At 42.3% G+C, this 60,948-nt stretch overlaps 3 protein-coding genes across 5 annotated transcripts; all 3 read left to right on the forward strand.

Moving 5' to 3' along the window:
- The first annotated feature begins 16,118 nt into the window (after nt 1–16,118).
- Nucleotides 16,119–35,026, forward strand: bicra (BRD4 interacting chromatin remodeling complex associated protein). Of its 2 annotated transcripts, XM_080844275.1 has the most exons (15): nt 16,131–16,175; nt 17,999–18,044; nt 18,219–18,264; nt 18,819–18,884; nt 19,138–21,087; nt 22,244–22,432; nt 23,833–24,504; nt 24,592–24,826; nt 27,175–27,263; nt 27,380–27,508; nt 29,984–30,036; nt 30,180–30,328; nt 30,414–30,508; nt 30,629–30,731; nt 31,937–35,026. In XM_080844275.1, exons 2-15 carry the CDS (start codon nt 18,004–18,006, stop codon nt 33,727–33,729), a joined length of 5,610 nt encoding a protein of 1,869 aa, XP_080700401.1. In that variant the 5' UTR covers nt 16,131–16,175; nt 17,999–18,003; the 3' UTR covers nt 33,730–35,026. The 2 variants fall into 2 exon arrangements, with proteins under 2 accessions (XP_080700402.1, XP_080700401.1); XM_080844276.1 differs by lacking the exon at nt 18,819–18,884 and having other exon boundaries at nt 16,119–16,175.
- A 772-nt stretch (nt 35,027–35,798) lies between these two features.
- Nucleotides 35,799–42,990, forward strand: ehd2b (EH-domain containing 2b). Of its 2 annotated transcripts, none has more exons than XM_080844721.1 (7): nt 35,799–35,976; nt 37,312–37,770; nt 37,881–38,057; nt 39,584–39,699; nt 40,821–41,233; nt 41,365–41,529; nt 41,813–42,990. In XM_080844721.1, the coding sequence occupies exons 2-7, from the start codon at nt 37,553–37,555 to the stop codon at nt 42,365–42,367; spliced, it is 1,644 nt and encodes a 547-aa protein (XP_080700847.1). In that variant the 5' UTR covers nt 35,799–35,976; nt 37,312–37,552; the 3' UTR covers nt 42,368–42,990. The 2 variants fall into 2 exon arrangements, with proteins under 2 accessions (XP_080700847.1, XP_080700848.1); XM_080844722.1 differs by having other exon boundaries at nt 39,584–39,681.
- Nucleotides 42,991–49,533: 6,543 nt separating this feature from the next.
- On the forward strand, nt 49,534–52,993 carry psmd8 (proteasome 26S subunit, non-ATPase 8). The gene is made up of 7 exons (XM_080844222.1): nt 49,534–49,667; nt 50,304–50,376; nt 50,514–50,616; nt 50,777–50,942; nt 51,048–51,148; nt 51,709–51,820; nt 51,946–52,993. Exons 1-7 carry the CDS (start codon nt 49,557–49,559, stop codon nt 52,081–52,083), a joined length of 804 nt encoding a protein of 267 aa, XP_080700348.1. The 5' UTR covers nt 49,534–49,556; the 3' UTR covers nt 52,084–52,993.
- Nucleotides 52,994–60,948: the final 7,955 nt, after the last annotated feature.

Raw genomic sequence — 60,948 nt, forward strand, 5'->3', positions numbered from 1 at the left:
CTTAACCGCTCCTCATCCGCGAGCCGTTGATATACCGGGCCATCTCAACGTTCTATTGCATATTCATAATTTAAAATTTCTAGTCACCAGATCTCCGGAAACTTGCATTCACATGTCCGGAGCCAGAAATCATCAATATTTTCCCGGATTTTTAATTAGTCCGGATATGACCAAATCTACTCCGGAGATGTGCTTTGTCATTGGAAATTTCCTAACACGAGATCTCTGGATTCCAGCCTATTTTGCCCAGTGCTGCGGGGCCCGGGTCGGAAGCGGGGCTGCCCGGTTCACTTGGGCTGGCAGCATTCGGGCTGCTTGGTTCACTTGGGCTGACAGCATTCGGGCTGCTTGGTTCACTTGGGCGGGCAGCATTTGGGCTGTCTGGTTCACTTGGGCTGGCAGCATTCGGGCTGTCGGCCTCCAGACTGTCTGGTTCACTCGGGCTGGCAGCATTCGGGCTCCTGAACTGCGGCATCCGGGTTGCTTGGTTCACTGGGACTGGGGGCATCGAGGGCTATGGCCTCTAGGCTGGGTGCATCTGAATCTGCGGATTCAGGGACGGCAGCAACCATTTTCAGCTGCAGCAGCCATTGTCTGTGAGCAAGGCAGAATCTCTCTCCAGAGCAGAGGCAATGGCGGCCTCGAAGCTGTCCATGGTAGCCCGGTCGTAGACCCATAGCATCACTGCCTGAAAAGCCCTGAGGCTGGAGCACTCAGGGCCTTGCTTCTCCCACATCGCGTTTGCCAATGTCAAGGCCTTGCCTGAGAGCATCTTAACCATGTAGGCAATGCGCGACAGAGGAGAGGGTGATGGGCTGGCGCTGGAACTCTAGGCTAGCCTGGATACCAGCCTGAACTCCGCCCACAAAATTTTTGGTCCGGGAGATTCAGTCTGGAATCGAGTTAGTTGGGAGAGATTTAACGTTTCAAAAAGGTTGAAACGCAATTTAAACCAATCAAATTGTAAGGGCGGGCTTTATACGTTGATGGACAGATATAGATAGAATATACCGGAATATACATCGAACAAAGATGGCGCCGTCTCGGGAGCTTAGTGGGACATATTTTATATGATTTAAGCTATCTACACGACTTTTTTATGTCTACATTGACTCGGTTAGTTGTGTATACGCAAAACGAGTGTTGCCGAGGATTTTAGGTCCTAACTAAAGCACTCTAGACCATTATTGATCGGTTATGCTAACGCGTTGGCCAAAAAAATCGTTGAAACTAATGTTAGCTTCTAGCCTTGAGTGCTAATTAAGTAACGTGAGCAGGCATATCTCAGCAGATATTGACAGCGCATTCATTTTGAAAGAGGAACAGAGAAACGCGATCAAGGCATTTGTCGATTGAAAAGATGTTTTTGCCGTCCTTCCTACGGGAGCAGGTAAAAGTTTAATCTGTCAGATGGTAATACTACGTTGCGCTGATTGGTTCTAGGTATCCAATTCAGCGAAGAGGAATTTTCTTTCCTGGTTCGTTGAAACACGCCCCATAATCACAGCCCAATTGTCCGGTCTCAGACTCATATTCTGACTAGAATTATGAGTATGACATCGTCAGGCTAACTCTAGGCTGCATTTGAGGAGAAACCCTCTGGATCCACCTGGATTGCCATAGTAGCGTGGCGACCACGGGGGCGGTTCCACAGGGGAATGGAGAGCAGGAGGATTGTAGTTGTCGACGGTCCAGCTGTTGTTTGCGACGATCTAGGTCCTCCTGCTTGCGGTCGAGGTCCTTCTGCTGTAACAAGACCTGTTCACGTTGATGCAGCTCTTTCAGCGTCTGCACCAACTTCCCTGTTGGGCACTACCTGTTTGGTCCATGTTGATCGGGTCGTTCTGTCAGGGTTAACTCTGGGATTGAACCCGAGTCGCTGGATTCGTGAACCAGCGATAAGCCCAGTGGGCTAGAGAGAGGACCCAATGGCAGGATGATGTTCTTTGGTTTCTTTTATTTTCAAAAACACAAAAGATACCTCCACAGTGAATATTCCCAAAACACAAAAGATCAGGAAAAAGGGCAAAAGGCCATAAACTTAATAATAACCAAAAGTAGCTCTCAGGCGGACCTTAATAAAAGCGGCTTGAGAACCGCACAAGCAACAAAAGGCTTGAAAACCTGGGCAAGACACCAACCCAAAACTAGCTAGCGCTAGAGGCACTTGGGAGTGCGGGAGAGGGCTGCATGTCTTGAAGCAAATCTTAACACACAGGGGGACAAAGACAATGTAACGACCCGATGAGGGCCAGATAAACTAGCCAGGTATTTATACCCTGGCTAACTGTGGCAATAACAAACAGTTGACTTCCACACAATGGGCAACAGGTGGGGGCACAAATCACAACAACGACACATGAGGACAAGAATACATTAAAGATGTCTTTGGCCACCAGATGCCGCCAATGTGCCAAATCGTGGCAATCGACGGCCGAAGTCCTGACAAGAGCCATCCATGTTGATCATTTAGAAGCGAATATGAGGAAACCAAGGGGGAGACATTGTATTTAAAACACAAACTATTTATTAAAAGACATCAGACATGGCATCATGACACCAGGCATCATGCCGCAGTTCCTCCTCCCTCTCAGCCTCAACCACCATACTGTAAAAATTAAATTTCAGTTCCCCCCCTCTTATGGGGAGGGCAACCTTTTTAGGGCTGGGATGAGGCTACTAAAATAAAGCTTATCCTCATCAGCAGGTGGGGGCTTGAACCTCTCCATCGCCACGAGCATCCGCTCTTCAAATGGATCCACCCTCGCCCTCTTCCTCCCGGGCCTGCCCTGCGGTGTGGATGTGGATGGGGTGGTCACATCATTAGGTGATGGAGTTGGTGGGTTGTAAGGCTGGCTAGCTGGCTGGCTCACTGTGTTGCTGGCTGGCAGAAGTGGGGTCAGAATGGCTGTAACAGGCTGGCAGATCAGCCACCTGTGATGCAGCACGACCCGAGAGGGTCATGTTTCACTAGGTCTCCCTGAACGCCAGGAAACCCATGGTCGACATGAATTTCCAAGTCTTCCCCGCGCTGAACCCTGCACCACTCCAGGAATACCAACAATTTCCGAAACCTTCTTCCATGCATGTTTTTTTGTAATCTCTGTAAACGTACAGAGATGTGTCATATAGCAGACACAGCGATTATTATTTTTTCTTCCATTTTTAAAGCTCCTTAAATGACAGCCAGGTAAAATATGGCGCGAAATGACAATGATTTATAAAGGCAATCTGATTGGAGCGTAAATCGCTCCTCATTTGCATAGGATTCCCAACTTTTATCGGTCGCGTCGCCCAAAACGGTGGTCTACGTCACAATAGATTTAGAGAGTTTGTTTGGTCTTGTCTCGCCTAATGACTGGCACCTATCTTCCTGCCATCACACAATATTTCATTTCTGACGTATACTGTACATCAAGTTTTTTTTGTTGATGGCAATTCAATTTAAGTAAACAGAGTATTTTTACATTCAAAACAAATTACTGGCCAAGCATCATATTCAGATTGTTATGTAAAAAAGTATTAGTAACATTGCATGAATTGACATGAGGTAGATACATGGAACGAGTGATTGATGACAGATGAAGATGAGTCACAGTGAAAGTAACACAAATAGCCTGAGAGGTAGAGGGGACAGAGTATCAATGCATACACACACAGAAACATAGAAAGCTGTTGAAGCATCAACAAACCAACCAACCAACCAACCAACACGCCTGACAGTGGAACCAGTTCCCATGAAAAAAGCCATTGACAAAACCTTCTAGTCGTACTGGTCCGACAAGTTCCAAAGTTCCAGCCACCCTACTGGCTTCCAGCAAACGTCACACCCTTCTAACTAGCTCTAGGGAACACAGTTTTCCTGGCTCAAGTTCAGCACAGGAACACCGTGGAAGCACATGAGCAATTAAACCTCTGGCAAGTCCATCTCTGGTTTGTCAGGTGTTTAGAAAAACAACAGACAGACTGTGTAACGGAGTACAACTTGACTTGCAGTGTCCAAAAGACACCGGCATCAAGCTATCCCATACTTTTGTCTTTGGTCTCCGCTCTTCTTATGTTTACAGTGTCCATTGTCTTCCATTCACTTATTTAACAGTTATTCGCACAACTGTTTTTACTAATTAATGCTCTCACTCCTGTTCACTATTCTTTCACTACAGTGCATACAATTCCCTGTATTGTCATCCGGTGGCCGCTCTGTGTTAGAAGGTGTTAGTTTTTTTACGATCGGATACACACAATTTTGACTGCTGGGTTTTGTTTTTCAATCGGCCTCACACAAGAAGCACAACCACACACCCAATAAGCAAAACACCTCAGATCCATTGCAAAATGAAACACTCTTGTAAAATCTATACACTAAAACAACATATTTTGTTACCAAATGAAACACATACATTGCATATGACTGAATTCAGTTTGTACCACTTACCAGTGTTGGGCAAGTTACTTCAAAACTGGAATGCATTATTTATTACTTGTTACTGTCATTTTAAAGTAATTCGTTACATTACAATATTACTGTTTTTAAAATGTAAGGCATTTCACTACTATTGTATTACTTGTAAGTTACTCGCACCAAAATCACTGGAAGTATGGATTTGGCAATCTTACTGTAATGAAGCTCAAGACGCTCAATTAGTGAATCACACATCCAGTGGAAGGTGATGTGGTATCTGTACTTATGGTAAACAGTACAACATAATAGCCACAGTGATGGCTCATGGCACAATACAAAGAACAATCATCGCAAGAACAGACAAAAGGTCAGAGTCTGGCAAATTGTGATAGAAATACTGTAACTTTAGGCCTATTCATATTAACAATAATTGGACTTTATTGTAATGTCTAAAAATATGACAGGATACAAAATTAGCATTTCTATGCCTTTATTATTTCCAACTTCACAGCATTAAGCATAGTTTATGCGTCATAAAAAATAAAAAATTGTTTGCAACTGGATTAGTGTATGGGCTGTACACCTATGGTGTGGAGGCAGTATAGCACCTGGGCATCCAAGTCCTTTGTGAAGGTTTTTCAGCTTTGAAGTACATGCTGAAAATATAAGAAAATAGCCAGATTTCAAATTCAAGAGTCTAAGATATAAACACTACATATTAGCTAAGGGGCCGTACAATGTACTACAACCCAAATGAAACCAACTATTTTTGTAAGGTATGGCTGTGCTGAACATGAAGATTGAAATATTTGGGTGCATTAGGCAGGCTACCTGCCCCATGAGAACATTTACATTGAAAAATGAATGTGTGTCAAAATATTTTTTTGTATGGGACAGGTAGCACAGGCTAGTGCACCCCAATGTTTCAATGTTCATGTTCAGCACGCCCTTACAAAAATGCTCCGCATTATATTTCAAATTTATAAAACGCATACATTGACGTGGTTCACAATGACGTTATGTATCTGTTCTGATCTAGAACTATGTAGGTTAAACCAGATACATAGAAGGATTCTAGAAAGATAGAAAGATTCTAAGGCTCTGGGCTAAACTAGTGTTTAATGATTTGTAGGTTAAGTGCACTTTAACAGAAAGACGCTTTATCTTACATGTAGGCTACACTGTATGGTAAAAGAGCTAAGTTAGTAACGTTACCTAGTATTTTCAGCTAACAAGCTAGCGGGTTATTCAGTGAAGAGGTGGGCTTTTAGGCGTATTTTTGATATGAATAAAAAAATCCCTGTGTTTAGTTAGATTTGTAGTAGCGGAACTAGAGACATACAGGCGTTTGCTTTGACAATACATTTGTTTGCTTTGATAAGAGTCTTAAGTCAAACGATACAGCCACAGTGGCGGGTGAAGTAACATCACATAGCCTAGCCTAGGAGGGAGAACCTTGGTGCTAAATAAGGCTAACGTTAATTCTCTGAACTTGTCTGATCATGTTGATGGCCACATATTTAATCGTTTGTGATTCATTTTTTAGGCTATATTCTGAGAATAGAAAAGTAAATTTTCATTCATGTCTGTTAGAACCAATGAATGTGTGGCTCCAAACCACATTTAATTTAATTGTGACATGGCTTCAGAAGGAAAGTTACCTTAGCCCAGTAAGAAAAAAACATGTTGACGCAATGGTAGTGTGGGTATCATATGCAAGGATACCATATCTGAACGTTATAGCCTTACCTTGTCAGTCATCATTGGTGGCCACAGGGATCTTGCTGCCAATTTTTCAGAAAGCTGACGATTCCACCGTTGAAAGCGGCATCGATTAGCCTAAAGGAAAAGGAAGTGAAACATTTTGCGCCGACGTTTCACCTCTGCTGATCTCGCGGTGATTTGGGCGAATTTGGATGAATTTCATTCCAGGTTAAAAATGCATTGTAACGCGCGTTACTGACATTTGTACCGAGGTAAATATTACCATTTTTTTTTCTGTAATGCCTTACATTACCGCGTTACCGCAAAAAGCAATGCATTACAGTAATTTGTTACTTTTGTAACGCGTTACTCCCAACACTGCCACTTACACATTGCTGTTATAAACCTAAAACACTTTTAGCAATTCTACTTCTCAGTGATTAGAGTAGTGTAAGTGAAGTACACAGAGAAAGTGAAAATACACTTTCAACAATACAGTAAAAACACTACACAAGACCAATGCTGATGAAAATATTACAGTATGTATGTAATTCTCTCCATATACCCAAATCAGTCAACATGTCAACATGGAGAATCACAACAAAACATGTCCCAGTTTTCATGCTACTTAAGTAGTGTGCATAACACTGTAAGCTCAGCAAAGGTACCAGTACAGGTTACAATTCCATTTACAGTCAAAAAAGATCAGAATTTTTTTTTAAATACAGTACAAATAAAGATGCATTTTATCCTGATGTCTTTTTTTTTAGGATGTCAGTGTTGCCAGTGTTGACTGAGAGACCTGATGGACATTACTGTATTGAAAATGGCATGGTCACCGATAATGTTCGCTTGAATTTCCCTGAGCCTGATAGCATTACGTATTTGCCATAAGCATGTTTATGATCTCTCTATCTTGTTCTTGCGTGAATATGGGCCTGTTCTCCTTTCAAGTTTATTTGATACATTTGGTCTTCTTCTTCTTTGAGCACATTTTCCTCCTGCTTCAGGTTTTCCTCTTCCTCTACTTCCACCTTGACCTCTGCCTCATGGCATGGCCTCTGCCTCTTCCTCCTTCTCCTCCTCTGTGGATTCCCCCTCTCACCCTCACTCTTCTTCTTCTGACTCCTTCCATTTTGGTTGAAGACAGATTACAGTTACTCATCTGCTGCATTTCTATAGTGCTTAAACCTGTTTGTTGTGTCTACAATTAAGCAATCATGTGTTTGGGCACTTGATGGCTGTGTTTATTTGACCGACTCATAGGTGTGGTAATTTGGCAGTCAGTGTTTTGGAACTGCAAGGAAGTGACCTCTTGATATACGTCTGTGTCTAAAGCATAAAAGTGTGTTTAGTGCTTTGCAAATCACTTGTGTGTATGGTTTCGCAAAAAGTGTGATGTTTAAATGTGCTTATAGTTGTGCAAATCTGAGCCGTTGTTTTGCTCCTTGAGTGAAGGTTTTGATAATTGTGTAATACTTTTGATTTTTAGTGTGTATCCGATCGTAAAAAACTGTAACAGGTAGGCTTATACCTTCTGCCTGCCTGCACAGTGAAATTATAATTCAAAGGAATGAACAGACGTTCAGACGTTTGTCTCTTCAGCCATCAGTCTCGTGGCATTGTTTAATAAAGTGCACAACATGCTGCTCTCCTTGAGAGTCAGGTAACAGAGAGAAAGAGGGGGTGAACATCCCCCTTTATCGGTAGAGGTGTCACACGCGACTCCATGCCATATAAGGCACAACAGCGCCTCCTCCTGAACAAATATTATTATATGCATTCATACACTTACCACTCTCAACAGAAGGGGTTAAGGGCTGAATTTGTAAGAAATCGTTGGTGATTGCGTTCACATCAACTCTACAGGCATTCTTTTCTTACGTTGGTCTTCCAAAGTCCGTAAGAAAACATTTCAGAAGACACTTTAGAAAATGGAGAAAACATTTGCCTTAAGAAGGAGAGAAGTAGGTAGTGCTCTGATGATCAGCGATTTTTAAGAGAGATGGCCATCTCTCTTTGATGAAGTGGAGGTATGGTATGACTTCTTGTGTGGTAGATTCAACTGTTAAGTTAATGCTTTGCCAAATGTCTCTCAACAAATGTCTTGTGTGTATGTCAGTGTGCCATATTGTTACAAAACTGTTCCATGATTCAGATAAATGCAGAGTTCAAATGCATTACGACCATGTCTCTACAGTCAAGATTTCTCTTGCAGCTGGACCTGTCTCGCAAATCTGCTGAAAGTATTTGAGAAGAGATCAGGGCAGCAGGAACAGAAGCTGAAAGACATGTCTGCCATGGTGACGGTAAGAATCCTAACTTAACTCTCATCACAACCATCACATTTGTGTCCAAGTTGACATTTTAGTTAAAATGCTGCTGTGTGCTTTGTTTTAATCCTTGAGGATGACATTGATGCCAGACGGGAATGTGTCATCAAAGGACTCTGCATTTACCTCAAGGAGGATCCTGAGGATCTTGTGCAGGAGTACGTGGCAAGTGTATGCGACTAATAAGTGTGGCAGTGCTTCACGGACAAAGCAGATGACTTTGGAGCTATATACATAGAATCAGTAGTAGGCTATAACATTGGTGTAAACTAGAGCAGCACTCCGAGAGTTGTATAATTTCTCTTAAGACATCCCTGTTCTGCTCCGCCTTCAGTGAGGTATAGGCTACTCAATAGAACTTCAGTGTTCCTGTGCAAACATTGGAGAATCTGCCATTATGGAGCTGGATGCAGGTGAACTGTCAAGAAAGGCTCAAAGCTTGAAAACTAAGCTATGCCAGTGAAGAGAGCTCACCCTTCGGTTCCGGTATGAGTGGAGAAGATGGTACATTGTAGACTCTACATTCAAGGAGGGGTGTTGCAGCCTGGTTTTGTTACAACCAGTCAAGTGCTGTAATTACAGTTCCGTACACAATTTGAATTTTACTATTCTTTTGTATATGTGTTTATATATATATATATATATATATATATATATATATATATATATATATATATATATATATATATATATATATACAGTACTGTGCAAAAGTTTTAGGCAGGTGTGAAAAAATGCTGTAAACTAAGAATGCTTTCAAAAATGGAAGTGTTAACAGTTTATTTTCATCAATTCTTCATAAATTAACAAAATGCAGTGAAGGAACAGAAGGAAATTCTAAATTAAATCAATATTTGGTGTGACCACCCTTTGCCTTCAAAATAGCATCAATTCTTCCAGATACACTTGCGCAGTTTTTGAAGGAACACGGCTGGTAAATTGTTCCAAACATCTTAGAGAACTAACCACAGATCTTCTGTGGATGTAGGCTTCCTAAAATTCTTCTGTCTCTTCATGTTAACCCAGACAGACTCGATGATGTAGAGATTAGGGCTCTGTGGGGGTCATACCATCACTTGCAGGACTTTCTGTTCTTCTTTAAGCTGAAGATAGTTGTTAATGACATTGGCTGTATGTTTGGGGTTATGTTCCTGCTGCAGAATACATTTGGTGCCAATCATACGCCTCCCTGATGGTATTGCATGATGGATTAGTATCTGCCTGTATTTCTCAGCATTGAGGACACCATTCATCCTGACCAAATCTCCAACTCCACTTGCAGAAATGCAGCCCCAAACTGGAAAGGAACCTCTACCATGCTTCACTGTTGCCTGCAGACTCTCATTATTGTACCTCTCTCCAGCCTCCAGCGAACAAACTGCCTTCTTCTACAGCCAAATATTTCTAATTTTGACTCATCAGTCCAGAGCACCTTCTGCCATGTTTCTGCACCCTAGTTTCTATGTTTACGTGCTTAGTTCAGTCACTTGGCCTTGTTTCCTTGTCGGGGTAGAGCTTTTTGGCTGCAACTCTTCCATGAAGACCACTTCTGGCCAGACTTCCCCGGACAGTAAATGTCTGTACCTGGGTACCACTGGTTTCTGCCAGTTCTGAGCTGATGCCACTGCTTGAAATCTTCCGATTTCGAAGGTAAATAAGCTTGATGTGTTTTTCATCAGCTGCATTAAGTTTCCTTGGCTGAACACTGCGTCTACGATCCTCAACGTCTTCTTCAAAAGAGCTGGAACTGCACATTTTGAAACCCCTGTCTGCTTTGAAATCTTTGTCTGGGAGAGACCCTGATGATGCAGTATAACTACGTTGTGTCTTGTTGCTGTGCTCAGTCTTACCATGTAAATGGATAAAAAATAAACATTTATTGTTTACATTTTTCAAAGCATTCTTAGTTCATAGCATTTTTTCACACCTGCCTAAAACTTTTGCACAGTACTGTATATATAAATAATAATAATAATAATAATTCATTTTTAAAGCACTTTTCATTCAAAGGAATCTCAGAGTGCCTACATATTAGAAAATAACTATAATAATACAATAAAATTAAAAACAAATTTAAATATTAACATAAGCATAACAGAAAAGATTCAACTCAAGGCCAGAAATGCCTTCCTGAATAAAAAAGTCTTAAGTCCAGCTTTAAAGGAATCCAGCGTCTGCGTTGCCCTTAGGTGGTCAGGGAGGCTGTTCCATAAATGTGGCGCTGCCGAGCAAAAGGCCCGGTCGCCCATGGTGCGACGCTTGGTTTTGGGGACGCGGAGGAGCAAGCTGTTTGAAGACCTGAGGGTGCAGGTGGAGGTTTGGGGAGTAATTAATTCTTGCAGGTAGGGAGGTGCATGTCCATTTATGCATGTATGGGTGATTATAAGGACTTTGTAGTCTATCCGGAAAGAGACAGGGAGCCAGTGTAGTGAGTGTAATATTGGTGTTATGTGCTCATATTTCCGGACCTTCATCAGAATCCTGGCAGCGCTGTTTTGGATGTATTGCAGCTTCTGGATGTTCTTGCCAGTGATCCCATAGAAGAGTGAATTACAATAGTCCAGTCTTGAGGAGATAAAGGCGTGGACAAGCTTTTCTGCATCTGATAGGGTTAAAGTGGGGCGGAGTTTGGAGATGTTTCTTAGATGATAAAAAGAGGTTTTGCACAGGTGTTTTATATGATCATTAAAGTTCAGGTGAGAGTCAAACCTAACTCCGAGATTAGTGCCTGTGGAGGAGAGGGGGATGACCTGGCTGTCGAAGGTGATATGAGTCAAGGAGGATGACTGAACCTGGTGTGGGGTACCAACAAGAAGGGCTTCAGTTTTGCTACTATTAAGCTGGAGAAAGTTGTTGCTCATCCATGCCTTTATCTCCCCAAGACAGGCGTTGAGAGATGACATGGCTGCAGTGGGGCTTGGGGCAGTTTTGATATAAAGCTGTGTGTCATCAGCATAACAATATATACCGTCTATATATAATATATACAGTATATACAGCCGCGGAAAAAATTAAGAGACCACTTCAAAATGATCAGTTTCTCTGGTTTTACTATTTATTGGTATGTGTTAAAGTAAAATGTACATTTTTGTTTTATTCTATAACCTACTGGCAACATTCCTACCAAATTTCAAATAAAAATATTGTCATTTAGATCATTTATTTGCAGAAAAATGACAATTGGTCAAAATAGCAAAAAAGATGCAGTGTCTTCAGATCTCGAATAATGCAAAGAAAACAAGCTCATATTCATTTTTAAACTACACAATACTAATGCTTACACTTAGGAAGAGTTCAGAAATCAATATTTGGTGGAAAAACCTTGATTTAAAATCACAACTTTCATGTGTCTTGGCATGCTCTCCACCAGTCTTTCACATTGCCGTTGGGTGACTTTATGCTACTCCTGGCGCAAGAATTCAAGCAGCTCGGCTTCTTTTCATGGCTTGTGACCATCCATCTTCCTCTTGATCACATTTCAGAGGTTTTTGATGGGATTCAGGTCTCGAAATTGGGCTGGCCATGACAGGGTCCTGATCTGGTGGTACTCCATCCACACCTTTACTGGCCTGGCTGTGTGGCATGGAGCATTGCCCTGCTGGAAAAAACATTTCTCAGAGTTGGGGAACATTGTCAGAGCTAAAGGAAGCAAGTTTTTCTTCCGGGACAACGTTGTACTTTGCCTGGCTGAGGTTTGTAAAAGACCATAAGGATTGAAAAAAGCGGACTGGAGGGTCTTCTAGTTCGTCTTCTCTGATGAGTCCAATTTTCAGCTTTGCCCAACACATGGTCGTCTGATGGTTAGACGGAGACCTGGAGAGGCCTACAAGCCAGAGAGTCTTGCACCTACTGTGAAATCGGACTCATCAGAGAAGACGAACTTAGAAGAACCTCCAGTCCGCTTTTTCAATCCTTATGGTCTTTTACAAACCTCAGCCAGGCAAAGTACAACGTTGTCCCGGAAGAAAAACTTGCTTCCTTTTGCTCTGACAATGTTCCCCAACTCTGAGAAGTGTTTTTTCCAGCAGGGCAATGCTCCATGCCACACAGCCAGGCCAGTAAAGGTGTGGATGGAGTACCACCAGATCAGGACCCTGTCATGGCCAGCCCAATTTCGAGACCTGAATCCCATCAAAAAACCTCTGAAATGTGATCAAGAGGAAGATGGATGGTCACAAGCCATGAAAAGAAGCCGAGCTGCTTGAATTCTTGCGCCAGGAGTAGCATAAAGTCTCCCAACGGCAATGTGAAAGACTGGTGGAGAGCATGCCAAGACACATGAAAGTTGTGATTTTAAATCAAGGTTATTCCACCAAATATTGATTTCTGAACTCTTCCTAAGTGTAAGCATTAGTATTGTGTAGTTTAAAAATGAATATGAGCTTGTTTTCTTTGCATTATTCGAGATCTGAAGACACTGCATCAATTTAGCTATTTTGACCAATTGTCATTTTTCTGCAAATAAATGATCTAAATGACAATATTTTTATTTGAAATTTGGTAGGAATGTTGCCAGTAGGTTATAGAATAAAACTAAAATGTACATTTTACTTTAACACATACCAATAAATAGTAAAACCAGAGAAACTGATAATTTTGAAGTGGTCTCTTAATTTTTTCCGCGGCTGTATAGACGTTAATACATTGTTCCAAACCCTTTAGTTTTAATTGGGTTTCTCTAGATTTTCTTTTCTTCATCAGAAAATGAATTGAGTAGTGCAAATACTCTCCTTCTCTCTCTCTCTCTCTCTCTCTCTCTCTCTCTCTCTCATGTCAATAGGTGTGAACGGGGTCTTTCCAACATCAGCACCTGAACTTATACCAGGTATATTAGTATTATTTATTATGTTTATGTTTTTTTAGTAGTAGTGGAAGTATTGTTATATTCAGTATAATACTATTCTGTCCTTCATTCATAATATTCATTCATTATAATATTCAGCTGTCTGTGATTTGTTTCCTGTCATTGAGTCTTGAGCAGATTGCAGTGGAATGACATCAGTCCCATCTTCCGTCCCAGCCTTTTTATACAGTCATCAATCCATTTCACATTGCTTAACTAGCATATACACATAGTCACAAAAGTGATCATAAAATGAATTCTGAATGTTATGAGGGTGAAAAATTGTTTCACATAAATTGTTTATCACAGTGCACCCAGTGGTCAAATGATGTAACATTTTGCTCCACCTAAGGATGGGATCCTCATACCAAGAGTCATTAAAAAATTGCTGAGATATGATATTTTTGTCGGCATCATAAATTGCAATACAAAGACAATGGAGGGATTTACATATTAATTTCTTTAAATACTTCCTGGGTCATTTTTCATACTAGATAATTATATTTACCTTTACCTGTGTCAGTTGCAGAACCCCCTATGAACAATTTCATGACATTTGGCATGCATCTAGCCTTCTCTAGAATCTATAGAATGTGGTAACAATGCAGTCTGTCAAATTTTGAAAAAAATTTTATCACATGATATTGGCTAGTGAAGCACTGGATTTTGCATAGAACATCATTCAGTAGGTATTGCTACTCCAAGTTGCAGTTAGCTGGGATCATGCGACTTCTAGAGGCCACCCTACCATAAACAATTTGCAAGTGTTTTGAGTGCACCCCACTAGCAAAAAGAGACACAAACCTAATATTCCTTACCTTATCATCCCATGTGTTGCTACAGTCATGCAAAGTTTTATGTCGATTGGTGAAGTCTATTAGTATATGATAACGTTGACCAAAAGTCAGTGGAAAAAAAAGAAAGAAAGAAAAAACTTTGATAAAACCTATATGACCACCCTGAGGAGCAATCCATAATGCTGTGCATGTGCCTGTTAATGTTAATGCTGTATTCGATGTTAGATTTTAGATGTTAGAGTTATATCATGTTCCTTTGTTGTGTAAATGTGGGCTTGAATTTCTGTTAGTGTTTTGAAGTCTGTGTGTAAATGCTCGTGTAGTTTCTGATAGGTGAAAATTCACTCAAGTAAGGACTCTGGAGTTGCATATACGTTGTGTATTAGTGTTCTGTACTTGGTTATGACCACGTATAAGACCCATGGTGTGAATAAAGGGCATTTGCATGAACACAATCAAAAGCAGTGAAATGGAGTCAATGAGATCAATTAAGATTAGCAAAGAAAGTTTTAGATAGCTTGCCGCCAATGGTTTCATAGTCTTTTTCATCAATAATCAGCAAATAGCCGAAGATTTTAGTTCAGTTAAGTTAAGCTACTTAACACCCTACTATAGAAACTCCAAAATGCATCTTTAAACTTACCTACAGGGTACTTTATAGCCTATTGCAAATGCCTATAGGCTATGCTTTTGATAACAAACCACAGGGGTGGTCTGTTTCGACCGTCTTGGTAGGTAGCCAACTGTGGTTTTGCCCAACAGGCCTTCCCCTGAGGAAATTAGTGTGTGAACATTGCATGTAAAAAAAAAAAAAAAAAAAACCTACAACGCCTTTGATGAGAGTGAAAATTGATACGCTATCATGTACACTTCATTATTAAAATCCTAAAAAAAACGAGATACCTAATCCCTGAATAGAGTATGGAAGCCGACCGGAAGTTTGTTGCCTTCAGTGTTTTCATCTGATAAATTAATGGGAATGGACAAATTAATGGATTTTCGCAGAATCTGCAAAAACAAGATGTGAGCAAAACAACGCCAGTAAAAAAAACATCAAACTGTTTGGTGAGATCAAATATGGTTATCAGTCTGTCTTTTGTAACTAACTGCTGTCTTGTCTCCTAAAAATAAAGACAAAGACATGCGTACGCATTGTATTGAAAAGGAACCGAATGAGGGGTCTCTCAAGCATTTATTTAACTACCACGGGCGTTATCTTGTCGATTTTCCAAAACCCCATCAATTCTCTCATAGAGGTTTAATTTCTTAAAGCGGAACTTGCACACATTCTAACGCATTCAAAATGACCACGGTCACTCCCACAGACCCACACGCTCAACCTTGTAGCCTACGCACCTCCGAAACAAAAACTATTGAATGAATTCCAACCAATCACGTAGAATAACAAAATAAACCACGCCCTTTAAAAGATCTGTTAATATTTTAACCAAAGATATAGTAAATACTATTTCTATGTATTACAGCCTAGACCTTTTTCCAATACGGATTCCAACACTAATACACAAGAACAACAGGCGTTTAATGTTATGCCAGCTGCTGCAAGATATCTGCAGCATAAAGCCTGCTCATATGATTGTGGCAAATACGTGTAATATTTCATCATAAACAGACCAGTGTACACGGACCCGAAATGGGGCCGCATATTTTTTGCCTGACACATAATGTCATGGTATCCTGTTTTTATTTGGTAGATAGTCTACATTTATCAACAGATATAAAACACTATTCTCTTTGCTTTGTTGAAAGTGAGTTGTATTCCTCCATCCAAGAAAAAAAAAAGAAAAAACATTATTAGCTACTGTGATTAGCATTATGTCTGAACCTAAAAACCCAAATAGCTCTGAGAGATAAATATAGCAATGTTTACATTACTCAAATATCACGAAGATGTATAGTGTAAACTAACTGATAAAACCTAGAGGGGGGTGAAAAATGATAATGTAACTTGATTATTGAACCGGCGAAAGGCATGGACCTCTGTTTCCTGTTTGAGAGTTCTGTGATCGGGTCCTGAATGGGAGCCCGTGCAGGGCCGTACTGGAGACCCCGCGCTACCTGCACCTCTATCGTCTCGGGTGAGTTTGTTACAATGTAGCATTTTCTCCGTAAATAGAAATAACTACACTTAAGATGCAATGTTTGCATATTGCAAGCTGATTGCAAACCTCAAATCGTTCATGTCCGAAATGCCAACTCAAGCGTGTTTCGGAAGAGGGACAGATTTTAACAGCGAATTCCCAAGCATACCCCCTTGGTCCAAGAGTATTTCCAACATAAACTCATATTTAGCTAGCAAGGATAGACATACGCAATTGCCTTTTGTGCAACACAATGGATAGACCTGACAGTTTTTGCTATATGTTATCGTTGCACGCAAATGATTCTTCAATGCCGTGTCTATAATGTTTTCCTATTTTTAATTTTATACTCAATACGAATAAACCTGTAAACGAAAAATATAGCTAGTCGCTAAGCTATAGCTAGCTGTAGCTGTCCGGATTTGCTGTAAATCGTTTCCAGGTCTCTAAACCTCTATTAGAGAGTTGAAAAATGCATTGTGAATGAAAACGTAAATATTTCACTAACTGCTTTGAAATGGTACTGTTGTCAATCGGCTATTGGGATGCAATTCTTTTACGTTGTGCTGTTTGCTATTAGCAAAGTTGAGCTTCGGCATCGCAGGAGAAAAAGCTCATCTATCCCTGTCTCCATTCATGTGTTGACTGCTCCAGAAATCTGTGTGCGCTCATGTTCAATTGTTTCAATCGTGCCAAATGGGATGTCTCGATTAAATTTAGTTCCGCGGCATCCTGCTGTTTAGTTTTACTATAGTTATTGGCGCCCCCGCCTACTTCATGACCGAAAGGTAGGCTATCAACTCGAAATGATTAGCCTTCCTTATATCATTGATAATTTCTACGAATTACAGAGCTTCGGTACGCTTACGTTAATTCCTATCTAATTTAGGTCTCTGGAACCTCTGGCTTGTACGTACGCTATTGTTTGATTCTTTGGAAATACGATTTGTGTGTGAACCGCGCTTTTCATCGCTGAGAAGGCAGACTAGTCCTCAAGGTTCACAACACAACAATTTTGCCCGCGTCTGCAATAACAAACATTGGGACAATAATCCTAGCCCTGGGAAACTAAAATCACTGTAAGAGATTGGTTCTGTACCATCCAAAGTAAAGCAAATATACAATTGAAGCGAATCAGTGCTGATGGTGATGTTTAAAGCACCAGCCTTATATCTGTTTTTGTATAGTTAAAGTGAAAATTGGCTGTGGATTTAAACGGGCATTGGTCCTGCCACAGGAAGTGTTGCCTGTGTTGTATATGATTTTGTAATTGTCTGTTGGTAAGCACAGGCCTTATTCGGCTGCTCTGTTAATGTTATTGTATAATTCACCCATGTAAGTGACCTTTGCATGAACTCTTCATCAAAGAGAAGTGTAGGCCTACTATGGATATCACTGATTTGTTTTTTTATTTGTCAAGATGTTTTCCTTACACACTTATTTCCTAGTAGCAGGTACAGTCTGCCTGTGTCAGGTTACCTCCTCAAAGCTATTTTGGCTGAACGAAATAAGTAACAGATTGAAGTACTTTTGATTTGTAGTGAAAACTTGCCTTTTACTTACACAAGTTTGATATCCATAGTAATCCATGTCGTGGTTATAGTTTGGCCTACATAGGCTTTGGGAGAAGGTTTTTTTTTTTTTTTTTAGATATATTAGTTATGTAACTCCGAATTTGTTATGCAGTTTTAGTTCACAGGAAAATCATTTGTGTATGTGTGTGAATGTTTATGCCCAAATAACATATGTCTTTAAATATAGCTAGGAAACAATTGCATTTGTTTGTACAGAATCTTTTCCTAACATTTAATCATTTACAGTTGACATGGATGATGAAGACGGCAGGTGCTTGCTAGATGTAATTTGGTGAGTGTGAACATCAACTACATGTTTGAATTTGATTTGCATACATGAACACATCAGCACAGTTAAACTTCTGTTTTTAATGGTTACATCAGAATTGAAGATTGCCCACTTTTATGCTTTACGTTATAAAATTGATGATTTCCCCCCCCCCCCCCCCCCTCCCCTCCTTAACAGTGACCCTGAAGCACTTAATGATTTCCTCCATGGATCAGAATCACTGGTGAGTATTTAAAGGGACTATTGTAAAAAAAAAAAAAGAAAAAAGGAGGGCTGGGGTAAAAGGGGTATTCAAAAGGACTAAGAACTGACAGACATGTCAGGGTGCACATTATAGCATCCTGGAACATCCTGTGGCATAAAAAAAAGTCACATTTGCATCCATACACAACAGGTATTACCACAACAACCTCCCTGCTCCGGCCTCTTGCAATCCTACTTCCCCTCTAGGTGTTTTCAATTTTCCATCTTAATCTTTTTTCTGCTTATGGGTGTTCTTTGACAAATTAGTCCTCCTCTAAATTTCAATCCTTTTAAACTTTCCTCTTTTTAAAATACACAAAATTGACCCACTAACATATTCTAATGCCATCCTTTGATTCTCCCGGTCTTTTCGTTCCCTCTGTAATTGATCCGTGTCCTTGCTTTCCATCCTGATTGGTTGGTGCTTCTCCCTCTTCCCACTTTCTGCTCCTCTGTGTTATAACTTCTCCGGCTCCCGTCCCTCTGTCTCCCTATCTGGTATCTTTATTCTTTCCTGGGTATGTCTGTGTATAGCTGGACACGGACGACCTGTTGGATGGCTCGAGTGACCCGTCCAGCTCGTTCTTCTCCAGCGCTGGGGTGAGTATCACCCCCATCCCCACCCTGCTGTTTCCATCCAATCTATGTGGCATGCTTCTTCCAGACACTTCCTTACCCAAACACCCTCTTCATAGGAACAACTCACTCAAACCCTCATGACACCTGAAGCATTATAACCTTTAATAACCTTTCTTGTCTCTATCCACACTGTTGCCTCTGTTTATTGGTGTTCACTCCTGTCCAACACCTTTGACCAATTCCTGAACTGTCACAAACTATGTGTGTCTTTCAGGACCATGTTTCCGAAGTCCAACCCCCCACTCAGATATCGGCCAGTGAACCGCCCGGGCTCCCTAGAGTCAGCGTGGACCTGGATTTCTTGGAAGATGACATTTTGGGAGGATCCCCCGGAGGGGCTGGCGAGGATGGCGGAAGTAACGGTGTTGGGTCCAATCATGAGCCTTGTGACATCCTTCAGCAGAGTCTTGCCGAAGCCAACATCACTGAGCAGAGCCTTCAGGAAGCAGAGAATGAGCTGGACCTCAGCTCCTTTGGTGTAGGGATTGGAGTGGGAGTTGGTGGGGCAACCCAGATTTTTCCTGGCCCTGCCTCAGGCTCCTCTACCGGACCCACCAATGCCACACCAGACATGCTTGGGTCAGTACTGGCCCACCCAGGTATTCAACTTCAACAACAAGTTATGAATAAGGCAATCAGTGTCCAACCTTTCATGCCACAAATGGGAAATGTGACACTTCAGCCCCTCTCTAGCCTTCAGGCTCTTCCCAATGGGAATCAGTCAAGCCATTTAGGCCTAGGACAGATTCAAGTAGTTGGCCAGCCCACTGTAATGACTATTAATCAGTCTGGACAGCAGATCTTGACTAAAGCCATGGGTGGCTACCAGTTGCATCAGCCTGGACAGGATGGTGTAGCCGCTGGAACCCAAGCTGGCCATGGAAGCTCTGTTTTGAGTTCTGGGGGAGGACTGTTGATTCAAGGGGGCAAGGCCAATATTGGGTCTTCTGCTTTGAATGGGCCAGCTGTAGGTGTGAGTAGTGCAAACACCAACACCAGTAGTAGCACGATGACGGCACAGAGTGGGCTTGTAGGCTTTGGACCCCAGACTTCGGCTCAAACTCAAGGTCAAATCATGCAAAATGTCATCATCCAGAGGACACCAACCCCTATACAGCCCAAACCGACACAAGGAACCATTCAGCCCAAACTGTTCAAACAACAGCACCAACATCCTGTCCCCCACACCTTACAAAATGATGCCAGCAAAGTACAGTCTGTTCCTGTGTCAGCTGCTCAGAATGTGACCTTTTTGACTGGCAAGCCTGGCTCGAATGTGGTCCTGAGCACTCAGGCCACATCACAGGGCGGGCAGTTTCAGCAAGCTCTCTTCAAGCAACAGAACCCCCAAACATCAGGCAAACCCCTTAGTGTCCAACTCCTCAACCAGTCTGGTAGTATTGTCATTCCTTCGCAGGGCCTCCTCCAGGGCCAGAATCACCAGTTTCTCTTGCCTCAGCTGCAAGGGGGACAGATCTTAACCCAACACCCAGGAGGCATCATTACCAGTCAAGGGCCTGGAGGCCTGGGTCAGATTCTGACCAACCAGAACTTCAACCTTAGCCAGGTTTTGGCATCACAGGGTCACCCAGGTGCGCACATCCTGTCTGGTCCCATCCAGTTGCAGTCTGGTCAGATGGGTCATCCAACCCTCTTCCAGATGCCTGTTACACTGGCGCAGACTCAAACCCAAGCACACGCTATCACTGGACATGCCCAGACAGTCATCCATCCCATCCAGAACTCTTTGGCGATGTTGAGCCAAGTGGACGGAGTGAGCCCAACCGTCAGTTTGCAGTCCCATCTACAGCAGCAGGGTAGTGCTGTTGCCAACAGCAACAGTGGTGGAGCTGTTGCAATGGCTCCGTGCCAGCCAGGGGAGAGTGTGACTGTGTTGGGCAGCGCCACAGACCAAGGTACCCACCCTGCACAAGCCCAAGCGCAGCCCTCGATCCTCACCGTGCAGACTGCTTTACCAGTCTCAGCGTCCTGCTCGGTTCCCTCCTCATCTCCGTCCTGTACTGTGGTTACATCTTCAGCACCCATGGCTACTGTTTCACTGACGGCTTCATCGGCACAGCACAGTCCAGGAAAGGTGCTGCTCACACAGCAGGGTTCCAGCATGATCCTCAGCCAGGAGTCTCTCAACATGTTCCTGCAACAGGTCAGTGTGCTTTACTCTCCCTCTTCTCTCTTGGGTTCTGCATCACAAAGCAATAGTCAAGTTCCTTAATGAAAGTTCATCTCTACAAAACCTGACTAAGGCAGTCAAAATGAACCAGTTCCACTAGGGTTTGTTGTGCCACTTGCAGCCAAAAATGACTGAGTTTGCTGCAGTGAATGTCAGTCATTTTGACGTTTATTTGCAATTTCCAGTGGGAAAAGTCCGGCAGTTCAATTGCAATGATTAGGCCTATGGCCAGTCTCACCAGGTCTTATAAGGGTTTGTAGTGGCTGAAGTTCTGTAAAATTGCAGTGATTTTGAGTATTTGTTAAAGCAATCAGAAAAAATGCAAACATTCCATGACTCTTTTTTTCTGAAATATTGTGGTAATAAGATACATTTGTATGTTTGCGGAATCCCATGATCACAAAATCCTGGAGGGACTGATAAACCAGCAACAACTCACTCAGCATATAATTGATCGTGGTGTAATTCATTGTGTGTGTGCGCATTAAAGCATGGTGAAAGTGGCCAGCTGCTAGCTTAAAAAAATTAAATAATATTAATCACAATATATCAGCCAAGGAGTTAAGAAACTATTAAAAGTATTCATAATTTTTTTTCTGAGAAAAGCAGAACCGTCTTTGCTGTCAAAGCTCAGGTGGCTTGCAATTAAACAAACAAACATTAATTCCTCAAGTCAACTTTGGTCATGAATTTCCTCTTAGCCTACATAGCAAATAGACATACAATGTATTATTAATAAATAAAAAACTACTTCTGGCAGCTGTTGGTCTACCACCTGTTTGCAAGCCTTACCCTGTCTGGTTAAAGCAGGTCAGGTGAACCCTTCTAGGTTAAAGGTCAGCTTCTTTTAGGGAAGATGTGCAGGCTAAGCACAGGCCACAACCTATGGTGATGCAGCAACCAGCGATCCACCTTAAAGGACAGAAAACTAATATTTTCGTAAAAACTAAGTTTAAATGTTGTCAGCTAACTAATAAATCCAGTCTCTCATTACAGTGCCGTGGTGTTGGTAATCATGGGATTGGGTTGTGGAGTGAAGATAGGAATATGGAGACCCTGCTTGACCACTTACATATTTTATGCTTCTGAACCTTTCCCTTGCTTGAATTTACAAATGTACTCATGTCAGGACCAACAGCACCAGACAGACAAAGAGCCGCCTCTCCCCTCTGTGGGCGTACCTGCATCTGTTATCGTCAGCGGCAACTTTGCTGGTCTCACTCCCTCGGGCCAAGATGGCCCGTTAGCTGAGCCCCTCCCGGGTCAGAGTCCCGGCCCGTCCCCGGGCCCCACCCACATGGCAGCAGTGGTTTCAAAGGTAGACGAGCCCATGCCCTGTGCTAAGCCCCACCCACTTGCTGCTGCCACTGCTGCCTATTGGATTACTCTCTATAAAATTCTGTCCCCTGCCCACATTTCTTTTCACTGTGCTTCCTTGTCCAGCACTGAACACACCTGTCTAGTATTTTGTCCTTTGCTGCTTCCCTTGCTGCTGTTGCTCTGTGCATTGTCATGTCTGCATTCTGTCTCTTAAGGGATTCACCCAGGTGATCTTTTCTGAGCAGAATACTGAGTCAATTTTAACCCTTACCCGAAAGTGCTTGCTTTTAATTTGTTTACATCCAAATACAAAGATTGGTTTTTGAAGAGGCATGCTTCCTAACAGCATTTTGTCAGTGAGTAATTTGGAGAAATCATAATCATCAGGTGTTCCTTACCTTTCACAGAAAAATCTGACCTTGTCATCTATGCGCTGATTTTAGACTACTAATTCCTCTTCACACTGATCTAAACTAGCTCTACATTCATGTAAATTGGTCATAAGAAACTAAAATATCCACTTATACCTATTGATGTATGTATCCATAAAACAGAAGCAAGAGAATGCAAAATATTTATTGTTGCATCTGCATGTTTTGTTATATGGAGAGCTGTAGATAAAGCAAGCCATGATGGTTAGCTCCTGTATTGAAGACTTATATCATGTTTCTCACTTAATCTTAACTCTGGCTAACACCACTCTGATGCTCTATTGTAAAAATCAAGCAAAGCTCTGCAAGGTGACCTCTTGACCTTAGTGTGGTAGTCACCATTGGAAGTACCTAATCCTAGACATCACTCTCCAGCACAGCCATCACTTCTTCAAAATGCAACCCCCACCACCACCCCACCCGACCCAATACACAGGGAAAATATGTTTGGTGACACACTGGTATCCCTTGCTCCTTTTATGTGCAGACATCCAATAACTATTTCAAGGTAATGCAGGTGTGTCCGCTTAGTGAGATTTGTGTTGCCTTTAAGTTGTCTTTGAGTCCACATAATGTTAAAGTGTACCATGCCGTGATTTATTTCTTTTGAGCTGTGTCGAGAGTAATTTGATCTCTCCAATCTTTATTTGCTCGGACTGCCTTGCTTCTGTTGTTGTTTGGCTTTGTGTTTGAGATAGTGATGTTTGCTCAAGGCATTGAGATGGCCAGCGCTTAGCATGAGTAACCAAAGTATGTAAAGTTATGACACAGAACCAGTTGATTTGAATTGCAGACTTATAGTGTAACTTGAGGATAATTCAATATTTAAAAAAACCTGTTAATATCTGTTTCTGGTCATCTCAATCCAAGTGTCTCTTATGCTACTCGTCTGCTGTTCCCCTGCATTGTTGCCAGTGAAGTGCATGAAAGTTGATAATGACGGCCTCTAAATTCTCCTTGCTTTCAGGTCAACGCAGGACAACAGCAGCCACTGAAGATCCAGACTGCGTCCCCAACCCAGCCAGTACTGGCTACCAGTGCAGTTGCCCCTTCTAGGGCTGATAGCCCCCAACGATCACAGCCCTCTCCCCTCTCCATCAGCCAGCATATCCATTCTCCACTCCCCCAGCAGTCTCAGCCTGCTCCCCAAGTGCAGACACAAACACCCACCCGTTCCTGCACCCCTTCAAATGTACCCCAAATGTTCATTATCCATAATCAGATTGGAGGCTCCCCTCAGCACTCACAGCCCATTCCTCAGATGCTGCATCAGCAGCATCAGCAGCAGCAGCAGCAGCATCAGCAGCACCAGATACAGACACAGATCCAAGTGCCTCTACAGGTACAGACTTCTCGGCCTCCGTCCCAGCCTGCCCCAATCCAGCGAGAGGTTCCGCCGCCTTCTTGTTCCCCCAAGCCCCAACAGGTCCACCCAGCACAGTTCCACTTTGCTCAGCAAGGGGTCACCACCGCTGCTCCTGCTGGGATGGTTAAGCAGGCGCTGCAGATTCCCCAGCTGCTGGGCCTGACGCCTGAACAGCAGCAAAACGTGCAGTTGATTAACTCACAGCTTCAAACGCTCTCATCCATCGCGCAGCCTTCGCCTCAACAGAAGCAGCTTATGGAGAAACTGCAGCAGGTAACACAGTAAACAAGGGGTAAGGGGATTTTGAGGTGGTTGTTGCTCCTTACTCACACATTTGTACTTGTTTTCTTTGGTTCCCAGGTCCAGCAGAGCCTCATCATTCAAGCCAAACAGCAGCAGCAGCAGCAGCAACAACAGCAGCAGCAGCAGCAGCAGCAGGCACAGGCTGCTCAGGCTCCAGTGCCTGGACCGTTCACCAAGCTGCCAGAACCACCGGCCACTCAGGTTGTTACATCGTCTGCCATCGCCTGCCCGCCTGTCACGGTTCCATCCTTGATGCAGCAGAAGTCTGTGCTAGTGAAGTCTTCAGCTACAGGTAATTTCATTCTGTGCTTTATTCAAAAACACATTCTGATGTTTTTCTTTCATTATCAACCTGTTATCATATTTGCCCCTCAGGAGGCTCCAGCGTATAAGCCGTTTAACACAGTCTAAGTCATAGGCAGAGTCTCCCCATGTCTGCGGGAGACAAACCCTTGACTCTGGATGTACCTGGTTTGTGGTTACCAGCTTACGGAAGTAAGCAAGTAGGCCAGACATTAGTTAGCTAGCAACTAGCTATCCAGCTAAAGAATATGGACGGTTACATTTTCTTGAATTGGGTTTAATTGTATTAGAATTCTAGAGTGTATTGCTGTTCTGTCTAGTTAGTTAGCTATCTAGTTAGTGCCAGGTTGCTAACGTTAGGTGGTTGTGCTATGAATTGAAGTTTAAGCTAAAAATACTGTGACTACACATATGTATCATTCATTACTTCAGCAATGTGTCTCAAGCTGCCTTCACTGTCGGGAGTCGCTATGTTGCATCACTCTGTATTTGCATAGAATAGACCTGTATCCTATTTTCGTCTTGCCAAGTTGGCTTTGCAATGGCCACTTGTCTCTTGTCGCTGTAAATCACCAACTCTCAATGAAATTGAATGGCAGGTGGTTCTTTTGTCTCTCCTGGGGGAATAAAACGTTTTTATTCAATGCACATATCTTAAGTCATTTTCAGTCATTAATGGGATGGTGTCTGATTTTTAATAATAGGTTACACAACATGATCTCATAATGAGATATTGAAAAGCTGATGTAACTAACTTAGGTAATGTCAGATTGCACCAACATCTTAAAGCACTGATAAAGTCTTGCTAGCTTGTGAACTTATGTCACCAAGTTTGCTAACATAATAGGTTAGTTTCAATCCAAAGCCTCTCTTGCAATTAGTTATTCATCAAGTATTTTCATTGAATTTCACACCTTCAACAAGGTTATCTTGCAACCTTGACCAGCTATTTAGTTTGCTAAGCAAGCTTGTCAAGTAGGATGATAATGGCTGAAAAGTGTATGTGTTTTATTTTTGAGAGAACCTTGCTAGGAACTGCTGCTCCCCGGCCAAATGGGTGATCACACTGCTTAAATTCAAATTACAAAATAGTGGTGTGATGCTAACTAGCCGGTGTTTGCAAGGAAATGAATTATTTATCTACAGTATGTGAAGCATATATTTCTGGTTTTGGTTCAGATAAAGTAAATGCTTCAGTGGATACTGGCATTCTCTGGAATGAGATTGTGTCACTGGACTGGGAATGTGCCATCTAAAGACATTGTTATATAACTTGTCGACCAGTCGAGTCCACATGTCTGATGTTAGCAATTTTCACACTTTTAGGGTTTGTTCCTTAAAACTCTATGGCAAAAAAATTAAGAATAGCTTTTCGCAGACACTGTTTTCTAGTCATCTGAGGTTAACCTCTGCTATTAGATGCATGACTTGCTTTGTATTCAATCAGGGCAAGGACATACAATGTCAAAAATTCATGTTGAACCCTTTCAAGTGGTTATTTTACTGCCAAGTGCATTATTTTCCAATTTACCAAAAAAAAATATTTTATTCATATAATTGGACGCTTGGGAATGCTAAACCAATGGATTAGAAAATTGCAGTGTTTTGGACTCTGCAGTGACTCCCTCTGCCCTTACTTGCTGGAACGGGAGGGGTGCTATAGGCTAGCTGGGAGATGTCCTTACTTTATTTGGTTAGTGCAAGGATTTCTGGTATTTGTTTGGTTTTGTCCATCAGAGCTAATTTTCTGGTAACTGTTTTTGGGATTCAATCCAGGCCTCATCCTTTTTACATCAAGTGCCTTCACAAAGATGTCTAAGTGATTGTTTAATGTTGACGATTGAGGTTAACATTACTGAGCATTGTTATATGATGCACAAATTAGTGTTTAAGCAACCAAAGTTCTAAGTTAGGTCTGCTATGTTCCTGGTTTTAGTTATCTTTGCGGAAATAAAGGAAAGACTGCATAATACATCTGTTCTTTCTTACATTTTCTGGGGAGAGCTGCAAAACAGATTGTAATTTGTGACCAAGAGCTATAATGTAAGCTGTGTGTGTCCTTTTAATACTTTTTTTCCTAAAGGATGAAAATAGCGTGTCCAAATTCAGAAAACAAATAATAAATATAACCATTGTCAAAAGGCTCACATATATTTGACGGTAATTTAAGTAAAATATGCTTCTGAGGGCAACAGATCTGGCACCCTAATTTGTTGAAATGACATGTAATGATCGTTTTGAATCTACCACATTTATCCCATTCATTGTTCACTGATGTAAAATGGTGTTGTGCAGTTTGATTTGCCCATTCTAACTATGCATTGTTTATTGTTTCAGCCTTGAGTGATGCACAGGTATATTCTGGGGCAGTTGGAGCTGCTGTTAACCAGGCAATCACGTCACAGAGCCTTACCCAACCAGTACAGGTGTGCAAGACCATTATTATAACTTCAGCACAGATTAGTTATGGGCAGTCATAAGCATGATGTGCTCATTAATGTGCACGATTGCTTTAAGTCCTTTGTGTCTTTTGTTTTCTTAGGCTCAGCAGGGAGTCATCAGTGCTATGGGAGGGATTCCTGGGGGGAAAGGAGCACTACAGATTCAGGTGCTTAACCCTGCTCTGTCCCAGATGCCTGTACCCCAACCTGCTGGTCCTGTCCAATCCCAGGTAAAACATGGACATACCAGCACTCCTGCAGCGCTGTCCTCAGATCAGGTCAGGTCAAAGAATCTCAAGCAGCACGCTGTAGCAGGAAAGTGAATAGCAATAGTATTCCAATGATCAATTGTATGTATGTATGTATGTATGTATGTGTGTGTGTGTGTGTGTGTGTGTGTATATATATATATATATATATATATATATATATATATATACAGCCGCGGAAAAAATTAAGAGACCACTTCAAAATTATCAGTTTCTCTGGTTTTACTATTTATTGGTATGTGTTAAAGTAAAATGTACATTTTAGTTTTATTCTATAACCTACTGGCAACATTCCTACCAAATTTCAAATAAAAATATTGTCATTTAGAGCATTTATTTGCAGAAAAATGACAATTGGTCAAAATAGCAAAAATGATGCAGTGTCTTCAGATCTCGAATAATGCAAAGAAAACAAGCTCATATTCATTTTTAAACTACACAATACTAATGCTTACACTTAGGAAGAGTTCAGAAATCAATATTTGGTGGAATAACCTTGATTTAAAATCACAACTTTCATGTGTCTTGGCATGCTCTCTACCAGTCTTTCACATTGCCGTTGGGTGACTTTATGCTACTCCTGGCGCAAGAATTCAAGCAGCTCGGCTTCTTTTCATGGCTTGTGACCATCCATCTTCCTCTTGATCACATTTCAGAGGTTTTTTATGGGATTCAGGTCTCGAAATTGGGCTGGCCATGACAGGGTCCTGATCTGGTGGTACTCCATCCACACCTTTACTGGCCTGGCTGTGTGGCATGGAGCATTGCCCTGCTGGAAAAAACACTTCTCAGAGTTGGGGAACATTGTCAGAGCAAAAGGAAGCAAGTTTTTCTTCCGGGACAACATTGTACTTTGCCTGGCTGAGGTTTGTAAAAGACCATAAGGATTGAAAAAGCGGACTGGAGGTTCTTCTAAGTTCGTCTTCTCTGATGAGTCCGATTTCACAGTAGGTGCAAGACTCTCTGGCTTGTAGGCCTCTCCAGGTCTCCGTCTAACCATCAGACGACCATGTGTTGGGCAAAGCTGAAAATTGGACTCACCAGAGAAGACGAACTAGAAGACCCTCCAGTCCGCTTTTTTCAATCCTTATGGTCTTTTACAAACCTCAGCCAGGCAAAGTACAACGTTGTCCCGGAAGAAAAACTTGCTTCCTTTAGCTCTGACAATGTTCCCCAACTCTGAGAAGTGTTTTTTCCAGCAGGGCAATGCTCCATGCCACACAGCCAGGCCAGTAAAGGTGTGGATGGAGTACCACCAGATCAGGACCCTGTCATGGCCAGCCCAATTTCGAGACCTGAATCCCATAAAAAACCTCTGAAATGTGATCAAGAGGAAGATGGATGGTCACAAGCCATGAAAAGAAGCCGAGCTGCTTGAATTCTTGCGCCAGGAGTAGCATAAAGTCACCCAACGGCAATGTGAAAGACTGGTAGAGAGCATGCCAAGACACATGAAAGTTGTGATTTTAAATCAAGGTTATTCCACCAAATATTGATTTCTGAACTCTTCCTAAGTGTAAGCATTAGTATTGTGTAGTTTAAAAATGAATATGAGCTTGTTTTCTTTGCATTATTCGAGATCTGAAGACACTGCATCATTTTTGCTATTTTGACCAATTGTCATTTTTCTGCAAATAAATGCTCTAAATGACAATATTTTTATTTGAAATTTGGTAGGAATGTTGCCAGTAGGTTATAGAATAAAACTAAAATGTACATTTTACTTTAACACATACCAATAAATAGTAAAACCAGAGAAACTGATAATTTTGAAGTGGTCTCTTAATTTTTTCCGCGGCTGTATATATATATATATATATATACTAATAATCTCAGCAATCGTGTGCATATATACACTTACAATCTCACCAATCTTGTGTATATATATATATATATATATATACTTAAAATCTCACATGTACACCGTGACCAATCGTGTGTGTGTGTGTATATATACACCTATAATCTCACATGTCCCCCATGAAGAAAGTGCAGTTTAATTCACTCTTGAAAGGAACAGATGACTGACAGTTTTTCCTGCACAGGTATTTTTTTGGGGGGGGCATTGTGGTATCCACTTTCATGGGCCTTCCTGTCTGTGAATAGTCTTGCAAGTTGAAACTGTAAACATGTCAGCCAACATCTGACCGGGCACCCTTGTGTTGCCATATGCTATATTGACAGTGGGGTCTCTATGTTAATATTATGCCATTGTATTTGCCTGCTTGCAATCACTATTTAAAAATGATACATTTTCTGTTTTGTGTTATTCAGTATGGTTAAAATGCTGTTCATTTGTACACGTAACAATAGTGTGTTTTAGTTGGTGGTGATGTGGTGCGTTATGATTGGGACAGTAATTCTTTAGATTCAATATGTCCTTATAATGTGGAGTTGGACAACATGTTCTCATAATGTTTTTCTTTACTCTTACAGCAAACGTCAACTCTGAAAATGCCTTTTATCATGGAACCCAGCAAGGAAGCCAGGTACGCACTGATGCAGTTTTGACCGTAGTTGTGGTGTTGAAAGTGAGTTTCTGAGCATGACCTGAAATCACATGGACACGACATGCAGGAGAGTCTGTGGTCCCGCTCTTAATTGTCCGTGTGTCCCACCTGCTCATGTGCAGGATGCTGGAGCAGTTGAGGAAGCAACAGGGGTCAGCCCTGCATCCAGACTACAGCAATCCATTCCGCTCCTTTGAGGACAGCTTGCACAGACTCCTGCCCTATCATCTTTACCAGGGCACAACCTCCTCTCAGCACGACTATCAGAAAGGTACCCCTCTCACCCACCACACATGAATATGTCTCATGTGGGACAATTATGGTCGTCTTACGCTTCACTGTCATTATCTCCCTAGTGGACGGTGAGTTTGAAAGTGTCTCCTGCCAGCTTCTGAAGAGGACGCAGACCATGCTGGATAAATATCGTCACCTGTTGTTTGAGGAATCCAAGGTAGCGGTTTTCATAGAGCCCGGTCTTGTGCCTTTTTTGTGTGTGATCTCCGTCTTCGGGGATGTTATTTGGTTAACTGCTGAATGACTAACAAATGTCGTTTGGTTTTGTCGTGAACAGAGATTGGGTCCCTCTGCAGAGATGGTCATGATTGATCGCATGTTCATTCAGGAGGAGAAGCTGGCTTTGAACCAGGACAGGATATTAGCAAAAGAGAGACCAGGTACGTAGAATTAACATACATTTTTTGGTTTGTGTATTGTGACAAGTGGCCAATTCTTTGTTTTCAGCTAGCCTAATTGTTTATAGATGCATGCTTTACGTATAGATACTGTGTAATAAATAGGGATGTTGAGAATAACTGTTTTGCTGTTAATCTAGGTTATGAATAGCAAATTAATCTACACAATTTTGAAGTCAGTCATTTAAAACCATTAACATTAGTCACTGTGAATATATGCTAATTCCAGTCCTCCATACCTCCGATATGGTCATTTCTCCCCCTTGTAATCACAATGTTACTAGTGGACACTCCGGTGTCGCTAGCGTCCTGCTAAGTGTTTGTACAACTTGAACTGTTGCACGTGTGACTGCTTTGGCTACATAGGGAGGATTGCAGAAGATCATGCGGTGCCTGAATTGTTGAACTAGAAAATAATCCAGATAATTGTGAAACCATGGTTATTTTTTATTTTTTTACTATTAAAAATGCAGTCTGTAATTCAGTTTCGTGAAAGGCTGTGGTTTGTGCTCAACGGCCACCGAATTACTCCCTTCTGTGCTGCTAAACACCGTGTTGATTGGCTGGGATAGGTTATGGCTCGGTCTGAGCCACTGTTGATTGGCTGGGATAGGTTATGGCTCGGTCTGAGCCACGGTCTGAGCCACTGTTTACATTTTTTTTGGAGTGCAGACATTGAACAGACAGGGCAGTTCACAAAAAGTTAGACAAATCTAACTCCTGAAATATAATCTAAACACAGATTTCAAGAAGCACAAGGCCGTTAACATTAGGCTACCACAGTCAGCGAAACTATGTTAACTGTAATTAGCCTAGTAATGTCTGATACAGACAAAATGTTTTATAGGTTACAATAATGTTTTAGAAGCGTGCAATAACTCCCTGAAGCTCCGTGGCTATGTTTTTGAAGCTTGTAGTTCTGCCAGTTAACAGGTGTTTAAAGGATCCATTGCTTAGACTGGCAGGTCATTAGGGTATTGCTTTATGAGCACCAGAAATTAGGCTTCGCTGTGTTTCTGTGTTTGTAGTCTACGATTCCATTTCTTAAAACCCTGATCTAGCTAAGCAATTGTCAGTATCAACCTCTGCATCTTGTGAAAATTGTGTGTTGGACATAAATTGTCCAGTATTCTATTGTCCAGTATTTTAAAGTTATTCCTGTCTTTTCTCTTCGGTCTTCACCACAGAGGAGTATGTGGCCAACTCCTGCTTGATGGACAGTGTCACCGTCAGTGCACAAAGGCCGGTGGCAGTTGAAGCCAGTTCAGTCAGACCAGCCCCACCAGCCGTGCCCCCCATCGTCATCCCCACCCTGACTCCCGTCCCTGCCCCCACTCCAACCCCCAGTCTGTCCTCCGCTCCAGCGCCCCCTTCCATACCCTACCCTCCGACCAAGCTGGTGATAAAGCATGGCGGAGGTGGGGCGTCGGTATCCTGGTCGACCAGCTGTAGTCCCGCTCCTGCCCCGGCGCTTCGGGTGGCCGCGGACTCGTCAGCCCCGCCTTCCTCCTTCAGTCGCACTCCGTCCGCCTCCTCCCGCCCCTCCCACCCCTCCCACGACGACGACGACGCTCTCCCCCAGCGGACTAGCAAACCCCCAATGAAGACCTACGAGGCCCGGCAGCGCATCGGCCTGAAGCTCAAGATCAAGCAGGAAGCCGGCCTGACCAAGGTGGTGCACAACACTGCGCTGGACCCGGTCCACTCGCAGCCTCAGCACCACTCGCAACCGCCCACCCCTGAGATTCAGCCGCAGCCACCGCCACAGCCGCAGCCACGGCCGCCGCCACAGCAGCCGCAGCAGCCGCAGCAGCCCAAAACTCAGGCTGCATTTCCCCCCACAACTACGTCTGTCATCAGGACTCCTGCCCCACCTCCCTCAACCTGCACCTCCTCAGCCTCCTCCAGCAATAGCACAGTCACCACGCATTCAGGCCTCGGCCAGCGTGACGCGCCCCCTTCCTATCCCTGGTCTTCCTCATCTTCCACTTCTGGTTCCAGCACGCAGATGAACGGCACGCTTGAGCACCACGAGGTGTCTGGTGTGAAGTGCAACCCCATATCCACGTCAACTCCCTGTCGGCTACCGCTGCGGAAGACCTACCGCGAAAATGTGAGCCCGCGCATTAGGCCGGGTGTTCCAGGGGGCGGCTGTGAGGTCGTCCCCAATACACAACCGGTCACGCAAAATCCAGCCTTCCCCCTGTCTCCGTCCCCTCCCCCTCCCCCCTCGCAGTTGAGGGCCTCGCCTCAGCCCGAGCGCACAGTGATCGCCAGCGTGAAGCTGGAGCATCAGGGCGGCCGGGCCCAGGAGCGAAGCCGAGGTGAGGCTGGAGGCCAGGGTGTGTCCCAGGCGCTTCGCTCACCCCCGGGCTTGGCTGAGATGGAGGACGTGTTGTACCGCGGCATCAAAAACGCCTACCACCGGCATCACCGGCACCGCCTTCCCGAGCAAGTGGACGGGGAGGAGGAGCAGGTGGGGGCGGAGCGGGACGGCGAGGGGCCCGTTCGGTCCAAACGGTTTGGCGGCAAAAACCGAGAGCGGCCAAGCGGAACGTTTCGAATGGACCAGCACGCGCCCGGCCCTCCCTCCCCCTCTGACAGCTCGTCCTTCACCAGAGACTCTTCACTTCCTGCCAAACGCTGCAAGTCGGACTCCCCAGACATGGACAATGCCAGTTTCTCCAGTGGGAGCCCCCCGCCAGACGACTCTTTGAATGAGCACCTGCAGTGTGCCATAGACAGCATACTCAATCTGCAGCAGGGCCCTGCCGGCCACGCTAGCGGCAGGGGCAGCTCAGGCAGGCCCCCGGGGGCACACTTGCTTCACCACCCGCACCACACCCAACGCACTGTCACCTCGTCCTCTTCGTCGCACAGACCCTCCCCTTCCTCCGCATCCTCGTCCTCCTCTGCGACACAGCAGGTCGGAGGCCGAGGTCAAAACGGAAGCCTGGTGACTCAGACACACAACAGATAACAGCACCCCGCACACCCTACAGGCGGGGTAGACTGAATTATAAAAAAACTGTTTTGATATTTTGATGTTTTTTTAAGTAAGGGAAAAGAAGGGGCAAGCATCAGTTCAGCTGTTTTTGAAAAAAAGTTGAAATGGAAAAAGAATTACACTTTTTAGTGTACAATTGTCCACGTAAGTGTACTTCAGAGAGAGAGTAAGAAGTCCACGCTCAATAATGGAATCAAGAAACTATACCCTTTTTTTATGACGGGTTGCAGTAAGAGGGGCTTTTAGGCCTGTTTGTAAAGCAGCTCCCACCGTTTACAGCACAATTCAGCACAGCGAGTCTCTTCCACAGCAGAATAGTTTTGACAGTATCAGAGGGCTGTACAGATTGACCCTAACCAGTGTGTCCCAGTTTCCAGCCTAATTCTCACCATTGTACTGTGGGTTCATCAGTGTCGTTTAACATAATCACTCTTTATTTTGAATGGATGAATGTAATGTAAATCAATGAATTCTTATTTTTCTGTGTCTACATGGACATGCCATCTCTCTCACTCCCGAGATGAGGTGCTGACGATCACATGAAAGGTTGATGGCCTGGTCCCTTCTCTAGATCATTTAATGAATTTCGCCACTGCTCAGATTTCCATCCTCTTTGGGAATGTTGTGTCGTGTAAGAGCATTTTCAGCTGTGATTAACAGTCAATCTGAATCGAAATCATTATTTGCTCCAAGTTTCAATCAGCTCTAATACTCAATGAGATTTTCACTTGCAACAGTCCACCATTATTTAGTAAATACGCTTTAACTTGAAACCATTCCAAATTCAACCACTCAAAAGTAGACAGTGCTCACAGTGATGAGGGGGTTTGCTCTCATATTTAGTTGCTGAAAAGGGGCGTTAGACTTCTTAATTAAAACATGCATCATGCCACTTCATCCAGGTCAGACGATATGAGTGAGGAACACTGCATTTGTTTCCAAGGAAGAACTTCAATACAAACTGTCTCACTAATTAGTTACTTTTCTAGGGATCTTAAGTTTTTCTGTGAGCACTGAAAAGGCCATTTCCAATAGCCCCGAGGTTACCCTTACAAAGAAATATTTCTGTGTCTGTTTCCAGAAGGTTGACGTTCAAACAGTTTATAGACATGGCAGAAGCAATGACTTGGGAAGAAGAACAATAATAATGTAAAAAAATAAAAATGTAAGAATTTGAAGTATAGTACTACAGATTAATTTTGTATTGTATTTATTGTGTATAATGATGCTTTTTTTTAAGAAAAGGAACTGTACATTTAGTAAAACTGTAAATTAAACCTGGCTTTTATGAAAGATAAACATGCCTTTTTCTTTCTATTCTGGTTATATGGCAAAATGAGTTTGCACACTCTTAAAGGGAGATATGAGCACCTGCAGTGTGCCATGATTCCAAAAATGTTGTGTTTGAGCTCAGCAGCCAATTAAAAACCCCTGCCTTCCATGCTTTTGACGCAAGATGTTGATTGACTGGAATTGTTGATGGATTTTTCCAAGTAGCTAGTGGACCTCAAGAAGCAATTTGCTAACAAAAGGGTTTTTTTTTGGTAAGAAAAATTGTCTATAAATCAGAATGGATCTTTAATATCTCTTTTAGCATCATGCTGTTGTTTTATTAATGTCCAGCAGGAGGAGCCACTTTGTGTTTAATTGGTTGCCTGTAGGAGCACACCGGGGTTGAGACAGGGCTCACTGTTCTTTTGGGAGAAATTTGCATAGTGCATGCTGCTGTTTTTCAGATATATGTTGCTGCATCAATGGAGGGTATTAATCTGGCATCATTTCTACATCATGGCAAAGTACAACATTAATCACAAGAATGATTCCATTTTAATTTCATCTCTTCGTGTGGGATGGCGCAGTCAAGCAAAAATCCTGACCCCACCTTATTTATCCAATGTGCCAACGTCTATCCCCCCTGTCCTGAATTGTATCTAGATGAATCACAGTCTTCACCCTAACACTTTCCAGAACTTGCTCTTCAGGGAACACCTCAAGAGGCGGTTCAGAGGGAGGGAGAGAGAGACGGGGAAGAAACAGTGAGCCAGTCAGGGCAGCTGAGTCCTCTGTGGGAGCGTCTGCACTGTTCCTGTGAGCTCAGAGAGGAGAACTGGCAGCCCCAGATCTCAGCTGAAACCTGTTAAGACTCTGGAGTGCACCCATCCCGTACCCTCACACACTGCTCCATCCAGGCAAACAACAGAGGAGACTCATCCCTGAATGGTAATTTTGCCTAAGTCCTTTCCATCTTTTTTCTGAATTTATTTTCAAGAATCAACAGACAATCATTATTGGATTATTACATTGCATATAAGAGCCTTGTCCAGGTTGTTTCTCAAATAAGGTAGAGCATATAGGTAAGTAAAAATAGTTTTTTTTTTGCGTCTGATAAAACAGATGGCCATTGTACTGCGTGGACTTATTTTTCCCTGGCTGTAATGGAAAGTTTCCATGGAGCTGTTCTGAAAATATCAAACAATTTTGCAGGCTCTCTGCGCATGTTGTAAAATGCCTTAGTCTCATGGTCATGTTAGGTAAGGGAACATTTTAGTATGAAGGTCAGGGGACATTTGGGCCTTTTAATTCCCAAAGCCTTATTGCGAGTTATATATATAGAGAGTAATAGTAGCAAACTTTTCAAATGCGATCCTCAACTCTGCCAATAAGCTCTAAAAGCATGTGCCCTCAATTCAACAGTCTTTTGCAATTTGGGTGACTGAAGCCACAAGGCATTTTCCATCAGCATCGAAGCTCGTGAATCATAGTATGAAAGCAAGGAGCCAGGGGGAGTGCACAGAACAAAAAAGCACAGAAAATCAGTTCGGAGCTTTAATCCAGAACTCCAGCTCTTCTTGGGTGTTACAGCCCTCTGCATGGGCCTTTCATTCTTGCGTTGTGGAGGGTAAGCTCTTCTTAGTTCGGGTGGCTTGGGAATTTTGACAGGTACCTTCTGCTCCCTGTTTATGAAGAGTTTGACTGGTGTTGCGGGTTCCTTCTGTCATGGATTAAAAAAAAAATACTTTTTAGTTTAAATCATCTTTCTTCCTGGTCAGTTTATTAGTTAAATATTTAGTGTATATGGTTTCTTTCTATGGTGTCTTTCTGTGAAGTGTGATGGGTCGTTTTTTCTTGAATTGCATTATGTTACTGTTGGTTTTGATTTCTTAACCTTGCACCCACAAATTGCATATTGTTTATCTCTGTATGAATACGGTTAGTTTATGGCAGAGATCACAAGTACTACACTGTTGCTCTCCACACTCTGTCGTGTTGGCTAATTGAACATTCCTCAGAGAGTAGCCACTGGAAAAGACATCTCACTCTTTTCAACATAAGGAAATGAAGTGTCTGTGTGCGTATGCAGACACTAGCTGGGTGTGTTCTCCAAAATGAACTTTTTCCAGGCATGCACAGACAATGCACTGCACTTTGAGAAGTCTCTCCAGATTGGAGGTTCAAAATAACATTTCAGCAACAGCATTTTGGGTGGATTGTCTTTTCAACTATTAGAGTTTATTCGTCGGTGTTTAATGTATTTTTTATTTCTTTTTTTTTCAGCGACCTTTAAAAATAAATAGGCCGACTCACCACAGAGACTGTAAACACCAGCCTTCCCTGAAGATCTCTATATTTGGAGTTCACTACCCATTGCTAAGCAGGGAACTCGTTTATTATATAAGTGCAGGAAAAAGAAGAGGGCTCTCTTAGGATCACCCAGGAAACAAAACTACAGAGTAGAGTTGCTAAAGAACACACACATACTTTTATTAGAACTTCTTCAAGTCCTGCTTTCATCAAAATGTCTCGTTGGCGTAAGAACGATAAGAAGACACCTGAAGTGATCCGGACTGTGACCGAAGGCCTGAAGTCCCTCTATCGCAAGAAGCTCCTGCCACTGGAGGAGCACTACTGCTTCAACGACTTCCACTCCCCGAGTCTTGAGGATGCAGACTTCGACAATAAGCCAATGGTGCTTGTGGTGGGCCAATACTCTACAGGGAAGACTACTTTTATCAGGTAAAAAAAATAAATCAGGGTTTAAGTTTTGTAAACTTAGGCTTACTCTGTGTGGGTGTGAGTCTTAAAAGTGAGGAGTCAATAACCCTTTCCATATTGACATTACCCAGATACCTGTTGGAGCAGGATTTTCCTGGCAGCCGTGTGGGACCAGAGCCAACAACAGACTCCTTCACAGCCATTATGCACGGAGAGGTGGAGGGGCTCACCCCTGGAAATGCTCTCATTGTGGACCCCAACAAACCCTTCCGCAAACTCAACGCCTTCGGGAATTCCTTCCTGAACAGGTTTGTGTGCAAAGAACACACAGGTTGTACAAGGATACCTATCTGTCTGGTTGAGGGAGAGAAATGAAGGTGGGTTGTAAAAAAAAGTTCTGGATTCTGGACAAAGTTTTTCTCTACCTCCCCCAGTTCAGGCGCGGGGTGTGGAATGGAAGGGGTGAGAAAAAGAGAGAGAAAGAAAGAAAGAAAGAGACAGCGCAACAACTGAAAATGACAGTTTGTCCCCAGTTTGGAATTTCAAGAGTCCATGCCAAATATTTGAGAGGGGTGTACTTTCCTTATTTGTGGAAAAATGGAGAAAAGGAGTGACATTGCGAGACAGGGTGATGAAAGCTTGAATATTTTCATCACAGTGTAGTGCAGTGGTACAATCTGGGAGCTCGATAAGGGAGGCAGGGTAGACAAACCGATGAAGTAAGCAGAGTTAAGGAAAGTCTGAGTAAAACTTTCCCCTTTGACCTGTTAACCCTGCAGACTGCCAGGGCTCAGTGTCTCGTTCCCAGAAATGTCAAGTTGAGCAAGCTATGGAAGGAATGTGCTGTAGCAACGCGTATGATAAAAGATGTTTTCTCACAGAAGCAAAGTCTTCCACTAACTAATAAAACGGCTAAGTTAGGTTGGCGCGACAAAGAAGTGTTTGATACTGTATGTCCTGGTTGACTGAAAATGCCGCCATGTGGTGCTGCAAACATCTTATCTTCCATCAACCCATTGAGCCTGGGAGGCTGTGTTTGTGAACGTGTTTGCCTACCTCTTTTCTTCTGCTTCCTTTGGAAGGGAACCGGAGGGGTTGTGAAACTCATTTAAGGCAGGAAACAGCCTTGTTGTTGTAAGGGCAGATCATTAGAGGGCCATATTGTTTAATTCTGGCACTAGTGGCCATTTTCCTTCAGGAAGTGCTGTGCGGCCTGAGCACTTCCACACAAAGAAACAAGGTGGGAGGGGAACTGTAAGAAGTCTTCCCTGTTAATCACAGTGGAAATGGTGATGGCTGGAAAGTTCTTTTTCCCTGATTTCCTCAACACAATAGCTCTCTTGAATACATATTCCATAGCTCAATCCATGTGCCCAAATATGATTTTTCCATGTAATTACTTTTTGAGTATATTTTCATTTAGACAAGGATGTGTTCATAAAGTCAAATGTTTTAGAAACTGAATGCAAATGAATGCAAATGCAAATGTACTCCCTTACAACATGGGGGACATACTAATACATACTAGGGGACAGTAGTACAGGAGGTAGAGAAGTCGTTAAGTAATCAGAAGGTTGCTAGTTCGATACCCTGTCGATATGTCCCAGAGCAAGACCCTGAACCCCTAATTGTTCCGGATGTGCAGTGTGCTATCAGTGTAAATGTAAAAAAGAATGTATATACATCCTTGTAAGTCGCTTTGGATATAAGCGTCTGCTAAATGTCTAAATGTTAAACTAATAAACACACAGAGCTCAGGAACCCTTAAACCATGACCGTAGTCCCAGCGACATCTGTGCTATTAATAATGTCCTCGTCTGGTTCCTTTTGGCAGGTTCCAGTGTGCCCAGATGCCTAATCAGGTCCTAGAGAGCATCAGCATCATTGACACTCCAGGCATCCTATCTGGGGCTAAGCAGAGAGTGAGCCGAGGTGAGGCCAGTTCAAAAGGTAAGGAGGGGGGAGGAGTAGAGGCACCTCTCCAAGATTAATAGCACCCTCTCCTGTCTCCTCTCACCCTGCTAATCCTTTTTACTCTAACACCATAAGCAAGCAAGCACGTCTACATGTGGAGAAGAGATAGCAGAGGAGCGAGGGGAAACCACCAGATACAAACATAATTTAAAAAATGAAAAAAATCGCTCAAATGCTGAAGCAACAGATTCCTCTCTGCATCTGGTATGGTCTACAAGCTGGAACGGATCTGAGAGTGAGCAACATAAATCTTCTAGAGAACACAACTGCTTTTATCGCCAACAGTCTTGATTCATCCATGTTGCAAAATCCATGCATGAAAAAACCACAATAACATTGGCATGATGCTAACATACCTAAAACATTAACTTGATTTGTAGGGGGGGTGGGGGGTTATTCCACAGTGTTATTTACCTCATACTTTCCTTAAACAACTGTAATCCATCTGGCACATGTTAATGTGGAAAGACCCATGATGGTTTTGAACATAAGAGTGGAAGCAGAAGGGATTTTAAAGAGGACCTATTATGCTATTTTTTCTATGTGTATAATTAAATGTTTGGGGTCTACAATAGATTTATAAGCTTCAATATTTCCAAAAACGCTATGAGAAATATTTTTCTCATACTGTACACGTCTGTTAGAGCCTCTGTGTCTTTGATCTCAGTGTGCTCTGATTGGTTATCTAGGCAGGCAGTAAGGATTGTGCTATGAGCATCATCTTGTAACAAACGAAAAGGGCTAGAATTCCAACCAGGCATTCCAGGCAGATGAGAAAAATGGTTTCTGTGGGAGAGAGTTACTTCCTCTGGTGTGTACTTTGGGCTTTGTAACTTTGCAAACCATTTACATGCACAAAAAGCTATATGACGCACTAAATGAGAGGGGAAGAAACAGAAAAGCATAAAAGTTCCTCTTTAAAACCTGTTTGCAATCACTGAAAAAAGTGAATGACAACATTACAACCATGAGGGGCATAATAATAAAGAAAAGGAAACTTATTACTGATCAATGGCAGGTCAGGGCGTGCCGCATCTTGTATCTTAGTGTTGTTTTCTGGAGCTTGGTCTAAGTTTGCACTTGTCTGTTGTCTGCAGGGTATGACTTCCCAGCTGTGCTGCGCTGGTTTGCCGAACGTGTCGACCGAATTATTTTGCTCTTTGATGCACATAAGTTGGAAATCTCTGACGAGTTTTCAGAGGCGATCGATGCGTTGAAGGGCAACGAGGACAAGCTGCGAGTCGTGCTGAACAAAGCCGACATGGTTGACACTCAGCAGCTGATGCGGGTGTACGGCGCGCTCATGTGGTCTCTGGGGAAGGTGTTTGGCTCTCCCGAGGTGCTACGGGTCTACATAGGATCCTTTTGGTCTGAGCCGCTGATGGTGCCAGATAACCGAAGGCTGTTTGAACTGGAGGAAGAGGACTTGTTCAGTGATATTCAGAACCTTCCGAGGAACGCTGCCTTACGGAAACTTAACGACCTCGTCAAGAGGGCTCGTCTAGTTAGGGTGGGTCCTTCCGTTCTTTCTTCTCTTGTATTGCTGGTCATTTTCTTTGTGACCAGTGACATGGTGAAAATGAATGTTTAACATCTGAGTCAGCTGTGATGGAATTGCTTATTTCCAATCTGTCTCTCCAGGTGCATGCCCACATCATCAGCTATTTGAAGCAGGAGATGCCATCTGTCTTCAGGAAAGATAATAAGAAGAAGAATCTGATCTACCAACTACCAGTCATCTTTTCCAAGATCCAGCTACAGCATCATATCTCTGCTGGGGACTTCCCTGACTGTGCAAAGATGCAGGCATGTCTCTGATTATAATTAAGAATTAGAACTTATACATAACAAACAATTAGAAAAAAGTTTATTGATAATGAATTGATCTGAAAAGATGTCCCTCTCATTTACTATAAAAATCATATCACATTTGAAGAGTTATCTATATGGGTCTTTCAATTTACTTTAGCATTATGAATTGGAAATACAAAGGGATCTGTTTTATTTATATTCAGTACGTAAAATGTCAGAGCCTACTTTGATGACAATGCCTCTTTTTTTCGTTCCACTTTCTGTATTCTGTTGACAGGAAAAACTTATGGTTCATGACTTTACCAAGTTCAAACCTTTGAAACCCAACCTAATGGCTGCACTGGATGAGCTCCTGGCCTCTGACATTGCCAAACTGATGCCCCTGCTTCGCCAGGAAGAGTTGGAGGCAGGGGACCAGCCTGGGGTCCAGGGCGGGGCTTTCATGGGTACCCGTGGTGGGCCTTTCCAAGAGGGCGACCCCTTCAGTCAGATGGAGGTGAATGGAGAGGGCAACGGGGAGGAGGAGGACTGGATCGTGACCAAAGATAAGCCCAAGTATGATGAGATCTTTTACAACTTGGCACCCAATGAGGGTAAGCTCAGTGGCACCAAGGCAAAGGACTGGATGGTGAGCACACGCCTGCCAAACTCCGTGCTGGGTCGCATCTGGAAGCTATCGGATGTGGACCGTGACGGCATGCTGGACGATGAGGAGTTCGCTCTGGCCAGCCACCTGATTGAAGTAAAACTGGACGGACACGGGCTCCCACCTGAGTTGCCAGCCCGCCTGGTGCCACCATCCAAAAGGCGCCAGAAAGGCTCTGATATATAAGCAGTCCACACTGCCCACCACACTTACACTGATTTCTACCAAAGAGCTGTCACCATTGCTGCTATGTTTGTTCGGTCCCGTCAGTCTACACTTGCTTTGTTATTGTTAGTAAATGTCAGCAACTTTACCAAGTCACTGAAGTAAGTGAATTATCACCAATGTAGTGATCTTCTGTATTTTTTTCGGGAGAGGGCTTGGTGCTACCCTCCAACTTGTTTTGTGTTGAATAACATTGATTGAAGGCAAGCCTAAAAACAAAGTGCTTGCTAGTCCTACAAACGTAAATGACAATGAGCCCTCACCTATGTATATAGTTATGAACATAAGTTTTTTTGTGGCAAGCTTTTCTGCTGGGTAACCCTAATTAAAGCTTTTTAGTTCAGCTTTTCCGATTCCCATACCATTTGTGCAAAATGGCACAATGTATGTATTTTTTCTGTTTTCTCTCTGCGATTTTGTAACTATTATTTTTGTACTAAACAGAGCAACTTCTGAGTGAATGTCACATGATATGTTAAACACAACTATGTCACACAAGTAGAAACTATGAAAAAATGAAACAAAAACTTTTGCTACTACTGTATACAGCTTCACCAGCATTTTGTATGTTATCCTTTGTCATTTTATTGCTTCAAATAAAGTGAACCAACTCCATTTTGTTTTAGTCAGTCATTTCTATCAAATCGTTTCCTTTCTGAATTCCATTTCTTGTTTGGATTTGGGGAAGTACATTTACTTACATACATAACTTACATTAAAGACAGCCTTCCTGGCAGTCTATCCTGTAAAATTTGTTTCACCAGTGCAAATTTATAGACTGGCATAACCACAAAGCATACTGAAAGGCTTGTTCTCCTGCTCAAATAGGTCTCACAGTTAGTCTCCCAGTTACAGACCAGATAAACAGTGACTCACAGTCTTCTGTGCCAAAACGTCATACCACCATTTTCCATTTTCTAGTCCGCTCACTCTCTCACTTCTTTAGTCATTTTCCAATCCTCTGACCAAGAACTTCAAGTGATCATTATTAATTTACAATATGTTGTGAACTGTCTTGCAAGCTGTTGTAAGGCTGTACAGGTATGACGCTTTGTTTAAATGTACGCGTGTGTGAGATGGAGTAAAGGGTGAGAGCGGTTCTTAGGAGGAGGTGGGGGGGGGGGATCTCCAAACATATACTCCTCCTTTGGAAAGAAACATGGCAAAAGGCCCATTCTGCTGCACTCTCTGGTTTACAGTGTGACTCACACGCCAAGAATGTGGTGGGCCGGGCCCCAGAGTTATTAATATCTCAATTCAGAAGGTCCGCTAAGTTTCCCTCGACTTAGGCTTAAGCTTTACCCACCGAATCTCCCTGAAAAACTGAAACGTTCCCTATTTGGACTTTTCTCTGAGAACTCAAGTGCCAGCCTCCAAGGTCTATACGTGTGAGTGCCTCTGTGTGTGTTTGTGTGTGTGTGTGTGTGTGTGTGTGTGTGTGTGTGTGTGTGTGTGTGAGTGAGAGAGAGAAAGAGAGAGAAGGAGTGAGAGAGAGAAAGTAAACTTCTGTTGTTTGAAGTAGACTAATAGCAAACAAACCCTCTCTGTGCTTCATAAAGCTATATCACATGATTAAACCAACTTTGTTTCTCAGCATGATTAGAATGCCAGACTCTCATAACACCCTGTAGTCCTTAGGGGGAAGGTCCATGCCCTCTTCCATGAGCCGCTGCCATCGCAACGCAGTTCCCTTTTTTTACTGTTTCTGTTTGGTTTACATGGTAACGGTCATTCCTGTGTCAGGAAACATATACAGTGGAATTACACCGCAAGGCTTGACTCACAGCACAAGAACACCACCCTCTGTGTGGGATATCCTCGCACCAAGTCCATACTTACAGGATTCTCCATGTACGTAACAGTGGCAACATGGGGAATTCCTCACCTCTTGACAGTCCGAAGCACAGCCTGGAAAAACATTCATTCAGAAATGGTTCAAGTGCATCCTCTGGTGGTTGACAGTGAAACAAGTTGTAATGAAGTTTTAAAATGGCTATTAAATGAGAATCATATGGAGCACAGACTTCTCAACTTGTCATGATTTAAGATCTTTTTTATCTTCCTATATTACTTTGCAATAGACTATTATTTTGGAGTCGTGCAATGACTCATTTAGCCTATGGATAATTATGGACTTACTCAAACTGCTAAGTTCAAGCTGCAGCAGCTGATATGGGAGAGGCTCTGCATACAACAACCACTTTGGTCTCATCAGACAACAGACCCTTCTTTGACTTGACCATGGAGACTCCCACATGCTTTTTGGCGAACTGTAGTTGATACTTGATATGAGTTTTGGCTCTCTTCCATAAAGCTTTGTTGGTGAAGAACCCGGGCAACAGTTGTTGTATGCAGAGTTTCTTCAATCTCAGCTGCTGAAGCTTGAAACTCCTTCAGAGTAGTCATAGGTCTTTTGGTGGCCTCTCTTACTAGTCTTCTACTTGCACGGTCACTCAGTTTGTGAGGATGGCCTGATCTAGGCAGATTTACACATGTGCCATAATCCATCCATTTCTTGTTGATGGATTTAACAGAATTCCAGGGGATGTTTAGTGCCTTGGACATTTTTTTTTATCCTTCCCCTGACTTATACTTTTCAACAACCTTTTCTCTGAGTTGCTTGGAGTGATCTTTGGTCTTCATGGTGTTACAATAGCCAGGAATACTGATTACTGAATACTGACCAGTGAATGGACCTCCAGACACAGGTGTCACTATACTAGAAACACTTGATACACATTCACTGCACAGTGATCCCCAATTCACTAATTGTGAGACGTTTAGCACCAATTGGCTGGACCTCTGTTGAATTAGGTCAGTCTATTTAAAGGGGGTGAATACTTATGCAATCACTTATTTTCATAACATATCTTTATTAAATTGACATAACTGTGTAGAAATCTGTTTTCACTTTGACTTTGACTTTTTTGTGTTTTTTTTTTGTCCAAAAAGCCAACTTATATTGACCATGACTGATTTATAAAAGCAATAAAAGGGTAAAACATCCAAGGGGGTGAATACTTATGCAAGGCACTGTATGTGTTACTGATTGGCCTCAGTGCATAGTTCCATTGCCCTGCACTATACTTGCATTTGAGCCGTGACATCATCTGTGATATGTGACTTAACTGTGATATTTCATATATCTGTGAGACTTCCGATTAAATTTGTATCTCTGGCAATAAGCATTTTTGTGTTACTCATGAGCTAACTAGCTAACAGCCAACAGTCTTATTTCACATATCAACAGAACAGTTAGTACTGATGAAAGCTAGCTTGCTAACTGATGTATTTCTGTGATATATTTGGTGACATCATGTTTTTTAGATTTTTGCTTTGTATCATGCCTGGAGCACAGGCACATAGTGCACAGACTGAGTTAATAACCCAAGCCAAGACCAAAACTCGTCTAGAATGTATAAAGACCACATCCAGAGAGGTTTAGGTCCAAGTCCTATCATGTATTTACCACCGGATGTCTTTATACATACTATGTCCCGCGACCAATTGCTGGCTGTGTACAACCCCTGTTGCTTCCTTTCCCCTTCTGCCACACAACCCTCCCCCTTCCCCCCTTCCTATCTCCACCCGGCCGACCTCAAGCAGATGGGTCCCCCCCCTTATGTGCCGTGGTTCTGCTTAAGGTTTCTTCCTTCCTAACAGGGAGTTTTTTCTTGCCCCTGTTGCCATTGTGCATGCACTAAGGGGGTCTAGGCTCTGGGCTCTGTTAAGCGCCTAGAGGTAATTGTATTGTTAGGGCACTATACAAATAACATTGAATTGAATTGAATTGAATTGAAGTCAAGATCAAGTCCAAATGAGAAAGACAGAGTCAAGACCAGGACCAGCAAAACAAATATTATCTTCAAGACCACTTACATGTTTGTAATGTCTGTGTGATGATCATTTCACCCTGGTGCAGTATTACACTGCAGGACCAAATTAAGTCATATTATTTACTTTAGGTATAACCATTTCACTTGATCATACTCAATACTCTCCAAAGACGACAGCATTTAACCCCTACCCCGAGAAGGTTGTTGTACCATATCTGTGATGATCAAAAAGCAGGTACAGTGTAACCACACTGTAGGATCAAATTAGGGCGTACAGTATTTTTCACTATAAGAAGTCTTTTCTCTTAAAAGTCACATAAAGCTTAAGTGCAACCAAGTTTTATAATGACTGTGCTAACCGACATTGGGTCTATGGCCAAAATAAAAATGATGTCAAGTCAAGTCAAGTCTTTTATTGTCAGATGCACAGAACAACAGAGTCGGACTGGGCACTGAAATTCTTAGGACAGGACACTATACCACACTAACATAACATAATAAGACATAACATAACATGTAAGTACTCCACATGATATAACAGAACATAACTTAACAATAAGAATTAAACCTAAGATATACCTATGAAAGACAAATAATAGTAGACTGTTGAAAAAATGCTCCACTTTGGTCTCATCAAACCACAGAACCTTCTTCCACTTGACCATGGAGACTCCCACATGCCTTTTGGCGAACTGTAGTCGATACTTTTTTCAACAGTGGTTCTCTTTCATAAAGCTTTGATTGGTGAAAAACCGGGCAACAGTTGTTGTATGTAGAGTTTCTCCAATCTCAACTGCTGAGGCTTGAAACTCCTTCAGAGTAGTCATAGGTCTATTGGTGGCCTCTCTTACTAGTCTCCTTCTTGCAAGGTCACTCAGTTTGTGAGGACGGCCTGATCTAGGCAGATTTACACATGTGTCATAATCCATCCATTTCTTGATGATCGATTTAACAGAATTCCAGGGGATGTTTAGTGCCATGGACATTTTTTTTTATCCTTCCCCTGACTTATACTTTTCAACAACCGTTTCTCTGAGTTGCTTAGAGTGATCTTTGGTCTTCATGGTGTAACAATAGCCAGGAATACTGATTACTGAATACTGACCAGTGAATGGACCTTCCAGACACAGGTGTCGTTGTACTACAATCACTTGAGACACATTCACTGCACACTGATCTCCATTTCACTAATTGTGAGACTTCTAGCACCAATTGGCTGGACCTCTGTTGAATTAGGTCAGTCTATTTAAAGGGGGTGAATACTTATGCAATCACTTATTTTCATTACATATTTTTATTTAATTTACATAACTGTGTAGAAATCTGTTTTCACTTTGACATTAAAGAGGGCTTTTTTGTGATTTTTTTTCTCCAAAAAGCCAACTTATATTGACCATGACTGATTTATAAAAGCAATAAAAGGGTAAAACATCCAAGGGGGTGAATACTTGTGCAAGGCACTGTAATACACATAATAGCCTGAACTAACCTAGGACCTATACTAACCATGAAACACAGAGACATAGACGCTTCACGTATGTGGGTAGTGCAATTTTGCAAGTGTAGTGCAAACAGTAGTGAAAGTCAGACTGTGCAAAGTAAAGTGGCGAGTGTGAAGTGGCGGGTGTAAAGTGACGAGAGTGCATTATTGTCCATTTAGAAGTCTGATGGCCTTAGTATAGAAACTGTTCTCCAGTCTGCGGGTGCGAGACCGGATACTTCGGTACCGCCTATCAGAATGCAGCAGGGTGAACAGTCCGAAGGATGGGTGATGACAGTTTTTTAGGATCCTGCCAGCTCTTCGGAGGCATCTTGTGTGGTAGATGTCCTGAAGGGATGGGAGTTTCCTACCGATGATGAACTCAGCGGATCTGACCACACCGTGTAGAGCCTTACGGTCCATGGCTGTGCAGCTCCCGAACCACACTGAGATGCTACCAGTCAAGTCCACAATCATCTCCTAAGTTTTACTGATGTTGAGAAAGAGGTTATTTTCCTGACACCATGTTGTTAGGGTGTCAACCTCCTCTCTGTAGGCTGACTCGTCATTGTTAGTGATGAGGCCTACGATGGTGTCATCAGCAAACTTCACGATGAGGTTGGAACTGTGCATTGCCGCACAGTCATGAGTGAACAAGGAGAACAGGAGAGGGCAAAGCACCTGGGGGGTGCCAGTGTTTGTGATCATTGTGGCTGACGTGCGGTCACCGAGTCTCACCACCTGTGGCCTCCCCGTCAGGAAGCTGTAGATCCATTTGCAGAGGGAGATGAGTAGTCCCAGGTCCACAAGCTTAGAGACGAGTCTGGAGGGGATGATGGTGTTGAATGCCGAACTGTAATCAATGAACAGCATCCTCACATATGAGTTCCCCTTTTCCAGGTGGGAGAGGGCGGTGTCCACTGTCAGGGCGATGGCGTCATCTGTAGACCTGTTGGATCGGTATGCAAACTGCATAGGGTCCAGGGTGGGTGGAAGTGAGGAGCAGATGAATGATTTGACCAGCTGCTCGAAGCATTTCATGATGACAGAGGTCAGTGCTATCGGGCGATAGTCATTCATGCTGGTGGCCTTAGTGTTCTTAGGCACAGGGACCATGGTGGTCCTCTTGAATCAGGTGGGAAGTACAGCTATGCCACCTGTTGAGGCCACAGTCAAGAGGCGTGGTTCCAGTTTAACAAGTGTACATCAGGTACACAGAATAAACATGTATAATAAACTATACAATGTGCAGTGTTGCATCAGCAGCCACAAAGGAAAGTCAATTATATAAATGTATGGAATATAATTTCAGGTCCACATATTTTGTGCAAATGATCAGCATCAATGGAGCTATTAAGAGACCAACGGCCAAGACCTGCAGTACCTACGTGAGACGATATTTATATGTGATATAAATGTGATATAAATTAAGAAGTGATACTGATATTAATGCTTTGTGCAGGTAGCACATTTTCATCGGCTCGGTGAGGCGCGCAAACCGGTGACGTCATCGACACGAAATATTGTGGTTCCTTTTCGCCTCGTTGAAAAAAGCTTGGAAGAATTCAAATTTAGGCTGAAAATAAACTATTATCCCCGGAAGATGCACCTCGAAGCCATTCTACTAACTTTTCGATGTGGACCGAGATATCGGCCCATTCATTTCTCGCAGCTTTAAAAAAGCTACCACCAGGGGGCGACTCGTTTAATTTTCCTCCTTCTAAAGCTTGGCCACACAATCCTGAAGTGACGTATAGGAAGTAGGCGTGTCGTGTTGTAGACAGTTTTCTACCGTAATTTGTCCAACCGGTGTCGCGCAATTTGCAGAATCACCATGGCGTCTGTGTTGAAAGAAACTGCAGGGCTTTATGAAACATTAAAAACTGAATGGAATAAGAAAAACCCTAACCTGAATAAGTGTGGTGAAATCCTGACTAAACTTAAGGTAAGAATTGACCTGCTCTTTGTTCTGATGCCACAAAACATTTCCAAATTGAGTTAGTTACGGTCTTTGAATGACATGGCCACTGTCAATGTTGCTAGCCAATGTTAGCAAACATTATCCTAGAACCTGCTAGGCAAGGTAACAAGTAGAGTCACCTCAAGTGAATAATAACAATATGTTTCTCAACTGAAATTACGTTAAGTACGTGTGCTGATTATTATTATGATCATTTGATTGCGAAAGCCGTAAACTGTTAACCATAACATATCGGTGGCTAGGTGGATGCTATCAGCTAGCTAGTTTGCTAACATGATGATAGGCTAACTACATTAGCTACTGTTTCAAAATAGTTTAGCCTCTCCGTCATCTTGACAACAGAGTCGGTGAGAACGACTAGAATGTATTTGTTGTCAGATTTGTGAAGGTATTAAACTATCTATAATACTTTAAACCGTTCCCTAGTTTGTTTACCGAAATAGTTGGACTAGTTTTACGACATCGAATAGTAAATTAGTGGTACATTATACCACTAATTGGAATCCTCCACTACTTAGTTTCTGTTCTCATCAAAGAAATAAGAGTGCCGTCATATCTGCTGCCTCATTCCCTTGTCGACGACTTTTGTATTTTTCGTAGATCTCTCTTTTGGAGTTGAATTTCCTTCCGACCTCAGGGACCAAGCTCACAAAACAACAACTCATTCTTGCGCGTGAGTAGGCGTATTCCAGTGCATTTGCATCTTTATGTGTGAAGTATTACTTTCATCCTGGTTATTATTTGCACCATAATGACACACACAGTGCGTGTACCACATGTGCCTTTAAACAAACTGAATATGTATTGCAGGAGATGTGTTGGAGATTGGAGCTTTGTGGAGTATCCTGAGGAAGGATATTCCCTCGTTTGAACGATACATGGCTCAACTCAAGTGCTATTATTTTGACTACAAGTAATTTCATGTTTTGTTGTACTTGAAACTGTATACTTGTAAGAATCCAATATATTGCAACGAATGTATATATTGTGTTCGTGTCTGTATATTTTTCAGTAATATTGACCTGTACATGTTCTGGTTGAAATTTTTAACTTTTTTTATCTGCTTCTTGTAGGGATGAATTGCCCGAGTCAGCCTACATGCACCAGCTATTGGGTCTGAACTTGCTCTTCCTACTCTCTCAGAATCGTGTGTCTGAGTTTCACACAGAGTTGGAGAGGCTGAGTGCTAGAGACATTCAAAGCAATGTATACATCAGGCATCCTGTTTCTCTTGAGCAGGTGATTTGAAACATTTAATTAGGAAGCTTAGTGTTTTTGTATGTCTGTCCAAACAAGTGAATGAAGAAAGAGGATGTTAACAACTTTTTTTGTTTTCATTTGTAGTACCTGATGGAGGGAAGTTACAATAAGGTCTTTCTTGCAAAAGGAAATATCCCTGCAGAGAGCTATACATTCTTCATTGACATTCTGCTCGACACTATCCGGTAAGATGAGTCGTGTGAAAATGACTTTAAGCCAGTGACTATGGCAGCCATCACACTGAAAGCATTGAAGCAGCTACAGTGAAATGAAATAAATGCACAGTCAACAGCTTTGTTGTTTTTTCGGGCCTGCCGTCGTGTTGATATTCAATTTTTTTGATTGGTCAGAATGCCTGAAATGTTTCTACAGTAACATGAATAAGCATTGCATTTCTACTGAAAGTTGAACCAACTAGCGTAGCTATGTCAGTTATCGGACAGTGTCAAACATCGGCCATTCTGTTGCACAATAATGGATCAACAATCGATATGCTCAGTTAAATAATGGAAAACGCGAATAACACACGCTGTCCAATAATTAACACTGTTACAATACTTGTCATTGCGCTACTCCTAGCTTTCTAGTAGAACATGTAACAGGCCGCTGAACCATACAAGACAACTGGAAGTCTACCGCTTCTGTTTTCTACAACCACTTGTCAGTGTGATTTTGTCCTTATGTCACTGATTTGCGTTTGATGGAAAAGCCTCGGCAACTCACTCCTCTTCTTTGTTCCTGGTAGTGATGAGATAGCTGGCTGCATAGAGAAGGCTTATGAACTCATCCAGTTCAATGAGGCCACAAGAGTACTGTTCTTCTCCTCACCTAAGAAGATGACCGAGTATGCTAAGAAGGTCAGTTACACTAACATACACAATTGTTTTATGTGTGACCTCAAAGGATTAAAACAATCATACTGTACAGATCCCGCCCATCAATTGACCCACTCTTCAACCCTGTCCTTTTCTTTGTCTTACAGAGGGGTTGGACACAGAGTTCTGATGGATACTACTCTTTCAGCTCCCAGCAGCAGAAAACAGAGGAGGTGACAATTCCCTCAGAAGAATTAGCCCAGCAGGTCATTGAGTATGCGCGACAGCTGGAAATGATTGTGTAGTTCGAGATTGCATGCAGACTTTCCCTCATTACGCAAACACAGACCCATACACAAACCTACACATACAAATAGGCATATGTTCAGTCAAACTTGGACATGCCTTTACCCCTTATTGATGAGCAGATGTGGACTCACCAGGCTATATGTATACACACAACTGCAGCTAGATTGTGCTGCAGTACACGGCCTGAATAAAAAGACCAACTTATTAACATACTTTTTTTACACACTTGTGCCTGGCTGAGTGTGTTGTGGTATTACATTTGTTAGGCTGTTTGTTTGTTTATATGCCCATGTACTAGGTCCCAAAGTAAATAATAAAGTTTTAAGAGTCACAGTAGCTCTTGATTTGAGATACTCTTTTGACGGCCAACATTCATACTTTAAACAAACCAGATAACTCTCAATTAAAAGTCTGTGTAGTAGTGTTTGTTTTTCCATACAAATGGCCACTATGGGGTGTAAAATCTGCCATTGTAACGGACAGCAAATCATGGAAAAGCAAACTTGTTTAAGTGGCTCACACCACCTTAAGTTTGTTAAATTGCAGCCACTCTTACCTCATTTGTATTTAAGTGTGGTGATTGACATCTGGAAATGCTTGGCAAAGGACTCTTCATGACTGACTTCATGATTTTCAGGTTCAAACATGGTTAGACACAAAGGGCAACTCATTCTAGTTGTTCCATATTTTGCTCTGGAGTGTTAGAAGAATTACTCCATTCCTTGCCTTGTTTCCTAGCAACTGGCAGAGATTTGCTGTGAAAGTTTGTGTTGTTTTTTTTTTTTGTATAGATAATTTCTTAGACCCTTTCATGGGTTGTACAGCTTTTGATCTGAGAAATGCAAATTATTATTTCTTCAGTGGTCCCAGGTTGTGCCCGTTCATAATAAAACTTTTTCCCCCTGATCTACTGTTCTTATTCAAAATTAAACACATTTTTTACGGGGTCGAGGTTGCATAATTCAGCCAACTGCTCTGCTGATGTTAACTTGAGGCACACAACATTTGGTTTTACAAATGCCATTTTTATTATTGTTTTACTGACGAGAATCTTCCCTATCCAGTCGTACACTCAGCGCAATGGAGGCTGCCAGGGATGCTGTTGTGACCCAAGATGGTTCACATAAGTAGTTCTGACTCACATTCAGCCTACAGATGACAGAGCAATTAAGAGACTCATCACTTGTTACAAACTTGAAATTTCTCATCAAAGCTTATCAGGAAGACTGTAAGAAATTCACTGGTTGGTGGATGGTCAGGTGATATTAATACATTGTAAAGCCTAAACACTGCATAGCACAACAGACTTGTATGTGTAAGTTTTGGTTGTCTTACCATTTCATGACATTTTTGGGCAGCTTGCCATTCTCACGGTGCTGACAGCGCACCTTTTGCACACACGACCGGTCAGTGGTAAAAGGATGCCAACGACCTTCAGACCGTGGGTGAGCCTGTGGAGACGGTGGTGCGGGTATTGGAGCCTGTAGCTTTTCTTCAATTCTTGTATTTTTATCTTTTTTTTCTGTGTTTCTGAATTTGGGAGGCGAGTTTTCTATTTGTTTTGTCTTTGTTTGTACCTGATTAGCTTGAGCTGGTATTTTGGTGTGGATCTGGTGATGTACTTGGGGGGAGATATCGGATGGATTTTGAGCAAGCATCATGGCAGGTGTTCCTTTATCTGTAGCTAGGCCTTGCTCGTCTGATCTGATCTTGCCCATCTGCTCATCTCTGGTATTTAATGTGTCAGCTGTGGGCCCAGAGTGAGGGAAAGACCCTTTGTGTGGTGAGTCTGTAGACACAGAAGATATGCCTGGACTGTGTGTGGTGATCACTGGCTTCTGAGATTCCTTTGAAGTTCCAGTAGAGCTTGGACGTTCACAGTAAATGACCGTCACACCAGGACGATCGAAACATTTTCGCGGAATAGGAGCAGGATCTTCTTTTGGACCTGGTTTGGAGTTGACTTGCAACGGTACCCATTTAAAACTTTCATTCACCACTCCACTCTCCATAATGGATATTTGTTCAGGATCCCTCAGGTTGTTTTGCTTTGGTTTGTCTTTAAATGAAGATAAAACACTTGCAGCATTCCTACAAGCTTTTAGTCGTGACTGGAATATATGGTGTGGTTTTTCTTCTTGGTGAGGTGAAGATGAAACACTTACAGATTTCAAACCAGTTTCTGATTGTGATTCACTTATCACAACTATGGGTTCGTCAGAGTGCACATTGACTGCTTGACAAAGTAGGGTCTTTGGTGTATCCTCTTTCAGATAAGGATTTGTACCTCTTACAGAGGAGCGTCTGTGTGATGATAATGAGGATGGGTTTTGGGTGAAACTGCTCTGTTCTGGTTTAGTATTCTTTGATGGTGCGTTGTCTGTGTACTGAGCTGTCTTTTGTGTTGCACTTGCCAATAGGGTTTCTTTTTCCAATTTGATATGGTTAGAAGAGATGGCAGGTGGTTCATTTTGGTTAAGATTTGTTGTTTGCTCAGTGGCTGCTTTCAAATTGTCCTGTGGTGTAAAGCCCGGGTCTGATGCTTCTCTCAATGGAAGTAGATTGGCAGAGGAATTGTTGGGTGGTTGTTGCTGGACAGTGCTATCCCCATCAGCAGGGCTGGCATCCCTTTGTGTCTGTGTCTGCTTTGCAACAGATTTAGATATCTTCACTTTCTTAATTAATTTTGCCTTAGCTTCACGTCGAGCAGGGTTGACCTTTGGTTGGGACTTTTTGACTGCCTCTGCATAAGAGACTCCATTCAGGGCTCGTCGCACCACCGCCTGCCTTTGAGTGACTGGTGGGTCAGGAAGTAACTTTTGCTTTTCTACATATGCAAGTCTGTAGACAACAAAATGAATAGTTATTGGTCATAACATTCACAAACATTAACCTTACAAAGGCCATTTTGGGTACTGCTGTACACAGGACTAAAGGAAATCTAGGAAAAGGGTAATCTAGCAGTAGTGTGCAGTCCACTAATGATGAAGCACTCACCTTGACATAATTTCTGCATGAGTTTTTTCAGAGATCACAAGTGTTTGCCTCACTGCGTTATTGATTTCATTTTCTATGTTGTGGACAACAATGTTGCTATCGCTGCTCAATGAAGAGGATTTTTCACTTGTTTCAGCTGAAGTGGTTATATGGTCTACAGCTGTTACTTCAGATCTTGAGGGACCTTGTGTTTTTTCTGGGGTGTTTGCAGTAAAAAGGAAAGGTACGGGAACATCAAGGGAGGTGCTGGCTACAGCATCCTTTGTGCCAGGCTCCGGTGTCATTGCAAGTTTAACAGGTGGCGGGGGTTGGGGACAGGCCTCTTTTGGAATTTTGGGTGTTTTTACATGACATGCAAACACATTTGCACAAGGAGGATCTATCAATTTTGTAGGAGTTACTGAAGCGGTGGTCGTAGGGACTGATTTCTGAGCTTCTTTTGGAGGAGTGTTTTCAGGTACTTTTGGGAAGACAAATGAAGAAATGGGAGTTGGCACTGGGCTTTTAACTCGTGGGCGGTCCCAGGAAATATTGTAAGCACTTGGCTCTTTAGGTACCCAGAGGTTTGAGGTAAGAGCTGCTTGAGGTGGAAATGCAGGCACTGCTGGCGTAGTGACAAGGGGTCTTTCCTCAACATGCAGAGGCTCCAATAGTGACTGCTTTCTGCACAATGATGATGTTCCATTGCCAGATGTGAAATCGGGAATGCCCTTGAAAAGATTTGGAGGAACGGGCTTAAAGGGAGATGGTTGAGACATTGTAAGAGCTTTAGTCTTATTTCGAAAGCTACTCCATCTCTCAGTATCTTTCTTCTGTTTTGGCAAACTCTCTTGTTTGGTCTCAGAGTTTCCCTTGCTTTGTTGCTCCTGTTCTGAGTGATTATTTCCCATTTTTGTGGTCTGTATCTGAAAGTGGAAAAAACACTTTCACGTTTTAGGCATCTGAGGACTGCTAAATTATATTTGTAATAATATCTGTACTTTGCTCCAAAACCCTAATTTTCTGTCCTTCCTGTTACACAGCCACACCTAGGCCTTGGCTTTGACTAAGTACTATTGTAGCGGGTACATGCTTTAAAGCAAATGGAGGAATAACATTTAATAATTTATATGTTTCAATATATCCGTATCATGTTTCGTTTCCTATAGCTTAATCAATCAGTCAATATTTTTTTTTTAAATCCTTCTGTGAATTCTTCAATATTTATTTATATTTATAAATGAATGAACTTTAATTTTACTTGTCATTTTTTTTAAAGGAGTTGTTGACTACTACTAGCTGACATCCACAGCACAGCTGGTAGGGGCCTACTGATAAATGCTAGCTAGCTTGCTAACTGGCGTATTCTGGCGATACAGGTGACGTTGTGCTGTAAAAGCTGTAAGGCCTATATTTCTGTACCTGGACTTCATATGAAGAGCCTGGAAGGCTTGTGTGAACAATGTGCAGGCCTATTTATCTTCCTTTCACATGATGTTATAGGCTAGTAGCTACAATAGTTATTGCTACCTTCATAATAATGCTTTAATGATTTGTTATTGAAGGCATTGTGAAATTATATATTGCAGGATTTACTTATGGATTTATTATTACTATGTAGCCTACCAACATCAAACATGTCAAACTATACAGGAGATGAGAAGAGTGCAACCCTTTGCTGACCTTGGATAGCTTAAAGCATGAAGTGGAGGTAAATAATAACAGACCAAGACATCCACAAAAGTCCATGCATAAATTCTTCAATATTGGCATATTTCATCTTCAATATTAAACCTTAAATACATCCATCAATAAATACGTCAAACTATCTTCAAATAAATCCTGCAATATCAATGATACAATAATAAATGTAATGATGTCGAAATTGAAGCAATGTATTCTTACATTTAGCCTTTATAATGCTATTGAAAGATTTAGGCCAATTTAGTTCAGCCCATTGTTTGACATTCATTATTTAATTGTTTACTACTTTCGTTGATTGATTGATGTTGTCTGTTTTAGGCTATTTTATTCAAGCCATGGAATATTTGTAATCAAATTAAACCTAGCCTCTCCTGTCACTAGGCCAAACTCTTCCTAAAACTACAGAAGGCTAAATCGGGGTTGGTGTTGTTTTTTGGCCAATTTAATGGGCCTACGATCAAATGCCAATGTAGGCTAGCAAACGGTAACGTCAATCATGTACTAATACTAATGATTGGGTAGCCTACAGAAAGGCCTACTAAAATGTAAAATAGCCTAGTCGGGAAAAGGATAGACGATAACATTTGTCCTAATCACCAAGCACAAACGACGGCTGCGGCTAATGATTAAGAAACTAACCATTGTCAACATGCAACAATAATTGTTTTAATATTTAACTTACGAGTAAAATAACTACACTACAGTTTTGGATTGGCCTACCTCACAGTCTTATCACAACGACTTTGATCCGGTAAATGTTAAGTTTTGATAGCAACAATTACAAAGCGCTCTGGAATCTTGCTTGATAGTTAGCCTAGCTAAAATATTTTAGGCAACGTTATTGTTCAACGAAAGAAAAATCGAATCAAAATAGCTACAGGTCTTTCAACATTCTCTCTGTGTGGATGTGTGCACACATAGGCATGTCATAGTCTTATATTCTAACCTGTGAAAGACAATCAGTGCACATAGAATACAACAAGGGTTTTACATTAGTGTTAAGTTGGCTTTAAAGGCCTGTGTAGCCTACTTTATTTTCTTTTAATTAACATAGCCAGTTTTTCAGAGGAGTCGGCCTATATTAACTCTTTTAACGTCTTAAAACTTAACGTCGGTTTACTTTCAAGACTTCCTTAAATAAACATAGTTGATGTTTGAAACAAAAATCGCTGTTTTAGGGTTTACAAGTAAACCATATTTTCCCTTTTCAAAGTTGGCTTAGGCAGCTAATTGGGCAAAGTTACGCAGACCTAACCTTTTCAACACTAGGCGTGTTTTACTCAGCGCTGTGAACATGAATGAGTTTTGAATGAATGGACACAAGGCACAAGCTAGTAAAAATGTTATCATGGCTCCCCTTCCTGTGAATGAGTGCCATGAAGGAACTGTCCATAGTGCTGAAACGGAAATCTCTCGTTTCCCTCAATATCCTTAGACATAGCCTACAAATGATTAATCTTTATAGTTTACGACAGTGTAGCCTATACGTTAAGCTACTTCGTAAAAAAAAATATATGATTGTGTAAGAGTTTATGTCGCTGAACGTGCCGCTTTCTATCATCACTGTTGGTTGTCATCTCGTAAACGTGACATTGGAGTTTACCGCTGCGAGTAATTAACCATCAGGTCATATGCATTCATCATAGGCTATAGCCTACTAAATTTGTTTGTAGCCTACAATCACTGTAGCCATGGCTATAGGCTATGTCTCGAAATATGCCTGTAGCGTTACTGTTTCCCGCTATATCGCACGTTTGGGTCAGTGGCTTTGATGTAATATAATAACTTATTATTTGAACGTCTTGTAAAAAATTTAGATTCTCGACTTGCCTTCAGTGCCAACCCTGTGGAGTCTATGTTGTGAGAGACTGTGTGAGGCGGTTTAACGGTATCTAGTCAGAAAGGAAGGCGGCAGGTAGACTATGAGGACAAGAAACAGGGAGGGAGTAATTGAGAGAGGGTGAGGGAGGGTGAGGGAGGGAGGATGCTGCCGCTGCCAGCGGAAAATGGCTGCTGCAACCTCGAGCCCATCCTGATACACCAAAACGACATAAAGGTGGAAAGTAAAAAGAGAAGAACATGAGAGCAGCCAGATGGACTGACAGACAACGGGAGTGAGGGAAAGGAGTCGAGTGTGAGCCGAGAGGGGGAATTAAAAAAGGAGACCGGGGGGCACAAGCTCGAAGCAACGGGCAACACCAAGTCATGGAGGGCGAGTAAGTCTTCACATTTTTTATTTGCCAAAGCACAGAATTGAACACAGAGACATGCAGTGAAAATAGACTAACAGTCCTCTGGTCCTTTGTTATGACTGAAAACCTGCCATAGGATCAACCACAATTCTTATGTTGTTGGTAATACATATTATTACGTAGGCTTGTATCGGCAGTATACACCCTGTTCTCCATACATCCGCGCAAATGTGTGATAAATACGTACTTATACGGTTCGAGTTCTAAATGACAACTACATAGTGAAGCTGTAAAAATATCTTCTTTACCACTTCAAAGACAAACAGAGGGATAGTTTGTGATTTGGCCATTATACGCAATGGGAATTGGCACATAGCAGTCAGGAGGAGGTGTGAAGACTTCTCTTAATCATTAAATACATCCGTGAATCTACAAATGTGTTGAAGAAATGGACAAAAATATGGCGAGTTTTCTACCCACGTCGCAGGAAGGCGAACCGTCGCTGAAAGGTGTAGCGAGCGGGTGATAGTGTTATGATTTTTATCAACGCGCCTGGCTTTCATTATGATTTTTAAAGCCAAACTTTATGAATGAAATGTGATTTTTCCTCTCTCACCCGCTTCTCAACCCCCTCCTCTTTCTTTTTCTCGAGTCGCCCCCACCCCCAACTCTCGCTTCCTCCATGTCCCCTCTCACCCACTCATTTCTTCTTTAGTCGATGGTAGTTGATTTCCGTGTTACAGCACATCCGATTGAATCAGCCTGTTTTTATTGTATTTCATCATAAAATAAGAGGTGTTGGATTGTGGTGTATCTCTCTCTCTCCCTCTCTCTCTCTCTCTCTCACACACACACACACACACACACACACACACACACACACACACACACACACACAGGGTGGGAAAGAGGGAGTGTGTGTGTGTGTGTGTGTGTGTGTACGTGCGCGCGCCCGCGCGCAGAACTGGCGATAGGTGGAGAGAAGATAACGCAATGTCTTACAATTGTTGAAACAATATTGTTATTGGTATTAAATACAACTGGTTTAGAAATGGCAATGAGCACGAAAGAGATTTCGGTAAGCTCTATGTAGGGAAAATAACGCACCGACATAAAGCTTTAGTAGTGAGATCCACCAGGCCTCGTATGGCGATGGGCGCGTTCATTGATACATCTCTGTGAGAAATGCTCTCATTCTTTCTTCCACCTTCCTCCCGGTCATTCGCTCTAGAGGCAATCGCTGTTTCTCCCTCCCCTCCCTAGTCATTTCCATTTGCTTTTTCCTAATGCATTGTTGACATAAAATAACCTTATTTTTGACATGTTTCAGTTCTACGATGAACACTTATGAGGTTTGGCGTTTTCATTTCTGTAGTGTGGTTGAATAATCATCGGCGCGATTTATTTTTGTCGCTGTGTTTTAAATGAGACCCGATTTACCTTGACCACGTGATCGTCCATTAAAAAATTACTCTCCTCTCCCTCATTGAAATGAATGTGTCACCGCTGATTGTGTTTTTCTCCGACAGAATAATTCATACGAATGCGAACATCCAATTACACAGGCTGATGTTGCTCATTTGTGCGGCTTAACAGGATAATGTCACTGTTAAGATGCAGATCATATGTCTCTTATGTCTCTCGAAATAGCAATCATATGGTACCACTGCCACCTATCACCATTTTGATAAGGAATATCAACATGTGAATATGTGGACTGTGTATTTGGACTGGACTGAGCTTTTCACAATCATTGTCGTGTATTGTTTTATTTTGAATTAGTTGGGATAACAGTTTCCTTGCAGCAGAGTGTTCTCAGAGCATGAAGCATTTCTTTTTCATGGCTGCTTAGATGGTTTTCTACCAGCATGTTGTGGTGGCCAGAGGAGAGTTACCATTCTGTTTCGTGACAAATCCCATTCACAAGAATAGTTAAAGGAATAGTAAGCTGTTTTAGCCTCTGCTGGTGTTTAGTGTTTAGCCAGCTCC

Source organism: Sprattus sprattus, assembly GCF_963457725.1.
Source record: "Sprattus sprattus genome assembly, chromosome: 9".
NCBI lineage: Eukaryota > Metazoa > Chordata > Actinopteri > Clupeiformes > Clupeidae > Sprattus > Sprattus sprattus.

Excerpts from the sequence above, each read along its gene's own strand:
- psmd8 (XM_080844222.1), top strand. The coding sequence starts at position 49,557 with ATGGCGTCTGTGTTGAAAGAAACTGCAGGGCTTTATGAAACATTAAAA. Across the intron at positions 49,668-50,303 it reads AAATCCTGACTAAACTTAAG|ATCTCTCTTTTGGAGTTGAA; the intron begins GTAAGAATTGAC and ends TATTTTTCGTAG. Across the intron at positions 51,821-51,945 it reads TGACCGAGTATGCTAAGAAG|AGGGGTTGGACACAGAGTTC; the intron begins GTCAGTTACACT and ends TTTGTCTTACAG.
- ehd2b (XM_080844721.1), top strand. The coding sequence starts at position 37,553 with ATGTCTCGTTGGCGTAAGAACGATAAGAAGACACCTGAAGTGATCCGG. Across the intron at positions 41,234-41,364 it reads AGAGGGCTCGTCTAGTTAGG|GTGCATGCCCACATCATCAG; the intron begins GTGGGTCCTTCC and ends CTGTCTCTCCAG. Across the intron at positions 41,530-41,812 it reads CTGACTGTGCAAAGATGCAG|GAAAAACTTATGGTTCATGA; the intron begins GCATGTCTCTGA and ends TTCTGTTGACAG.
- bicra (XM_080844275.1), top strand. The coding sequence starts at position 18,004 with ATGGATGATGAAGACGGCAGGTGCTTGCTAGATGTAATTTG. Across the intron at positions 18,885-19,137 it reads CGTTCTTCTCCAGCGCTGGG|GACCATGTTTCCGAAGTCCA; the intron begins GTGAGTATCACC and ends TGTGTCTTTCAG. Across the intron at positions 30,329-30,413 it reads TCAGCACGACTATCAGAAAG|TGGACGGTGAGTTTGAAAGT; the intron begins GTACCCCTCTCA and ends TTATCTCCCTAG.